Below are 72089 nucleotides of genomic sequence, written 5' to 3'. Positions count from 1 at the left end.
TTCTGCAAAGATTTATCCTCCTCCCATTTGCGAAGAGTTCAAAATTATCCAATGATCCTGAACTATCTGAGTCACAAAATAAAGTTCGTGCAGCAAAACTTTTCCTTTCAGAGGAAACTTTTCTCCCCTCGCTCCCTCTAGTTGTGCCTCTTTCAAGCCTGCCCCTACGTCTCATTACCAGCTTTGGTGGCAGCTTGGAAAATGATGAAGAGATGAAGGTGGAATCTAAAGTGACAGGAGACGGATGAGTCTAGGCTTCGCTGGAAGTTAGGTTAAGCGAGGTGCTCGTTCTTTCCGCCACGGAGCCTGTCTCTACAGAATTGCCTTGGAATCCCTGCAGGGAATCTAATGGCGCTCTTTACTCCGCTCACTGAGCAGGAACCGGCAGCACCCAACAAAACCCTTCTTTACTGCCACCAATAGCAAAGCATCCAGGCTACGGCTAGCCCACTGGGATAATCCCGATTGTGAAAAATCTTCCCCGGGATAATACAGTAGCGTCTCCCAGGGAGCCCACTTTGCAGCCGCAATCACAATTTGCATAGTGCCATCCATTATGTCCTGCAGCGCGTCTCAGCTTTACAAAGCCTGCGTTTTGCTGATGGGTTACTCTAAGATGGCAATATCATTCATAGTCAAGGCTCCTGCGTCTTCTAACCATAGGCTGGCAAATTCGAGCCTGCAAGTGTGGTGGCTTCCCCCGCCTTTTTGTCTTAACAAAGGCTGGGCTTCTCTCCTGCTTATAGGTTTCTTCAAACACAGTGCGTACATATTTTCATGAGGAAAGATAGATGATAGATAGATAGATAGATAGATGATAGATAGATAGATGATAGATAGATAGATAGACAGATAGATAGATGATGATGATGATAATAATAATAATAATAATAATAATAATAATAATAATAATTATTATTATTATTATTATTATTATTATTATTATTATTATTTATTATTTGTACCCCGCCCATCTGGCTGGGTTTCCCCAGCCACTCTGGGCGGCTTCCACAGAAACCAAAAATACACTAAAATATCACACATTAAAAACTTCCCTGAACAGGGCTGCCTTACGATGTCTTCTGAATGTCAGGTATCTCTTTGACATCTGATGGGAGGGCGTTCCACAGGGCGGGCGCCACTACCGAGAAGGCCCTCTGCCTGGTTCCCTGTAGCTTTGCTTCTCACAATAAGGGAACCACCAGAAGGCCCTCGGCGCTGGACCTCAGCGTCCGGGCAGAACGATGGGGGTGGAGATGCTCCTTCAGGTATACTGGGCCGAGGCCGTTTAGGGCTTTAAAGGTCAACACCAGCACTTTGAAGATATGCACAAAGTGTTATGGAAATGAGGAGAATTGAACTGTCACATTGGAAAACTGAAAAAAACTGAGAGCAATAGCAGTGGGCAGATTTGCCCATCTGTAGGTCTCTAGTGATGTCACAGCCTATGGCAGCCTTTGCCAACCTGTTTGGGACTTCAACTCCCAGCAGACCCCAGCCAGGATACAGTGGCTGGGGCTGATGGGAGTTGTAGTCCAAAACATCTGGAGGGGCCCGGGTTGGCAAAGGCTAGCCTAGAGTTCCCCACTCTTAACAAGAACCTAGGATCCTAGGCATCCCAGTATTTTTATTTATTTAGGGCATTTATTGTACAATTAAGAACTTATAATTTAATTAGTTAATGCAATTAATCAAAGTGTTCCGCCGCAGAGGAAGGCCATGAATAATTTCCCATATTACACAGGGTGGTATACATATATTCAGATTATACAGTGGTACCTCGGGTTAAGTACTTAATTTGTTCTGGAGGTCCGTTCTTAACCTGAAGCACCACTTTAGCTAATGGGGCCTCCTGCTGCCGCTGTGCTGCCGCTGCACAATTTCTGTTCTCATCCTGAAGCAAAGTTCTTAACCTGAAGCACTATTTCTGGGTTAGCGGAGTCTATAACCTGAAGCGTATGTAACCCGAGGTACCACTGTATATGTATTCCATGGTCGGCAACAGCAACAAAACTTAAGCCATATATGTGTTTCTTCTTTCCTGTTAGCAAAACCAGAGGCTCGTCTATGCCTCCCTTTTGCACCGCACTTTCCAAACACAAGTCTGAGCTTTAAAGCTCTGTGTCCAAGCAGTGTGGGTTTTTGTTTTTTTTTTTTCTCCCAGTGCCCGGGGGAAAAAAAATTACCACTGAATTGGGGCAAATGGTACTCCACTGAAAACCCAATTGATGTTTGCTCTGATTCAGCAGTAGACCACTTTTTCTTTTCTTTTCTGGGGAAAAGTGCCAGGACAAAGAAAATTAAAATACTCAGACATAGAACTTTAAAGCCCAGACTCATGCCTAGAAAGGTGGCACAAAAGGAAGTCAGGATGAGCCCCAAGTTTCAGACTAAAGTCATAGGAATGCAGGAAGCTGCCTACACTGAGTGAGACCACTGAGCCATCTAGTGTTTTTTCCAGTCTTATCTGGAGGCACCAGAGACTGAAGGTGGGTCCTTCTGCATGAAAAACAGATGTTCTGCCATTGAGTTAACTGACAACAAACTCTTTTAAACAGGCACATCAGTAACCGATGCACATGCCTTTTAATAAATCTAGCCATGTTTTTTTTATTTGTGTACAAGTGTGGCAGTGTGGTGTACTGGTTAGATCAGGCTTCCACAACCTCGGCCCACCAGACGTTTTGGAACTACAATTCCCACCATCCCTGACCACCAGTCCTGCTAGCTGGGGATCATGGGAGTTGTAGGCCAAAAACATGTGGAGGACTGAGGTTGAGGAAGCCTGGGTTAGAGTGTTGGACTTGAGCCTGGAAGAACAGGGTTCAAAGCCCCACTCAGCCATGAAGCTCACTCACTGAGTCACCTCTCAACTTAACCTACCTCACAGGGTTGTTGTGAACATGAAAAGAGGAGAGGGAGAAGTGTGGATGCCACCTTGAGCTGCTTAAAGGGAAAGTGGCATATAAATGCATGAAATGTGTGAGAAATAAGAACTGCAAAGAACATAGATGGATTAATATCTCTTCCCGATATTCTCAGCTAAGGCAAATATTGGTAATGTAGACAATAGGATCTTGTGTGCTTAATTGAAGCTCCAGCTTCTGCATCCCGCGAGCCTTTTCCAAACAAGCTTGTGCTAGCTTTCAGGTCAGGGTCAGGCCACTCCTTTCAAGAGAGCACACACCTTTAACATATATGAAAGGGGGATATAAATCCAGATCCACGCTCCACAAGGTTACAGGGTAATTATAACTTTTAGACCCATTAAATGTAATTAGCGAGTACTGGGAGTCTGCAGCAGGAACATGTAATTGCAGAGTATGAAATAAAGATGGGCAACCTCAAGTGTTCTGAGTTAAAGTGATACAGGAGCTAATTCCATTTTTAAAATAAAAGAAATAAATTTTGATTTGGGGTAAACCCAGTGCCGGATTTAGGTATAAGCTAAACAAGCTATAGCTTAAGGCCCCATTTTCTTGGGGGCCCCCCAAAAAAATTAAAGGGGAAAAAACTGGGTGTACATTTCCAAAATATAACAATTACTTTGATAAAATACATATTTTGTTATGTAAAAATGGCTTTAGATACCTATTAGGTCGATAAATTACCATATAGCATATATTCAACACAAAAAACAGCGACAATTTGTTGTTGACAAAGGGCAGCTGGACATATAAAGGGCCCCATTACCTTCAGTAGCTTAGGACCTCATCAAACCTAAATCCGGCCCTGGGTGAAGCTCTCACTTTAAAAAATGAAACAAAACCCACAGTAGTTGGAAGTGTCTGCCTGACAAAACTTTGGTTAAAACTGCTTGCCTCCCTTTGAAGACTGAAGACTGTGGTTGATCGATAAGGGGAATTGCTCACGATGTGGTCACAGGAAGCACTGCATTTTTCGCCCTGGCTGCTTCCTCGTTCAAAAAGCAATCTACGGGCTCAGGCAAGATTGTGTGGGGAGCCCAAAACATAACTAGGAAAAATCATCCCGTTCTCTGGCCCCTGTTGAAATTGGTCAGATCCAGACATTTCTAACAATATTGCCTGTGCATCAGCTTAGAACGATTCCGCACATGTTGCAGACAGGGAACCTTAGTGGCTGTCCTGTTACAACCAGGTGCTAGGATTGATGGATCCGTATCTGAAGGGAACCCAGGGTAAGCGAAACCTGCCCTGTGCTGGCGGGTGCGTGTGGAATGCTAATATCTGAGCAGCAACTTAAAGGGAGATTGTCACCCTTAAGAATATCAAAGAAGGAAATGCTCCACCAATGGTATGATGTGGAAAACCATCCTGGGGGAAAGGGAATGTTCCTTTCTGTTCAACTCAAAATCTCAACTGGAAGCCTGACCTGGTGCCCAAGCATGAACATTTTTTGGAAGAAGAAAAAAGTGCTGGTACTGTGTACCCTTGAGTACCCCCAGAAAAATCACTGGTATTATCATTATCATTTTATTTGGACCCTTCCCATCTGACTGGGTTGCCCCAGCCTCTTTGGGCAGCTTCCAACATATATAAAAACACAATAAAACATTACACATTAAAACTAGTAAAAGGCCTTCTATATTAGAGAAGATATTTTGGTGACCAGGATTAACGTGGTGGTGAATGCTTTAATATTAATAGAAAATGTCAAGTAGATAAAACCTGTGGAGGGAATTCAATGTCAAACTATTATGATGGTTCTCTCAGCAGAAACATTTCTGCTTGGCAGGCAGAATGATCTCCCCTCTCTTCCCCCACCCAGGCTGCTCTGAGGGGTTGATCCATCTAGCTCAGTAATGTCCGCACTGTCTGGTAGCGACTCTCTGCTGTTTCAGGAAAGGATTTGCCCGCCCTGAGGCCACACAGTTCCACTTACTGAACTTCTGCTTCCATGGAGCTCTTGAAGGGACAGAAACCTTGTCCTTTTCGGAATATAGTTATAATTATGTGAAGCCCAGCTGATCTTTAAACCCTTTAAAGAAATAAAGAGTAAGACTTCTTCACAAAAGCATTTCATTGCATCTTTAAGTCAGCGGGATCTTTCCTTTCCCAGCTTTCTACTTATAAATGTGGTAAACATGGTGCCAATATTTTTTCTTTTCTTTTAAAAAGACAAATCTAGAAGGAAGGATACGCCAAAGAACTTTTCACAGTCCTCTTCTTCCTGCAGGGATGTTACAGCATCAATGCCAAAAGATGATAAAATGGGTCAGAAACAAAAGAGCTCATTAAAGCGAGGTGTGACTGGAGTCAAGTGTGAGGTGAGTTTACAGTATGTGCGCACTTCTTACGTTGACAGAGCGTCTCGCTTCTGACATGCCGGCCTCCTTATTAGACGCAAGGCCCTTGTATGCATACCCACCTCAAGAGTTCTGAGGCCAACATTTCAGAGAGAAGAAAAATCTCTTCTAACCTTACCGTATACACACACCCCAAACTACTCTCTCTTATTTCTGCTCTGGTCCTGATACCTCATTCAGGCTTCTCAGCATGTATGAGTTTCCACCAGTCTTGAAGAGCTTCCTCCAAGAGACATTTGAGTAGGGATATCATTAAAAACCTGTTTGCTTTGCACCTACTACTACTTTCAAGGTAGAGAAAATGTATTTACCATTATTTGTTTACCGGCGTAGTAGCTAGCCCTCTGTTTGCTACCTCAGGAATTAACAGCAGCAACAAGCAGAGGAAGAGGCCCAAGAGAAGCCTCCATTTCCCATCCCTGCTGTAGCCACTGCTCAACAGTAACTACCGGTATCCGAAAGGGTGGTGTGTCTGGCCTCCCAAGGTCCTAATACAGTCACTCCAAGAACCTTGATAGGGAGCCTTAACTCCTGAGTCTCTGTGAATCCCAAATAAATCAGGAGTGGACTGGAGCAGCATGGTCATGTTGACTAAGGTTGATGAGGAGGATACCATGTTGGAGAAAAAAGATAAGGCAGCAATCATACTGGCTATAACATCCCAGAGCTGCCCTGATGTCAGATAGGTGCACTCTCCTTTCCCAAATGATTAACTGACAATTACGTCCAGCTCTTAGCTTCTTCTCAGCCTATTTACCAAAAAGTCAGTCTGTCTCTGCAATCCCACCCCCACAACACCCATATATATATATATGCTTGCTAGTTGCCTGAGGGAACATTTCTTGCCGTGTGCTAACTCTCTTGAAAGCCAGCACGAATTTGCCACTAATGACATCTCTCAGAAATGCAATTAGCCCTCATTCATGGCAAAAGTGCATTAGAGGTTCACAAACTCCAAGCGGGCTGTGATTGGGTGAGCGCATGAGGCTTAACACACTGAAAACTGCATTATAAAAAAAAAGATGGCCAAAGACAAGGTTCTAATATTACTTAATTACCCCAAGACATCCTCAGATGTAATTGAGCTTGGAAGGCTAAATGAAGGCTGCATGTGTGATATTGCCTGATGCATTCATAATGACACCACTTTGCGAGACAAACTGAGCCTCTGGCAAGTGGGTGGGGGAGGGAAGCAAGAAATGCCTGAGGAAAAAATCTTTCCGCCGGTCTGCTTTCTTTGAAAAATATATCCTGCTTATACTTCCACTTTGGTAAACTGGGAAATTTGAGGACCCAGCCTTCCCCAACACTGGGCCGAGCAGCCCCAACCAACCCCATGACTGATCAGAGTTCTAGTCCATAATATCTGGAAGGCATTAGGTTTCCCTGCTTGGTGGCTTGCTGGGTTTTTAGTCTAACAATGATGGAGGGAAACATGCAATAATGTACAGGAATTAAAAGCAGCCATTTTTACTCAGGAAAATAACCCTGGGGTTCTTGACAAAAGAATCAAACCAAAGGGCAGCACAAATGCCACAGGAGTAAAATTATGCAGATTGCGGCAAAATTACGCCTAAGGAGTCTGGACCAGGAAAGAGAGCTGACAGAGTGTGGAAAACATTGGTGAATTCCATGTTAGAGATCATTAGGGAAGGGACTGAAACAAAAATTGTCAATACCGTACTGTTATTATACAAATCTCTAGTGTGACCATACTTGTGATACTGAGCAAAGTTCTGGTCAGTTCACCTCAACAAAGGGTATCTTAGAAAAGGGGCATAAAAGGGAAACCAAACTGAAGGAGCAACACACATGTGAGGAAAGGTTGCAGCGTGTGGGACCTTTTAGTTTAGAAAAAAAATATGAGTAAGTATGATAGACGTGTAAGTATGATAGACGTGTAAATATGATAGACGTGTATAAGATTGTGCATGGTGTAAAGAAAGTGGAGAAAGAACAGTTTCTCTCCCACTCTCACAATATAACTCAGGGACCTCCAATGAAGCTGACTGCATGAGGAGAGAGTGCTCTTGTACTTCTTGCAGACTTCCTGAGAGAGCCAGTGTGGTGTGTGGTGTAGTGGTTAAAAGCGGTAGATTCGTAATCGGGTGAACTGGGTTCGCGTCTCTGCTCCTCCTCATGCAGCTGCTGGGTGACCTTGGGCCAGTCACACTTCTCTGAAGTCTCTCAGCCCCACTCACCTCACAGAGTGTTTGTTGTGGGGGAGGAAGGGAAACGAAAATGTTAGCCGCTTTGAGACTCCTTCGGGTAGTGATAAAGTGGGATATCAAATCCAAACTCCTCCTCCTCCTCCTCCTCTTCTTCTTCTTCTTCTTCTTCTTCTTCTTCCCATAGGCATCTGGTTGGCCACTGTGTGAATGGACTGCTGGGTTAGTTGGGCCTTTGGTTCAATCCAGCAGGGCTCTCTTATGTCCTTACAGATCCAGGATATCAGCAGTGGGGAACCTCCAGGCCACAGGCCTAACTAGACCCACCAGGCCCCTTGACACATGAGGCCATTTCTGCCAAACCCACCTACACCTGATAAGGTATCTGGTATAGGGCAGGTAAATCTGAGAGGGGTTGAGAGGAAAGGAAGTTTGCAGGTACGCCAATGTTTTGATCGACAGCACCTGCAAAGTGCTGTCCACTGGGCTTCCCAAGGCCCAATGATCAGATGACCACCTGCATTTTGCAGGCTGTGCTTTAGCCTGTTTGATTTCAAACTGTGCAGGCAAAAACAAGGCCCCAGATGCCAGTGTATTGTCAGGTAGGTACCCCTGCCCACCTGTTAAACTTGGGACACGGGTCTGGGGAGGAACAACAAATCTGGCACTAGTCGTCCCCCCCCCCCGCCTGCAGTGTATAGACAACAGCATTTTGTTTTGGCATCAGCTGTCAGGTTGTCAGTAGCTTAATGAATGAGCTTAATGATGCCCAAGAAGGAAGGCATAAGGCAGCTGTCTGAGTAACGTCTTCCATGGACAATATGGACAATATAATCTTAAAACTATTGCCATGACAATCAGTAGCCTCAATGAGAGGTCTTGGTACTGACGCCAATGTTTACATCAACAGCTGTTTTCCTGAGATACGTCCCAAGAACAGCTGGTGTGTGATGCAACACTTTTTGGCTTAGAACCTCCAGGTTCTGTTACAGGGAAGCCATTAAAGGAGTGCTGACTTCCTTCCAACATCTGTGCAGGCATCACAAAGAACATTGCCGGGCAAACATATGCCCCTTGAAATGTCTGGATGGGGTACGTCTCTTCGCAAGTAGCGTTTTGACCAGGGAGTTGGTTTCAGAACTCCAATATTGAATGGCTCCATTCCTGATTCAGTTCCCTTGCCTGCTGCATGAACAGCAGATCATAGTGCCTGTCCATGAACAGACATGCTCAAAGTACAAAGGGAACTGTGACAAGCCTAAGGTCGGGGCCCTTGCAAGTAGATCAGCTACAGGTGCTGCAGCCTGCCATGTCATGACGCTGGAGTGGCCAGGACACTGAGTCAGAGGCACCACCTGAGGAGCTGGATGGAGTTTCTAGCTTTGAGACGGATGCTGCTGATCAGGGGCACGGTAGAACTGAGGCTGGTGAGCAGGAGAAAGCCAAACCAGATCCCACGACACCAGATCCCATAGAACAGGAACTGGGATCCTTATTGCCACCTTCCTCAGGGCCCAAAGAACTGAGTGCTTCTCACTCTGTCTTGCTAGCCCAACAGTGCAGGGAATGCATCAGGTGGGAAGCCATGGAGTGTAGGAGAGCTGCTCTTCTGCCTGGAGAGTTGACCCTTTATAAGGCTCTAGTTCCATAACAAAGTGGCAGAGCGAAGGAGGTGTAGGCTGGAGGCAAGAGACTCAAAAGATCTCTGTCTGCTTCCAACCCCACTGGAGAAAGTTGCTGACTAGGAGCTCTCCTTGGTGCTGCAGGTTCTGCCACAGAACCAGAGCAAGATGTCTCATGTCAAGGGGCAATTTTGGCTTCTCTATCAGTTTTGGCTTCTCAGTTTCCCAGTCTTAAATTCCATTTTCCCAAATTTACATATCAGTTTGCTAACAACAGCAACAACAACAACTCCAGAAGATTCCTCAGACTTTCAGTTCACTTTTCTCTTAATATACACAGTTGCATATTCAGTTTTGTCTCATATAAACATTTTTGCAAGCAACGTTCCCTAACATAATACTGTTTTGCATGTTATTTTCAGTAGTAGATGGGGTTTTATGCACACACACCTTTTTGCACACATTCGGGGGATTGGTGAACTGCATTGCAATATTCAGAGAAGTGTAAATTTCAAAGGATAGCAATGTTTCTGTGTATGCAATGTTTCAAGAAATGAGAATTAGGTAGTCAAACCAGAATCCTCCCTACTCCCAAATAAACACTCCCGAGTTATACTTCACACAGCAGGCTGGAATAGTTCCTTGCAAGTAGTTCCAGGCCAGGTCTGCTGGCAGTGGACTGATGTGCTCAAAATAGCATCCATGCATTTCATCAGCCTCCCTAATCTTTTAATGCAGGCATATCTAACATGGCACCTTCTATATATTGTCAGACCAACATGATCATTGGCCAGAACAGCAGAAGCAGCTGGAAAGAGAGGAGATGAGTTCAGGGATGGTTTTTAAAAATAATTTAATAAGTTGCTTTTCTCCATTTGATCCTTTTACTTGGTTTGTATGCATTGTGGTCATTTATGCAATGTGACTTGCTGTTATTTTTATTGATTATAGTTTAGTAATTATTCATTGTAATTACTGAGACTGAATTTCTGTTTAATTATTATCTGCTGATATTTAATTGTATTGTGTACTATTATATTCTAATAGATAGTTGAATATTACTTTATTTGACATACGCTGTTTATTTTATTGTTATGTTTTTATTATGGCTTTCTGTGTTGGATCAGATTGTTATTATGTTTGCCGTTTCTTCAGCTTGTAAACCGCCTTGTGCATAGCAATATAGAAAGCTGGTATACAAATTAGAAGTGAAAGGAAAAATGAAAGAAATATGATGGAGTTCAATAACTTCTAGAGGGCCTCCAGTTTTGACCAACTTTTCCAGGTTCTTTCTCTGCTCCCCCAGGAACACTTATTCTTATGCAACAAAAATAGGAACCCCAGAAGAAATGGGAAGCAGAAGTGTAAAAATAATGGAATGGACAAAATTGTTTTCTGGCATAAGAAGTAAGAGAGACAGCGCATCTGAATTCTGAGTTAGCATTCTCTACATTTCACAAAAGAAGGACCAGTAGGGTCCAAAATATGCAAGACTTTATTATCTATCCTCTTGGTTGGTTTGTTTTTTTACTTCCACTTCCAGAAGCTACTGTTGGGGAGAAGGGCTCACAACCTGGTGGTGTCACAACAAGGGTACGTGTGCTTAAAGCTTATGGGGAGAGAGGGAGGCCATTTTCACACGTCAAGCCCCGCTCTAACACAAAGAAGAATGTGGAGACATACTGAGACCAGAAAGGCCAGCTTGCTGCTTTTTTCTCTTTTTTTAATTGTCTTGGAAAGTGCAGCATTATGGAGCATGCTGGTGCAGACACTATTCAGTACGCCAGAAGACAAAAGCCAACTCACATGGTTGCCCAAGCTTACATTTACATACTGTGCAGAAGGAGACGTTAAAATCCAAATGGCCTGTAATAATTAACTCTCATTTAAACATTATGCTGTTTAACCATCACTTGCAATTCTACTCCGCCTGGAAGGGGGCTGGATTGTTGTTTTTTTAAAAAAAAAATTTTAAGGATAGTAATAATGGAGCCTACTGCTTCTATATTGTATAATCTTGGTTGTCTCGGGACCAGCCCTTCCATGAATGCTGCATGTTTTGGGGCCTGCTGGAATGAGAACATTTAATGTCTGCTAATTGTTTCACTTCAAATAATTGCTGTGAACAGTCACCACAGGAGAGAAACGGGGTTTTTTTGAAGACATAATAGTAGAGAGGGGGGGAGAGAGAGAGCCTGCCTCTGGCACAGACATATTAACTGAATACTGTTCTCTTCATGCTGTTTAAGCACCACAATGGGTGACAAATAGCTATTAACATATAGTTCCTTGTCACTGGAGAAACGAGCACTTTTGGGGCCAAGGCTGCCTTAGGTGTGAGCAAAATGCATTATTTATCACCAATTAATCTTCCTTTTTTTCTTTGTTCACTAGCCTCGTAGACGCAAGAGGGAGGTGGGTGGCACGATATTGCCCTAGACACCCCCAGGAACGTGAGATGGAGATGAGGAGACTCTCAGGTCCACAGTCATCATCCTCACAGTACTAAATATGATGGCCAGGGAGAGGGTTCCTTGCCACAGTTGTTACATATACACCTGTCCTGTAAACAAGAGACATTGCACACTGTGGTGGTAGATTTAGAGGGGAACCAGAATTCCTCAGGAAACATGGAAATTTGATATTTTTCTTTTCTCGCCTCCCTCCCTCTCTTGCTGGAATGAAGGTGGCGCAGTTACCCAGAAGCCCTTGGGCTTTGGGCCAGCGACTGAAGCCAAGCTGCCCTTCCTTTCACCTCTATTTCTTCAGAGCTGAAGTGGAATTGCTTCTGGGAGGGGAGTCAATATAATAGCCCTGCACCCCCAGACATGTTTTGGACCGCCTCATTCCTCATATCTGCAGTGTGACAATAAAAAAAATCCAATATAGTCAAGAACACACGCTCTGTTTGAAAACGCCTCCGATTTGCTTGGTATCCCTCAGTTGACAACATACATGCCCCGCATGCAAAAACAGCCTCAGAGACGTTCAGAATTGGGAGGGGGGAGGTTTTTATTGTGAAAATGCCTTAAGGGAGAATGTCCTCCAACAATGATTCCAACTCTTGCCGTTGGTAAGCCAACCGCATTGATCTTCCTACCGTCTGCCAAGACTCCATGACTAATGAAGAAGAGAAACATACCACCAGTGCTGAAAGGTGACTGTGGATGGGAGCCCTGAGGCATAACAAAAGCAGATGGCTTCCTTGGCAAGGGCTTGCTCTTGTCCTCAGCACAGGGATGAGTGGATCAAAAGGAAGGCTGTGTGTGCATGTGTGAAATAACAGCTACAGAAGTTCACAGCAAGTTTTATAATCCCAAGGAGGGAGGGAGGGAGGGAGGGAGGGAGGGGGAGGGAGAGAGAGAGAGAGATGGCAGAGAGATTTCCCTGCTCTGTATGAAAATTTGTGCTTGGTCATACAATTGTAGAGTTGGAATGGACCACAAGGGTCATTTATTCCAACCCCCTGCTCACAACCCTGAGCAGTGGCGTAGCGTGGGTTGTCAGCACCCGGGGCAAGGCAAGTAATTTGCGCCCCCTAACCCGTGGATTTGCGCCCCCTAACCCGTGGATTTGCGCCCCCTAACCCATGGATTTGCCCTAACCCCAGATGTTGCGCCCGGTGCGGCCCGCCCCCCCTGCACCCCCCACGCTACGCCACTGACCCTGAGTGAGGCAGTGAATGCCAATTCACCACTGAGCTCAGTTGAAGGATGTTGAGCTCATTGATCTATAAAGCCCTAAGAGACTTGGGCACCAAATATTTGAAGGAGTGCTTCCTCCCACATTAACCTGCCTGGGTATTAAATTAGCAGAGGAGGCCTTGCTGGCAGTGTCTCCACTCTCTATGGTTTGAGGGGCAGAGGAGTGCAAAAAGGCCTTCTTTGTGGTGGCCTCCAGGTTGTGGATGTGGAATGAGGTGCATCTTGCACCATCCCTGTATGTTTTTGTTATTATTGATCAAGGCAAACCTCTTTATTTGCTGTTTTGTGCTAAAGGTAAAGGTAAAGTACCCCGAGGGTTAAGTCCAGTCACAGACAACTCTGGGGTTGTGGCACTCATCTCGCTTTACAGGCCGAGGGAGCCGGCGTTTGTCCTCAGACAGTTTTTCTGGGTCATGAAGGAGCGTCTCCCCTCCCAATATTCTACCCGGACACTGAGGTCCAGCACCGAGGGCCTTCTGGCGGTTCCCTCACTGCAAGAAGCCAAGTTACAGGGAACCAGGCAGAGGGCCTTCTCGGTAGTGGCGCCTTCCCTGTGGAACGCCCTCCCACCAGATGTCAAAGAGAACAACAACTACCAGACTTTTAGAAGACATCTAAAGGCAGCCCTGTTTAGGGAAGCTTTTAATGTTTGATGTATTACAGTATTTTAATATTTTTTGGGAAGCCGCCCAGAGTGGCTGGGGAAGCCCAGCCAGATGGGCGGGGTATTAATAATAATAATAATAATAATAATAATAATAATAATAATAATAATAATGTGGCCAGCATGACTAAGCCACTTTTGGTACAACGGAACACCAAAACCAGAGCAGAGCATGGAAATGCCATTTACCTTCCCGCAGGAAGGGTACCTATTTATCTACTTGCACTTTGGGCAGGCTTTCAAACTGCTAGGTTATCAGGAGCTGAGACCGAGCAACGGGAGCTCACCCCATCACAGGGATTCAAACCTCCAACCTTCTGATTGGCAAGCCCAAGAAGCTCAGTGGTTTAGACCACAGCACCACCCTCTTTGGTTGTTCTGTGGTGGTATTTTATTATTCTGATGAAACTTGCACTTGTTCTTAATTGTGGCATTTTTGTAGCACACCCTCTGGGCCCATTTGGTGAAGGGTGGGTCAGAGGTTCAAACAGGAAATAAATATGGCTGGATGGCTGGATGGATAGATGGATGACAGGACTCTTGCATATAAGAGTCTTGCCAAGAACCCCACAAATGGACAAACAAAACATTGCACCCATTTCAGTCGCTCAGCAGAAGCCTGTGCTTGTACTTTTCTTCCCAAAGACTTGCCATGCCAACAGCTTTCCTGAAATGTGCATACTAAATAGGATGTTCCCAGCAAGGCTGGCTTCGCTTCTCGTCTGAAAGCAACGGTGAGTGGAGACATCACAAGGCAATGATGCTGGAGAGACCATTGCTTTCCTTCTGCCGGGTGGACCATGCCGAAACACCTGTCTCTGCTCTTGAAGTCATTTGTATCTGTCTCTGAAGAAGGACAGGCAACAGCAACACAAAAGCAGCACAAAATTAAGTTAATTCCGATATCCATCTGTTGAGAAGGAGAATAAGTATGGAAGTATAAATAACTAACCAGCTTTGCTTGTTTTCCATTAAAGAATGAAATATTTGCCATAGGCCTTTGATTATTATGCATTTTATAGGCTTCGCCTTTTTCCCTGATGGGACTCAAGGTTGCTTACAGATAATGGAAAACGAGCAAGGTCCCAACTAAAGAAGAGTGGCAACTTAAGTTGAAAGAATATGCACAACTTGCAGACTTAACATATACAATAAGAGAACAAGAAGAACATGCGTTTAGAGAAGATTGGAAAACGTTTATTGAATATATGGGAAATAACTGTGTACAGCTGAAAAGGCTGGCAGCATTAAAATAAATTCAACAGTGTAAATAAGTTACTATGGATGTAATAATGGAATACTGAATGGTATAGTTTATGTAAAATATGCAGGGATTTATGATATGAAAAATGAACCATGGAAAGAGAAGAAGGGAAGTCATTGATATCTTAAGGATGTATAAATGAGTACTTTCAAATGTAAAACAGAAAATTTAATTTTATATACATATACAGACAGAGAGAGAGAAATAAGAACCTTAACAATCATTTAAAAACTGTTAAACATGGATTTAATTAAAAATATTTACATATATAAAATCTACTAAAACCATAGCAATAATCACAACAAAAACAGCATGGCAAAAGCCCTTTTGTTGAAAGCGGTCGGTTCCAAAAGTCTGCTGGAACAAAGAGGGAGCCAGTCTAGTTTCTCTAGGAAGGGAGTTCCAAAGTCTGGGAGCAGCCACCAAGAAGGCCCTCTTCCACGCCCCTACCAAATGTGCCAAGTGAAGGGCATTCCCTGAAGATCTCAAAACCTGGGCAGGCTTGCATGAGGGAATCTGATCTTCCAGAGAGCTTGGACCTAAGCCATGTAGGGCTTAACCAGCACTTTGATTTGTGCCCAGAAACAGACCAATAGCCAGTGGAGCTGTTATAACAAGAGAGTCGTATGCTCCCTATAACCATAATAGACCAACAACAAAAAAAACAAAAAAAACAGAACAGATACATGTTTATTCTTGCAGATGGGACAGAAATGCTCCAGCTGATGATAAAGACACAGCTGGATAACTCTAGGCAATTCTTAACTGATGAAGTGTAAACATCGATGTTTTCTGTTGATTCTTACAGGCGTTTCCCCCCTCCTGCAGCCATACTCCAGCAGAGCTTGATGAAAAGCAGCTCCCCACACCTTCCTGACATCTTCCACACTTGCCACCCACCCTCACAGATAAGGAAGGGTATGCTCCAAATGGGTTTTGAAGGTGGATTGCTACAAGTTCATGAGATGGACCAGAAGAGGAAGGCACGTATTCATCAAAGAGCACAGAGAAACTCAGCTAGTGCAGAACAGAGAGGCTATATTGCTGATGGGGGCAGATAGCCAAGAGCACGCCACACATCTGCTAAAACTTATGCCCTGGCTGTCCCTATGCCACAGGGCCAGGTTCAAAGCTCTTGTGATTATATGCAGTATGTTGTTGTTGTTTAGTCGTTTAGTCGTGTCCGACTCTTCGTGACCCCATGGACCAGAGCACGGCAGGCACTTCTGTCTTCCACTGCCTCCTGCAGTTTGGTCAAAGTCATGCTGGTAGCTTCGAGAACACTATCCAACCATCTCGTCCTCTGCCGTCCCCTTCTCCTTGTGCCCTCAATCTTTCCCAACATCAGGGTCTTTTCCAGGGAGTCTTCTCTTCTCATGAGGTGGCCATAGTATTGGAGTCTCAGCTTCACAATCTGTCCTTCCAGTGAGCACACAGGGCTGATTTCCTTAAGAATGGATAGGTTTGATCTTCTTGCAGTCCATGGGACTCTCAAGAGTCTCCTCCAGCACCATAATTCAAAAGCATCAATTCTTTGGCAATCAGCCTTCTTTATGGTCCAGCTCTCACTTCCATACATCACTACTGGAAAAACCATAGCTTTTACTATACAGACCTTTGTTAGTAGGGTGATGTCTCTACTTTTTAAGATGCTGCCTAGGCATATGCGTAGACAGCATATGCAGTACACCAGTACGTAATGGTATTCTTGTACTCAGTAGAGAAGCATACAAATATTCACTGTGTAAAACAGTTAATTTTTGCGTTTCTCAAGCCATAGACCTCCTTGGGAGAACAGAGGGTGTAGCATTTTACAAAATAAATCTTTCTTGTGCACCTCTTGAAACGTGTTGTTCTTCACTGTTCTAGGGTGCTACTTGTTCTTGGCTGCAAATATTTTCTCCATGAGAATTGGTTTGTTTTCTCAATGTATCGTGTTGACATTGTCCAGATAAGGGATTTTGGAGCAGGGTGTTTCAAACAAAAAGAGAAAAAGAAAATATTCAGAGATATTGAAAGTGAATGCAACTTCATATTCCTGCACGGCAGGGGGTTGAATCAGATTGCCCTCATGATCTCTTCCAGCTCTATGATTCTACAGGGATTGCTTGACAGCACCCAGAAAAAAATAAAGCAAGAGAATGATTGGGAACCTTGGGGCATCAAAAACACATTTTTTTGGATCACAAAACTGGGTATGGCCCAAAATAGGTCACATTCTGTGCTGCACCAGAGGGACGGTGTTTGATGTGACAAAGAGGAGACAAGCAGACAAGCAGTGGACATGCAGTGGGCTGCAGGACCATGACTTGTGTCTGTTGCATGTTTGGATAAGTGTTATCTTTTCTTCACGCTTCATTTTTCTACTTATGCAAAAATCAGACAGTAGGTGAAATGGCTCTGGGATTGTTGCACTTCTAGTTAACACGCTGCATTGCTAATTGAGTAGTCAACTCCAGGCAATGGGCTTTGTGGAAGATGTTTTGGCTTAACACCAGCGGTTCCAGTGGTACATTCAAGCAAAATCTCATTGCAGCCACGGAATAGTTCACATGGCACAGCCCACAAGGCCATGAAATCCGAGTCCTGGGAAATTATACCAGAGTTTGCAAGACAAGTGAGCTGCAATAATATATAGCAGGTGCCTTCATAAAAAAAGTTAGGTCCACAGGGACAATTCATACTTGCTACTTCTTCCCTGTCCATGTCAGACTTTGGGTAAATGCCATGATGTGCTTTAAAGTGAGCCTGAATTTAACACACTCCGAACTGCGAAGAGGCTGAGTTGGTATTGAGCAAATATCATTGCATATCCCAGCATGCTTGGGCAGTTTTCTTTTGGCCCTCAAAGCAGCAGCACGGCAGACAGCATTTAACCTTCTAAGATAGTTGGTTTTAAAGGGGGGGGGGACTTCACACAGATCTTAGCAAAAGCTCATATTCAGGAAGGAGGAGCTATAATGCTGCAGAGGATTAAAGAGAGCCAAAGGCCTGTAAAGATGGATATAAAGGAAAAGACAAACCTGATTAAAGTGGAAGTTGGAGTTTCTGGGACACTTGGACTTAAAAGAAGTAAAAAACAAGATTTGGATTACAATTCTAAATATGGAGGCCTGGCAGGAAGAAATATGGACCTTATTGGGACAGAGCTTCTCCGAGATTTGGTGTTTATTATAAAGGACTATCAAAAAAACCGGCAGAGAGGAAAGGAGAGAGATTTAAGGGCCTCGGATGTGAGGTCACCAGGTTGACACCAGATAGATTGATGGACATCGGTTGGAGATTGAAACCGGGAAAGGCGGGGAGTGGGGTTTTGGGTATCCAAAGGCGGTACAAATATACTTTGTTTTTTCTTGTAAATATTTTGTTTTGCTACTTAGACTAAAATGGGGAATTCGTGAAATGGAATTGGGGTCGACTTTAGAAAAAGGTATTAAGAATAAGTTTTAATGCATAAAGATTGAGGTTTATGTTAAAATTGGTTAATTAAAAGGATTTAAATATAATAAGGTAAAATTTGGGGATAGGAACTTGTTGAATTAAAAACTGAATTGGAATACAAGAAGGGGAGATGTGGGGAAGTCAAGGAAATATGATATTGAAAGAAAGGATTGCAACTATATGTGTGTTTTTTGTTTGTTTTTTTCTTCTTGTTTTTTGTTTTTTTTTAATTTTCTGAAAATTTCAATAAACATTCTATAAAAAACAACAACAAAAGCTCATATTCATAACCTTTTTTAAAAAGCACCATATATCTTCATTTCAATCCCCACTCCTTACATTTCAAGTAAGCAGCAATCCCTACCCTACAAGAGTAAACCTGAATTTTGACTTGCCTCATGTTAAATACCACACATGGCTTGTTAGATTTGCTGAAGCCATTGCTTTTCAGCAGGCACCGTTTCCTCGCTGTTTAGAGCTTCACTTCCAGATTGTTTCTTTGAAAGACTGGATGTTGCAAAAGAACTGCAAATCATCCTTCGGTTGGTCTGACATGAAGTCTACTGCTGTCCCTATTTGTGGACACATTTCCTCCTCTTCCCTATCAAGGCTTTATTTTTATTTTATTTTTAAAAATGCCATGGTGAATATGTGTCATGGGATCCACCCACCCATGATTTCATCTGCTCATTTCTTTCAGGCTGCTCCAGCAACTTCATGACTGTATTTCAAGCTTTGTCGCTCTGTGGAGGCAGCTGCACAAATTGAGTGCTTAAGGAAATACAAACCATGTCCAAAATAGACATTAATAGAAAAGGTGAGGAGATTCGTACAATCGTATCTTGGATCTTGAATGCCTTGGGACTTGGACGTTTTGGCTCCCCAGCGCCGCAAACCCAGAAGTGAGTGTTTCAGTTTGTGGACATTCTTTGGAACCCAAATGTCCAATGGGGCTTCCGCTGCTTCTGATTGGCTGCAGGAGCTTCCTGCAGCCAATCAGAAGCTGTGCTTTGCTTTCTGAACATTTTGGAAGTCGAACGGACTTCCGGAAAGGATTCCGTTCGACTTCCAAGGTACGACTGTACAGGATAAATACAACATATCCATGTTTAGATTGTGGAAAGGGCTTGTGTCAGAGCAGACACCTCACTTCCCACCAAAGAATTCATACAGGGGGGAAACCGTTTCAGTATTTGGAGTGTGGGAAGAGCTTCTGTTGTGATAGTACTTACACTTCCCATCAAGGAATTTATGATAGAATGAAACTATTAAATCCCAATACTGCCTTCTGCGGCATTAACCCCTCCCGGTTTGGTGTCATCTGCAAATTTGACAAGCTTCCCCTCAGTTCCATCATCCAAGTCATATATAAAGATGTTTAACAACAATAGGCCCAGGACAAAACCCCATCGCATTGGACAGATCAGCCAGTAGAGCATGAGACTCTTAATCTCAGAGTCGTGGGTTTGATCCCCACATTGGGCAAAAGATTCCTGCATTGCAGAGGGTTGGACTAGATAACCCTTGTGGTCCCTTCCAATTCTACATGTTAGATTACTGTTATGCCCATATTGCAGAGTGATAGTGGGTGGGCACTGAGAAGCAGCTTACCTACATAACCGAGCAGAGATTTGAAGCAGAAACATTCTCCATGTATTAACTTCAATGCTAACTAATTTTTGCAGATTGTTTCTCAACAAGACTTGAGCAGCAAAACAAAACAGGAGCAAACGAAGCGCAAGTAAATGAGCCTTGACATCATTCTCTTATTGCCCGTTCCTTGCTGCTTCGGAGGGCCAGCTGTCCCCTTCTTCCTCCTCTTTTCTGGCACACTCTTCCCCTTGACTTCATCAAAGGTCCCCATGACATTTGTGTCACTGGCCTCGATCAAAGTTGTACCTATAGATGCAGCCCCAGCATGGAACCGAAAGCGAAGATGGACCAGATGGTCAGGATATGCCTGGGCTGGAGGAATTACTCATCCAGAAATGAACTTTAATTGAAAAAGTGCTTAATGCTGGTATGAAGAAGCCTAGCATAATCCGGGGGAACTCAAAGGGGCACTGAGTGCTCTGTTTCAGCACACCAAAGAGAGAGAGAGACTCTCTTTTTATTTACATTATCTAGATTGTCACAACAGCCATGAAGATGGTTTCTGGAACTCCTCCAACACCTGGAGAAGTGATGAAATAAAAAAAGCAACAAGGGTTTTGCTTCATTATTCCTTCCAGTAAGGGTTAAGAAGAAAAGACCGGTCTTATCTGATAGATCCTTTTCCATCTAATTGAATTGTCCCCACATCTCGTTAAGGTATGAAATGCATCTTCTTCCTGAGCCTAACCTCCATTAGACATTCTGTCAACAGTGTGGAAGAAAGAATACACAGCGTGCCAGAGGTAGACAGTCCTGGAACCCCTAGAGGAGACCGAGACTTACCTTTGGCTCCGTAGGTCACATTTAAGGTTTTTTGGCAGACGCGCAGAGCAATCCGAAATTGCTGGGGGTGGGAGAGTCTGTGGCAGAGGACCTGCCAATTCCTCAACGCTGCTGGCTTGCACTGTCCAAGGTGGAAGGAGAGCTGGATTCTCTCTTCGATATTTTCCCCATTCAGCAGTCCACTTCTCCCATTTACACTAAAGGAAGAGGAAATAACTACACCAGCATTGCTTCGATTTTCCTAAAGAAAATTTAGAAAGCCGGTGTGGTGTAGTGGTTAGAGCAGGCTTCCTCAACCTCAGCCCTCCAGATGTTTTTGGCCTACAACTCCCACAATCCCTAGCTAGCAGGACCAGTGGTCAAGGATGATGGGAATTGTAGTCTCAAAACAACTGGAGGGCCAAGTTTGAGGAAGCCTGGGTTAGAGTTTCAGGCTAGGACCTGGGAGACCAGGGTTCAAATTCCTACTCAGCAATGAAGCTCACTGGGTGACCTTGGGCCTGTCCCTGCCTCTCAGCCTAACCTACCTCACAGGGTTGTTGTGGGGGTTCAAAGAGGAAACACGCACACCACTTTGAGTCCTTGGAGGAAAAGGTGGGGTACAAATGCAATTAAAAAAAACAATTTAGGATGAAACAATTGAGATTTGAAGCAGTTGTGTGAGATATTCACACATGGGTTCTTTGCAAGATTTTATTTTTTATCACAATACATTGCACTGACACAGCTTTAGAGTGATTTATTTTATTTTGCCTTCTGCCCTTAGTTCTCAGCTGGCAAACCTGGCATTACTTAAAGCCAAGCCACTTAATGGAAGGCAAAAATGGGCAGACAGCTATAGCATCAAATACTCTCTGCTTATGGGCATTTTATCAGCACCTTGCCATTCCTTTTTTTTTTTAATAATTTTTATTAACTGGCCAATCAAATCAAATCACATCACATAAATTCTGAATTACAAAGCCGAATTTTAAATTTTGTTGAGGGGACCCATATTTCAATATCCGAAGGGGGATTCTGATCATCTTCTTGCTACTGCGTTAATGTCCAAATCAGTCCAAACAAAGTTCATAATTCTATCCAGTTTTATCTTGCTGTTTCCACATCACCTCTTGTTCATATATTTTCTCTTTTTTCTTTATGATCTCTTCTGATTGTCTCCTTCAGCTGATAAATACCAATAATAATCCTGTGTGAATTTTTCCGTTCTTCCAATCCTCAAATCGAGATGGTTTCCATATATCATCGCCTTCATAGATAACATCACTTTTTCCATCTTTAATTACAGAACTGTGGTTCTTAAGTCCCTCTGAGGAGTTTCACCAACAATATAAAAACAGCTCTATTTCTCTATTTCTCCTCTCAGACTTAAGTCCTCCGACAGAACTTCCCAATATGGCGACGGCACTTTTAACTGCGTCATTCCAAAGCCCTTATACATTCCACGCTCTTCTCAAAACATGCTTTGGTTCGAAAGTTTATCTCCACACAGCCTTAAATCCACAGCTTAAGTCCTTAAAACGACATTTCTGACTTGTGGGGGGGGGGTTCTTGTTTAATCACATAAAAGAAAGGAAGGAAGTTTTTTCCCCTCCCCATCATCCCCTTTGCCATACCGAGTCTTGGCGTATCTTCTTATGATTTATACTTGCTCCTTCGACTCTTCTTGTTTTATCAGAGATCTCTTCTGTTAGCAGTCTTTACTCCCCCTCCTTCCTTGAAATATGTGCATTCGCTTCATCCAAATTGTTTCTTTTGAAGTTCTTGCAGCTAGTGGCGCGGATCAGAGACGGCGTCCAGGAGTGCCGAAATCCCACAGGAGGGCATTGTGCCTAGTGCCCCCATCCCCACAAGTTTGGGGGTGGTATAGGGCACAGCAGGCAAGGGCAGTCCCACCCCACAATCCTGGGGGGATAGGGAGGCTATTTACTCCCATCACAGCCTCCAAATTACCTCATGTGGGTCGGAGAGATATTATTGTCAGCCATCTTCTGATGCGCCCCTAGTGGCCCCCCCACCTTGCCACTCCTTGCAAAAAAGGGGGGGAAGGGGGAGGCAGATTTCTTTTTTCAGTGGAACCGGTGATAAGAATTTGCGTGAATTAGGACAGCAATTTGCTGCTTTTGCAAATTAGTTGGTTGGCCCGATTTCAGTCTGAACTGGCAAAAAGAAATGACTTGAGAGATGCCTACAAACCAAGCCTACACCCTGGCCCATCTCAGCTCTCTTCTAAACAAATGTGCGCTTTTTAAAACACTTTTTTTATTTTAAGTCTCCCCCCACAGTAGTGGAACATCTCATTATGCACATATCTTGTCCTTTATGTGGCAGCAAGTGATGGAGGCGAGAGGAGGGCCAATGGGCTGTAATTGCTCTAAAGGTAGTGATTTTGATATCTTTTATTATCAGGGTGCCCAGATGTAAAATGAATCTCTGTAATATTTATAATGTGTCATTTCTTATAATAAGTAGTCTGATGTGACAAATGGAGACAGAGTCAAAGGTGTCAATTAAGGGGGAAATGTCACATCGTATTCCCCCCCCCCCCCCGCATTGCAGATGCTGCCTTCTAGCTACCAGGCGCATGGAAAAGAAAGGTTCTTTGCCATATTTTAACCTATTCTTCCTGAGCAAACTCCGCTAGATAATTTAAGGGGATGGTGATGTCAATCCACCCAACGCGCTATTTTAAGTTACAGTGCCACGTTTACCTTCAGGGGGACTTACCTGTGCTTCAGTGACTGAGGTGCTGCAAAGGAAAGTTTGGTAAAAAGTATGGAACGGGTTTTGCAATTCCCCTCCCAGTGGCACAACGGGTCGGTGCGCTTGCTGTTAACCAAAAGGCTGGTGGTTCAAGCCCACCCAAGGATGGCTGTGGGCAGGATTCGTGCATTGCTTTAGCTTCCAACTCACCATTTCCATGATCCTAAGCAAAGAGCTGTTAAGAATAGCCCTACACTGATGACCACTCAGTGACTTCTCCAGGAATAAGAAGAGCCCTGATGGATGAGCCCATAGGTGTGTCTAGTTCAGCATCCCGTTTCCCACAATGGCCAATCAGATGCCTTGGAGGAAGGCATCCTGCCTCCAATCCAAAGTGGGGAGTGTGCTGTTATGCTCACATCCTGCTTGTAGGTTCTTCATAGGCATCTGGCTGGCCAATGAAAGAACAGGACTCTGAGCTAGATGGGCCATGTGCTTGATGATGATGATGATACAAATTATTTATACCCTGCCCATCTGGCTGGGTGGCTCCCAACAGAATATTAAAAACACGATAAAACATCAGACATTAAAAACTTCCCTAAACAAGGTTGCCTTCAGATGTCTTCTAAAAGTCAGATAGTTGTTTATTTCCCTGATGGGAAGGTGTTCCACAGGGCGGGTGCCACTACCTAGAAGGCCCTCTGCCTGGTTCCCTGCAACTTCACTTCTCACAGTGAGGGAACCGCCAGAAGGTCCTTGGAGCGGAACCTCAGTGTCCAGGCTGAACGCTGGGGGTGGAGACGCTCCTTCAGGTATACAGGACCGAGGCCGTTTAGGGCTTTAAAGGTGAGCACCAACATTTTGAGTTGTGCTTGGAATTGCACTGGGAGCCAATGTAGGTCTTTCAGGACCAGTGTTAAGGTCTTATGGTCTTGATCCTGGAGATTGTGAGTGCGTGTATTGGCAGGAGAGGTAAACAACCAGTTCCTGATTCCATTCTACCAAGCAGTAACCTGCCAGGTTTCTAATTCACACAATCATTTGTTATGAGAGGTGAGTTGCCCATTACCAGACCATGATGCAATTTTGGAGGGAGCAAAAAGTGATAAGGCTACTAGCAACCATCTAGGTTTTAACCGAAATTACACAGCAGACATTTTGTCTAAGAAATTCGTTGACGCTCTGCGAAATGTCCCCCAGGTATTCTCCCTCATTCTCACCCCTACCATGCATGTGTACACACACATGAACATGCAGTATCCAAGAATTAGACCCAGGGCATTGGAGGAGACAAAATGGTGGCCAGGATGCCAACTCAGATGTTGCTACTGTGATGGAGGTGGGGTGGAGAAGTGAAGCCTTTGCCACAGCTAATGGTGAGAAACTTGAATTTCTCCTTGCCCTGGAGAAATTTAGTGGCATGGTCCTCCCAGTTTCTCTACCCACCTACATTCTGTGCAACAGTCTCTCTCTCTCTCTCTCTCTTTCTCTCTCTCTCTCTCTCTCTCTCTCTCACACACACACACACACACACACACACACACTTGATTTCAAGAGCAGGAAAGCCAGTTGCAGATCCCTAGTGCATGCTGAATTCCTCTGCTTGCTCAGAGCTTCTTCAGATCCATACATTTGTATTAAATGGTCTGTTAGAGATTTGCTGGCACTTTTCAAGCTCTGACAGTCCTGTTTTTATTTCAATTGCCTTTAAGCCAATTCATGAGATTTTCATATATAAATATGGAAATATGCAAAGTCCTCAGATTTATAGGATCTGACATTGTGGTTTAAACGAATCCCAAATGATCTGGTCTCTTCCTTACATATTCATTCCATTCCCCTCCGTGACACGGTCCCATTCTTCACTCAATAGCAACCCCTGCTGGTGCTCTGGAAGCAGAGCTTGTCCCTCGAACGTTGCCTCTCCTCTATTTGCCATCTATCATTTAATTCACTTGAGAATTTGCTTATCTTCCAAATGAGTCTGCTGATGGCATGCTGGGTTTGACCTAATATTATTGCTGAAGAAATGTCAACTCTGGAACAAACAAACCTGTGGAGAATTTTACATATGTTAATGAAATTTGTCATTTAATTCTCCCTCTCTCCTTCATCCTCTTGTTCTTCATGTCAGTCCCATGCTGCTAGCTATATACGTAGATATCTACCTAGCTACCTAGCTACGTACCCACCTATATATCTCATTTTTTTATCACTCTGTTTCTCCAAGGACCTGGTTGCTTCATGCATGTGATCATCCCATTCCATCCTACTACAACTCTGAGATAGATTGTTCTCCTCCAAGGAGGTTCATGGCAGAACATTAGAGGGGTTCCTGTCCAGGACCAAAGGCAGATGGTGTCATTAGGAAGGAACATCTTCATTTGAGAAGAGCTGAAATGAAGTACCTGTTCCTTAGAGTACACAAACTGATCTCAGTCAGCCCATGTGCTCCAGCCAATCCAAGTTATGCACACTATCCACTACACATGATGGGGTGGAATCACAGGAAAACCCAACCATGTCAATGCCATTTCCTCGTCACACAAGCAGCTCTGCTATGTTATAAGTGTGGGACATGTGTTTTGGCAGGTATATATTTAGATCAGCCTTCCTCAACATGGTGCCTTCCATATGTTGGGCTCCCAACTCACATCTGCACAATCCAGCATGGTCAGTGATGGGTTGATCCCCAGATGTTCAGCAACATCTGAAGGACCAAAGGTTTCCCACCTCTGCCCTGAAGCTGCAAACCCCAGAGCACCAAGAACAGGCTTCCTCAATCTGGTGTCCTCCAGATGTTTCGAACTACAGCCCTGCAGTATGGGAATTGCATTCCAAGACATCTGGGTGGCACCAAGTTGGAGAAGGCAGGAGAAGCAAATGCATCTGTCAAACCAATTCATGCTCAGCAGCAGAGATGGGGAATCAGCAGCTCCTCCAGATGTTGCTGGACTCCAACTCCCATCAGCCTCCAGCCAGCATGGTCAACAGAGAAGAAGGGCGGCCAGCAATATCTGGAGGGTACTGCATTGCAGAAGGTTGGTTTAGACAATCTTTGGAGCATTGATTCTTGTTGGGGGGGCTGTGTCTGCTGTCATTGTGCTTCCTTGTCCTTCCCATCCTCCCTTGAGTCACACAATGTCCTCTTTAATGAAACCTCTCCTGGAAAAGAATCGGCAGCGATGAAAGAGAAGCTGCAGGTGCCATCAAAGGCAAGGGCAGGCTGACACTAGTCAAGGACCAGCTTTGCAAAGGAAAGGAGATTCTTTTCATCCCACTCTTGGGGGCAAGCATCCAGTACAGGGAATTAAGCTGCACAGAGGTGAATTCTCAGTGACATGACGAACACATGGCACTCCTGAAAGCTCTGCTTTGAGAAAGAGGGTGTGTGTCTCTACTGCTTGAAAACCTCATGCCCAATAACAGCAACAGCAGATGATGCAACACCTCTCCTCTTGGGTCCCCAAGGCTCTTTTTCTCTTGCTGAACTTGCTGCAACCTCAGCGCACACACACACAGAATGCCCTTTCTAGTTAGCAAATGGAGCGGCACAGCTAGGTGGCTGTCACATTTCCAGAAATTCATCCACCATCTAAAGGATGCCAAGAAATGAGCAGGCACCAGTGTGAAGTATGTGACCATGCCAGGTCTCCAGAAGAGCGATGTATTCATCTAAATGTCTGTCGGAGACCCTTTCCCCCCAAAGCCTCCGTCCTCATTCTGCCCCTTTCCCCCTCCTACTCTGTACAGTTCAAGCTCATCAAGTGTGAAGGTGGAGCCTGACTGTCATCTAGAGGAACAGCAATGAGGCAGCTTATCAGCCTAGAGAGCTGTCCCTGGCAGGGCCACGGCAGCTAAACCTAACAGTGCAGCAATAAAACTGCTAGCATGTTTGCAAAGCTAAGCAGGGCCCAGTATGGTTTCAAATTGACTGTTGAGATTCCTGCATTGCAGCGGGTTGGACTCGATGACCCTTGGGGTCCCTTCCAACTCTACAAAAAAAGTTTTTAAGGAAATTCATCAAAATCTGGACTTCTAGCATGGGTTGCCGTACATCCAGATTTTCCCAGCTATTTCAGCAATTTCTGGCCGGACAGTGTTTCCGACTGCCGAATCTCGTCTACGTCTGGGAAATTCCAGATGTACGGCAGCCCTACAATTCTGTGATTCCATCCTTTGGCAAATACCTTCCCTTTTTCTCTTACCACTCAAATACAGAAAGCTAATGTTTGAGCTGCACAGAGGCCGCTGGCAACAAGTCACACTCCACACATGAATGAGAAGGCTCTCAGTGGGCACTGGCCATAATGGCTAAGCTCTGCCTCTGCAGTCTGAAGCCCTGGGGAGCTTCTGCCAATCAGTGTGGACAGTTTTGAGCTTGATGGAGTGATGGGTCTGACTGGGTATCAGGCAGCTTCCTATGTACGGGGGGGGGGGGAGGCAGTTAACATGATAAAGGAGTTTTAGCCCCTTCCTTATGGGGACAGGCTAATGCTTTGAGGCCTTCATAGTTCAGGCGGCGAAAGACAACTCAAGAGCTTGTAAAATTATGGGTGGTGTGGAAAGCCGCATTTTTCTTTGGGAAGACACAAGGCTCCCATTAATTATATTTATAAGAGCAAAACTCATACAGATAAGGAGAAGTGGACCGAAAGTCTTTTGCATCCTCTGCATCTCTTAGAATGCTCCACATTATCCAATAAAGTTGATTTGTGGTAAGTCGGAGAAAGAAAGACAAAATGAACGGACTTTTTAACACAGAGACACACACACGGCACAAACACCAGCCTATGAACTCCACCGGCATAAGACATGGCCGTGGCTGCTGTTGGCTTGGATAGCTTTTGTAAAGGGTTCGATAAATTCATTCGGGATCAGTCCTGGTGACATCGACAGCTATATTGCATTCCACATCAGTGCAAAAACACTATACTTCTGGACACAAGATGCATTCAGTGGAGAGATGCACCTCCTTTTGTCTGTCATGAACCTACTGCAAATTGACTTCACCGAGTTGATGTGGATGATGGAGGAGGCAAGATACGATTGGACCACTTGTCCTTATCTATTCCTACGGGTTTGGCTCTTATAAATATAATTGATGAGCACCTCTCGCCTTACAAAGGAGCAGTTCCCGAGCTGCCCGATTCCAGACCCCTGGCTCTCCTTTTCCTTTTAACGGAGCTGCAAAGCCCGTTTCTTGTAATGCACGGCACATTCCGCGAGATCAGCCCGTGTGTAGCTGCGTGGTGACCCCCCCTCCACACGCCCTCACCTCCTTCCCCCTTTCCTTCCCACCTTTTATGCAGTGCCTTCTTCCACTTTATTCCTCAACATGAATCATCCTATTATTAACTTGTGACACCATTAGCTTCTGCTGTCACCAGAGCTGACAGTTCAAAGGCCCCCGAGAGCTCTCTGCAAAGGCACAATAAATGAGATCTCTTAATTAACACCTCCTTTAACTAAATAAATTAATTTTATGCAACTGATATGTCATCTTCTCCATTTGAGGGTGACTGAATATCCTGTCTGGCTTCAGCTTCCTCCACCTTGGCTAGCGTTGTCTTCTCTTGCTAAGTCTGCAGGTGGGGGGAGCGTTGCTTGGCAAGCTTCTGATAACACAGGACTGATGTGCTGAGTTGATCTGCCCTATGGCAGCAGCTCCCCTAGCCCCAGCTCCCGTCTGGTAAAAATGAGCTTGTGCAAATCATCTGCAATGCGTGGAGGCTGTTATTTTCCTCTCCCCCCCCCCCGGCTGCATGTCAATTACAGGGGCTGAGCCATGTGTGGCTGAATTACTCATGGCAAACCGCTCTGAAAGCCTGCTTGGCACAAACTGGGAGCCACTCTGAAAAGCAGGGGGAAGGCAGTCTGTATCAATGGCCCCATAAGCAAGAGACGCACTGCACTGGCTACCGATTAGTTTCCGGGCCCAAAGTGCTGGTTTTGACCGATAAAGCCTTAAACAGCTCAGGACTGCCTCTTCCCATATGAACCTACTCAGACCCTGAGATCATCTTCTGAGGCCCTCCTTCGTGTGCCTCCTCCTCGAGAGGCCCGGAGGGTGGCAACATGAGAACGGGCCTTCTCTGCAGTGGCTCCATGTCTGTAGAAAGCTCACCCCAGGGAAACTCGCCAAGCGCCTTCATTATACACCTTTAGGCACCAGGCAAAAATGTTCCTTTTTTAACCAGGCCTTTGGTTCTCCTGATCAACATCCCATTCCCTTTTAAAATGTGGCTCTTTTGGGGGGAGTATTATTGAGTAATTGCTTTTATTTTTATTTTATATATTGTGATCTTTTTATGTGAACAGCCCTGAGACCTTCAGGTATAGGGCGGTATATAAATTCAATGCATAATAATAATAATAATAATAATAATAATAATAATAATAATATCTGATGATTTGTCCATGTGAGTCTCCAACTGGGACAAGCCAGATGTCCCCAGGAAACACATGAAAGGAGTAGCTTTCTTCTGTTTGTCCACAGCACCTGTGTATGCCTGGGCATCGCTCTGAACAGGGATGTTCCACTTTTCACTGTGACAGCTTAATAAGAGGCCCCTGCAATCAATGTCACAGTGTTGAATTTCAATCAGAGTTTACATGCCAAAGCTGGAAGCGCGAATGAATCCTCTGGATTGTTTATTTGCATGTTTCTCCTCTCAGCATTTGAGGAACCCTGGAGAGAGATTCGCCTGATATGTTGATTTTTATTTCATTTTATTGCATCACCTCTCGAGAGTTTGAGGTGTCAACAGCACTCTTTGTCCAGCGACAGCAAAACTCACTATATTAAAAGAGCATCTTGTCTAGACTGTGGGGCAGCACTAGATATCTTGCAGATATTCTCTTGACAGAAGCAAGATTTAGAAGATGCATTTTGTCCTGAAAGATGGTTCCAAAAAGTGGGGGGTGGAATGGTAACTTCATGGACATTAGATACCGTATTTTTCGCACCATAGGACGCACTTTTTCCCTCCTAAAAAGCAAGGGAAAATGTGTGTGCGTCCTATGGAGCGAATGCAGGCTTTCACTGAAGCCTGGAGAGCGAGAGGGGTCGGTGCGCACCGACCCCTCTCGCTCTCCAGGCTTCAGGAAGCTATCCGCTAGCCATGGGAGACCCAGCTCTCCCACGGCTAGCGGAGTGCTGCATTAATCCCGAAGCTTGGGGCGTGCGGAGCTCAGCGCGCCCCAAGCTTCTGGGTGTCGGCAAGGTCTCCGCTAGCCGTCTAGCGGAGAATCAGAGCGCCCCTAACGCTGGGCAGACACCTGCAGCGTGGGGAGCCCTGCAGGAGTTCCCCGCAAGGCTCCCCAAGCTGCGGATAGCAGCCTGCCGCCTGGCGGGTGGGGCGCCCTGAAGCAGAGCGCCCCTCGCGCCAGGCAGACATCTGCAGCGTGGGGAACCCTGCAGGAGTTCCCCGCAAGGCTCCCCAAGCTGCAGATAGCAGCCTGCCGCCCGGCGGGCGGGGCGCCCTGAATCAGAGCGCCCCTCACGCTGGGCAGACATCTGCAGCGTGGGGAGCCCTGCAGGAGTTCCCCGCAAGGCTCCCCAAGCTGCGGATAGCAGCCTGCCGCCCGGCGGGTGGTGCGCCCTGAAGCAGAGCGCCCCTCGCGCCAGGCAGACATCTGCAGCGTGGGGAGCCCTGCAGGAGTTCCCCGCAAGGCTCCCCAAGCTGCGGATAGCAGCCTGCCGCCCGGCGGGCGGGGCGCCCTGAATCAGAGCGCCCCTCACGCTGGGCAGACATCTGCAGCGTGGGGAGCCCTGCAGGAGTTCCCCGCAAGGCTCCCCAAGCTGCGGATAGCAGCCTGCCGCCCGGCGGGTGGTGCGCCCTGAAGCAGAGCGCCCCTCGCGCCAGGCAGACATCTGCAGCGTGGGGAGCCCTGCAGGAGTTCCCCGCAAGGCTCCCCAAGCTGCGGATAGCAGCCTGCCGCCGGGCGGATGGGGTGCCCTGAAGCAGAGCGCCCCTCGCGCCAGGCAGACATCTGCAGCGTGGGGAGCCCTGCAGGAGTTCCCCGCAAGGCTCCCCAAGCTGCGGATAGCAGCCTGCCGCCCGGCGGGCGGGGCGCCCTGAATCAGAGCGCCCCTCACGCTGGGCAGACATCTGCAGCGTGGGGAGCCCTGCAGGAGTTCCCCGCAAGGCTCCCCAAGCTGCGGATAGCAGCCTGCCGCCCGGCGGGTGGGGCGCCCTGAAGCAGAGCGCCCCTCGCGCCAGGCAGACATCTGCAGCGTGGGGAGCCCCGCAGGAGTTCCCCGCAAGGCTCCCCAAGCTGCGGATAGCAGCCTGCTGCCGGGCGGGTGGGGCGCCCTGAAGCAGAGCGCCCCGCGCGCCAGGCAGACATCAGCCAGCCCCACAAGCTCGGGGGACAGCAGGGAGGCGCAGCGCCACCATCCCGCTGTTCCTCGACCTGGTTCGGTTTCCCTGACCTGCTTTTGGGGGGGAAATAAAGGGAAATTTTTTTCCCTTTATTTCCCCCCCAAAAAACTAGGTGCGTCCTATGGGACGGAGCGTCCTATGGTGCGAAAAATACGGTATATATTAAGGAGAAAAATAATAGTTTGTAATTGGGTGTATGGACTAATTTAAATGAAACTGCAAAAAAATGTGAATAAGAATGTAAGATTTGCCAATGCTATACAGTGGTACCTCAGGTTAAGAACTTAATTCATTCTGGAGGTCCGTTCTTAACCTGAAACTGTTCTTAACCTGAGGTACCACTTTAGCTAATGGGGCCTCCCGCTGCCGCTGCACCGCTGCCGCATGATTTCTGTTCTCATCCTGAAGCAAAGTTCTTAACCCGAGGTACTATTTCTGGGTTAGCGGAGTCTGTAACCTGAAGTGTCTGTAACCTGAAGTGTCTGTAACCTGAGGTACCACTGTATTAGACAATGTGCTATTAAGTTCAGCACTCTGCCTTTAACAGTCGTCATCCAAACATTCCTGAGCAGTTCACAAGTCAAGAAAAGTGAATAGACTATATATAGAGACACTATCTTGAGCAAGATGGTCCAGTGGTCTGATTCAGCATAAGACAGTTTCCTACTTTCTCATTTGAACAAGGGTCCAAATGGATGCAATGCATTATTGCACGTAATTTGAAATATTATTGCACAGCTATCTCTCAAGTGTATGAAAGAAGACATCGGTTCAGCCTCCAGGCCATGTGACATGTCTCTCAACAGCTGCCCTAAATCTGTGAACTTAAACCTTTCACAGCCGTGAGGAAGTGATGGCTTTAGTTGCCTCTGGCTTTTGACCACATGGAAAACTGTGACCCATATTTGCAAACATGTAACTTTAACAGCCAGGATTTCAAGCAAGCAATCCTAGGTGCAGTTTTAGTCAATCCTTCTCAAAGGGTATATAACAGAGCTGGAAAATGTGTGGAACGGGGAAACCAAAATGAGCCAGGTGTTGGAACACCTTCCTTGTAGGGAAAAAATGGCTTAAATGGGGTTTTGAGGTGTGTGGCACTTCTATACTGTCATTATTTTGGGGGTGGGATTTGACCAGATACCAGAGAATTCAGGTTGCACAGTTGGAGTTTGTGTGGCGCACTTGCACAACAAGCCCACCCACTGGACTTTTTGTGAAAAGGGAAAGTAAAGGGGAACTACGCTGGAGTGGCGTTTCCCTGGCACAATGTCATCTAACCTCCTTGCAAACAAGTCACAATGAATGCACAATAAATAGCCAGGGTTGTCGAACCTCCTCACAAACTTTGTGCAGACAAGTCAGGGTGAATGCTTGATAAACAGGTCGTCTGGAAGACTGGAAAACAACTGCTGGAGGAGAAACATGGTAGAGGTGAATAAAATTGTGCATTGTATGGGAAAGGTGGATAAAGAGAAACGTCTCTTCCTCTCTCTAGCGGTAGGATTCGGGATCACCCAATGAAAATTGACCAGCAGGAGATTCGACACAGCAGCACAAAGTCCTACAAACAACAAAAAAATCACTTCTGGAATTTGCTGTTAAATGATTCAGTGATGGTCACTAGTTCAGGTGGCTTTAAATGGGCATTAAACAAAGGATTTGTCTAGTAAAGACTTATGGGAGATAAACTGAACCTTTATGTTCAGAGAGAGAAAGTTTTTGATGGAGGTTTGCTGCTTTCATGCTCTGCTTGTGGGTTTCCCAGAAGCACCTGTTCACCATTTTCTGTGAAAAGATGATGAGTTAAATGGTCCTTGCTCTGTCCAGCAGGGCTCTTCTTAGGCTATTATGACAGGGGTGGGGAACCTGTGGCTCTCCAAATGTCACTGGACTACAACTCCCATCATGCCTGACCACTGGCCATGCTGGCTATGCCTTGTGGGAGTTGTAGTTCAGCAGCATCTGTAGGCTTGCATTTGTGTCTAAAGCTCTTTCTGTCTGGAGATAAAAGAGCTCACCTGCGAAAGACTCTTACATGGTACCTTGGAGAGATGCTTTTAGTTGACAAAGACCAATGAAAGTGGAAGTTATATATAGTATAGTTATAATTTAATTCCACACACACACACCCCTAAATAATTAGCTGAGCTGGCAAAATGATAAGAGCCTTTTGATCTAGAAAAAAACCCCCACTTGAGATCATTTATTTATTTATTTGAAATGGTTCTTTTACACTACCTTCTTTCTACAACAGCAATTAAGGCAACTAACATAATAATTAAACACACACAATCAAAAGTATTGAGATTTTAAAAGCCAGTGCAGAACAATGAGACAAAAATTTTAATGATGGGATAAGACTCATAGTACATCAACTTGAGAGAAAGATGAGTATACGGGAGTTTCTTCAGTCTGCATTTATTATCAGAACTGTAGACAGTCTTATTAATACTAATGATCTAGGTTCCTTTCACAGACAGACAGACACACAGAGAGAGAGAGAGTTGTACAGAAGCAGTTTCCCCATAGAGCGCTCCAATATCACTGTGCAGGGATGAAGCACCCACATATCTGAAGATAACAAGATCCTGAACATTTGCTAGATGTAGTAAACCTCTTTTCTGGGTTCAGGAGGTGATTGCAAGCCACACCTGGGTGATTCCAAGTCCCTTTCTTTGAGAATATTTCCTTTTATTGTCTTGTCTCTGTTGATCCTTGACTAGAGCAGGAACATGTGAGGGGGAAATGGACAGTTCTTTGTTTATACATAAAAGCCACTGGCTTCAAGAGATTCATATATCAAGATTAACCTTGAAATATGGAGCAAAGCAATTGGGAGAGGTCACTCTACAGATAGCTCACTGAAGCTTCAGGTAGCTTCTTAAATTCCACTGGAATAATCTTTAGAGTGCTGTAGAGAGGGATTCAAGGCCTTGGTCTAGCTTATGAGAGAGAGAGAGAGAGAGAGAGAGAGAGAGAGAGAGAGAGAGAGAGAGAGAGAGAGAATGCAAAGAAGCCTCATCAGAAAGCAATGGATCTAAAATGGATCTAAAATAATGGCAATGAAAGCACTTTTGAACACACATACATTGGGCAGGGGGGCACAAACAAAGAAATGGACCCAGTTTCAATTCTCTGCCAACCATAAACCTTAAGTTGTTGTTGTTGTTTAATTGGGGAATTGATTTGAAATCAAAGCCTCTCTAAAAACAAATCAATTCTTCCTTTCCTTTCCTTTTCATTTTTAAAAAGCAAGAGCCGCTCTCTTGAGTCATGCCTTACTAAGCAGAAGAGCGGGAGGACGGGTGGAATAAATGGAGAACTGGCAGCGTCTGTAGCTGCAAGGTCTGCTGTTTGCGAACGGCCTTAAGGAAGTGTAAGATTATTGCTCGTCTCCCTCCAGACTTCCATCCTAGAAAATGAGAGCACAAATCCAGCCCAAATTCAGTGCATGATAAGAAGCCCTGGCAGTTTCATTGGGTTAGCTGAGCACAGCGCTGCTTCAACTGCGGCTGAATCATGCCCTCTTTAGTTAATTTCAATTGACAATATTATGATTTCCCCAAGAGCCGAGAAGGCATGTTTGGCATTTAAGCTCGGGGTTTGTGGGAAATGGTTCCAATTCTCTCTTCCTTTTTTCCCCTCCACTGCCAGTTCCTCAGACATCCTGTTTGTGTGGCAGCCATACAACGAAAGCCTGTCACCTAGATCTTTATGGCGCTGGTGACCCATAATTCCATGGCCACCTGGTTTAATATAGGACCAGACCTCTTGATTATCTGGATTTATCTTCTCTGAGGGTATCTTTATGTGGCACAAGGGTGGGGGATCTTTTGGAGCCTGAGGGCCATGATCCCTTCTTTGCAAGCTTTCAAGGTCCATGTGCCATGGGACCAGAGGGAAAAGTGGGTGGACCTGTGGATTAAAATTTTACTTTTGTACAGTAGGCTGGTTTCTACACAACAGGGGTGCCAGCTTCTCCAGATGATTGGGGGGGTTAGGGGGCAGAGTCAAATGCCCTCTGAACATTGAGGTGGCCCTGCCCCCTAAAAAAAAAAAGTTGGGGGCTGAAAAAGCCTCAGCCCTTAGGAGTCAACGCCTATGCAAGAGAGAGAGAAAGCTCTTTCCTCCATCCAGGCAAGAGACATTATCAGAGTAATAGCAGCCAACTCCTAGGGGTTGAGGTCCCTTCAAGGCCCCCCAATAAAATATTTCAGCCCCTTCCCAAAGTTCATGGACATTGCTATTCAAATGGTTTGTGTGTGCCATGTCTTGTGATCAATTATGCAGGGTGGGCCTTACCTCCATACACGCACCCCACAAATATTTTATTCAAGTCAGCACCCCTGATCAGAGTTCATGGTCACATTCCAGCCAGGCCAGAAAGAAACTTGCAAGGTGTGATACAAGTGAGGGGTGGGGCCTTTGGTGGAGGGGTGGCACTGCACAGTCCAAATCTGGTTTCGAGCTGAAGAATCCTAAGAAGGGAGAGCAGCCTGGACCACCAAGTTGCACCTGAACAGCGAAATGAGCAGATACACCAGACACACCTGGTCACAGTCTTCCCCACTAAAGTGAGATGTATTTAAATCACAATTATTTGTATATTTGCAGCTATGCAGATAAATTAGCTTATGGAAATGGTATGCGAATCACTCTCATCTTTTGTGGGTGTGTAATGTGTTTCCTCTCCTTTTTTTGTGACTCATAAGTGGCCCCTGATTGCCATCTGGTTTATTCCAAGTTGGCCTTGGTGCATTCAAAGGGGAGGATCTTCATTGTTGCTGCTTTTTGGTTTCAGTTTGGAGAATGGGTTTCTCAATGTAGAAATGGTGCAGTGTCAGTTGGATTCCACATTCCCTTTATTCCAGCACTTTCTTAATTCAAGGCACGATTAATATTTTCAGCTACCAACCCATTTTAATGGAGGGAGATGTGGAGACGGTCTCGGCAATATATACATTAGTGCTAAATTAATGTACCTTTCTTTAACCTGAGACCAAAAAAAAAGAGCCAAAATAAAGCCTCCAACTTGGCTTGTTAAATTTTAATACCAAACTGTTCAATTAAAAAAGTAAGCAGCTGCCATCTGCTCCACTCTGCAAGAACAAACCAAGAGCAGCGCAGCTAAGAGAGACCATTTCTACCAAGCCACTTTTACGGCTACTTCTTTGTTTTCCTGCCAGCAGAGGAGGGAGGAGGCGGGTCACTCAAAAGACTGGCCTCCTCTCCTGACTCAGAGTCAGCGAAACATCTCACATGATGCACTGACCTGAAGCTCCAGAGAACAAGGAGTCTGTTAGCCTGCAGTCATGTGAAAAAGCCTTGGACGTGCCGCTGTTCTTGCCCAAATATTAATCAGCAGAGAGAATGCCTCAAAAACAGAGGCAGGGCAGAGGGACAGCAAGTAGGGATAAGTGGAAGGATTTGATTCAGTCTGCATTTAAATGCATTCTGAAACATATTGCAAAACAGAAAAACAGTCACCCGTCGAAATCCGCACTGCTCCGTGTTTTGCAATGCAGTTCTCCAGAGCCAGTGTGGTGTAGTGGTTAAGAGCGGTGGACTCGTAATCTGGTGAACCAGGTTCGATTCCCCGCTCCTCCACATGGAACTGCTGGGTAACCTTGGGCTAGTCACACTTCTCTCTGAAGTCTCTCAGTCTCACTCACCTCACAGAGTGTTTGTTGTGGGGGAGGAAGGGAAAAGGAGATTGTTAGCTGCTTTGAGACTCCTTAGGGTAGTGATAAAGCGGGATATCAAATCCAAACTCTTCTTCTTCCAGCCAATTCATGTTGGGAATTACTGTAATGGGAGTTTCAACGGTGTTGTGGTTAGAGTGCTGGACACACAGGCTCACATCTTCTACGTAGAATTAGAGAATTGTTGAGTTGGAAGGAACAGCCACTGCAATACAGGAATCTCAACTAAAGCATCCATGACAGATGGCCAGCCAACCTCTGCTTAAAAACCCCAAGGAACGAGAGTCCACCACATCTTGTGAGAGAGTGCCCCACCCTCAGAAGGTTCTTTCTGATGTTTAGTTAGAATCTCATTTCTCATAACTGGAACCCATTGGTTCAGATCCTAGCCTCTGGAGAAGGAGAAAATGAGGTTCCTCCATCTTCCATGTGACAGCCCTTGAGATATTTGAAGATGGCTATTATACCTCCTCTCAGTCTCTTCTTTACCACGCTAAACATACCCAACTCCCTCAACCGTTCCTCATAAGACTTAGCTTCCAGACCCTTAGGTGGGCAGGCAGGGGGAGAGATGAGTTTTTAAATTCCTAAAAAAAATCAAAACTGATGGAGCCAGGCGTCTTTCTCCCAAAAGGGAATTCTATCGGGCAGGACTCACCACTGAATTAGTTAGTTCCTCAGGGAGGCTAGACCCAGGGCTGGCCCTACCATTAGGCAGAGTGAAGCGGACAGATGTTGTATGGACAGCAGTGATAGCCCATCTGGAGCTGTGGGTGCCTCCCATGTGACCACTAAAACACTCTGCTGCTCTCAGATATACCACTCCCCGCCCACTGTCAGAGTGCCATTTTCCATTCTACCTTGGGCAGCAAAATGTCTTGGCCTGGCCTTGCATACACAAGACCCAAAGATGAGTGAATACAGCTGGCAGTGGCAGGGTGTGGCATAGGCAACCATGACCAAACCAACCAGTATAGTTATTCTCTTCCAGTCATTGGCATTTTCTCATTTATAAGGAACCATAGCAGGAAACACTATTCTTTTCAGCAGCGTATGTGGATATTGATCAGTGTGCTAACTCATCTTCAAATTCTCCCTTTCTTAAGGGAGGGAAAAACCTTTGTTTTCAGAAGCTTTCGTTGTTTCTTTTGCCACCATTTCTCCAGAGCGACAGTTTGGGTTCACTCAGAGGCTGAGGTGACCATCCGGCTGTGGGAGATTGCGGTGCTAATCTCTGGCTAAATGGCTTTCTTTTTTTCCCCATAGGGGGAAAAAAAATCTTTTAGCAGTATCTGCAAGAGGGTGCCAAAAGCTTCCAGTCTTGAAAGAAGTCTTATTTCTCCTTCCTTCAAGTGTTATGCAAAAAGAACACTGCCTTCAGAGTCTCTGGTGCCTGCCTGCCTCTTTTCAATGAGGGCAGCTAGGTGGGATTTATTTAACAGGCTTCCAAAAAGCCAGAAATAATTCTATTCAGCAATATGTTCTGCTGCTTTCCCCACCCTCAGCTCAGAACTGAGCTAACTTTTATCTCTGGCATTCTTGAGGAGAGATAGCAAAGAGAATGTTGGATTGTGACTACTGAGGAGGAATTTTCCCCTCCATTCTGGAGTTGGTCACGGATGTACAGCTCAAATCTCTCAGAGGGTTACTTTTATATTTTCCTTGACTCAAGAGAGCGATGTTAACTGCAGAAAATATATATATTTTTCCTTGCCATTTTAATTCAGTGTTTTCTTTTCTCTCAGTACCAAAGACCAGCATCAATTCCTCATCAATTGGCAATTTACAAAACAAAGCGTAAAATGTTGCCCTACTTTTTGAACGCATTTGGCCGCACAAAACATACATTTTTACTCCGGAATCTGCACTTTGAACACATTTTGTAAGTACTTTAAGCTAAAATCCAAATTTTGGGACTTTTTGAGTCAAGAACTGTGTAATAAAAAGTGAGAAGGGCAAAAGTGGAAGGATAGCTGATACCTTTCATCAGGGTCCACAGTCACTCATAGGTTTCTACTTGTGTTCACAAGTAATTGGTTCCTGCAGACCTGACCCACCGGGTCTCTTCTTATGTTTTTTGTGTAGAGTGCCTCAAGTTTAAGGCCCACCCCACCGCCTCACACTTGCCCACACTTGAATTTGGGCTTGTTCCCCATCTCTGCCATCTGCAGCTGGAGAATGTGCGGCTTGTAGGCCCTGTGACGTTACCATATATGAGAGAGTGCTGGAGAGGAAATAGTTAAATAGGCTGCACAGACAGGACCCAGGGGGGTGGAGTCAGTGGGTCTATAAAACTAGTTCCGGGGGAGTTAGTTGGGAGTTGTTGGTGGGCCGTTGGTTGGGTTTCATGGGTTGGCTGGTTGGGAAAGGCAGTTGGTAATAAAAATCAAATCAACTTGCTCATGCCGGAGTGCCAAACCAAACGACATTTGTTTTTTGGTTTCATGCTCTCGTGGGAGTTAACTGGCTCCCGCAAGTGCTCAGGACCCAAAAAACAAGTGTCCCATTTTGTTCAGCAGGGTGTGTGTAAACAAAAAAAAAATTCATTCAAAAAGCACACCTTGCAGGTGGGCAGGAAAAGTATGACAGTAGTAAGCCCATCAGCAAGCTGCCAAGATCCCTTTTTTGAATATTCTGTTTTTGTTCTCTTTCAAACTATGAGAAATACATCATCAGTAGCAGTGGCGGTGACAGCAGCAACAACCACTCACATTCCTGTGAATCAGGAAACGTGTGGAGAAATTACTTAATTTTACACAGTGGAGCTCACCACGCTTCCTTTTGGGGTTTGATGCTCCCTTTTGTGACTCTTATCACCTAGAAGGAGCAGGAGCCAACAAAATTTGAAGCTCGTCATTTAAAAATACAAGAATCCCCTTTAGATGTCAGCCCTAGTCACAATTGCTGAGGAAGTCTTTCAGCTGAGTGTTTTCTAGACAGAGATTTCTTCAACAAGGTGTTCTGTATTAATGAATAACCCCAGCCGCGTGCTGCGATACATTCCCTACAGAGGGCTGTCACCAAAGAAAGATGCGTTCATTATTTTCCGAGGGGGGAGAGAAAACCCCCTCACAATCTCACCTCATGCACTAAATTAGTTTAATTAAATAGCTTAGGAAAGAGGGGAGGGGAGGGAAGGAAGTGTCCTGTACAATAATATTCATTTGTCTGTATGTTTAAATAGGAGGTGAATGAACGGTTTCTACAGTCGCTCAATGAATAAGATGTCACTGAAAGATACTTTTTTATTGTTATTATTATTTGGGTTTCTTTTTTTTCCCCCTGAGGTGTCACTGTTAGAAAAGCACAGATCCAGTGCCTGGTTTTTAATTACAAATTTAAGATTTATGGCTTCGGATCATTTTAAAACTACTAGAATAGCCACATGCAAATGAATCAGGAAAGGATGAAGGCGGGGGAATCGCTGGCTAATGGATTGTAATGTATATATGCTGAGAATCCGTGGTGGGATCTCCAAATGTCCTTGTCTAAAAGCAGCTGGAGGAGAGGAGGTTCAGTCCTCAGCCTCTCCAGGTAGGGGGTGGGAATATCCCGTATCCGAAACCCTGCAGAGCCACAGCCAATCAGTGTAGACAATACTGAGCTAGCAGGACCAATGGCTTGACTCTGTAGAAGGCAGCTTGCTATGTTCCTCTGAGGTGATATAGATGAAGGCCACTGTGCTGGAACAATTGGTGAAAATGACGTACAAAAATGCATTATATTCAGGAAAATTGCTTCCCACTATTGCGTCTATTTTGCATACAAAAAATTCTGTTTTATTTAGGAGAAATTTGTGCTAAAATGCCAATGAATTCTTAAAAAGGCCCAATGTAGAAATGCTTGTATTGGAATCAGCTTTTTTATCTGTATCTGGTGAATCTGGTGAATCTGAAATTTTGCATTATTTCAGCTGAAAGGACCTTTGGTGCTTCCAAAGAACTGGCACGTACAAGACCCTGCTCTGCAACAGGGAATGGTTTGGAGTGCAATGGGCAGGTGGGTTGGAGGCAGCTCTGTTGTTAGTATGTTATCACATCACGTATTTATTTCTTTGTTAAAAACATGGTGGCCACACAATGCCCAGGCCACACCGGAGGTCTCCAATTTGATTGACATTATCATTTCTGAAATGTGACCAGCAACATACTAGCCTCATCATCACCCAAGTGCTGATGACTGGAAACCTGTGGGCCTCCAGGATATTGTTGGACTACAACTCCCATCTCCCCTGATTGTTGATCATGCTGGTTGGGGCTGATGGGGTTATGGAGTCCAGCAATATCTGGAAGGCCTCAGGTCTCCCAAGCTTGCTTTAAGCCAGGGTTTCCCAAACTCAGCCCTCCAGCTTTTTTTGGACTACAATTCCCAACATCCCTGACCACCGGTCTTGCTAGCTAGGGATAATGGGAGTTGTAGTCCAAAACAGCTGGAGACCCGAGTTTGGGAAACACTGGTTTAACCAATGAGGACAAACTAAGCAGGGAAACCCAGCCAGATGGGCGGGGTACAAATAAATTATTATTATTATTATTATTATTATTATTATTATTATTATTATTATCATCTGTTCAGCCCAGTTTACAATGGAAATCAACACATCATTTCCCTGCCCTACACACATTTACACACACAATAGAAAATGGAGGTGATGGTGAGCAAAAAGAGAAAGCCTGAGAACAGGACAGGAATTCATCATTCTTTTGAGCTAATTTGGATTGAAACCATTGGAGTTCAGAAGAACAAAGTTTGCTTTTGGATGAGCCAGGAGGCATTTTCTTCCTCCCTACTACCCCAAAGATTGGAGATGTTTTTTTACGATGCAGCCCTTACTGATGAAATGGCCTCTCGTGTCTTTCCCATAGGAGGGGACAGGATGACTTGTGATTCCTGGCTCAGAGTCCCAAGGCTGAGTTTACAGAATATTTTCTGACAGGAAAAGGGCTCTAAATGGTGACTTTTCCCCTGCCTGTCTCCCCTCCACATGGTAACAGTTATATTTAGCCATGTTTTGAAGTACTTTGTAAGATGGATCGGGCAGTGGTGACAGAAAGAGGAGAGAGTGCAATTCAGAAGGCACAGGAATAAGGCAAGATTTGAGGTCTCAGGCTGCCAGTCTGAGAAGGCATCCTGGTTCCTGGAAGTCTCTCTTTCCCGCCCGCCCTCAACCTGGCACGGATCCTGCACCCTTCTGCATGCATATTTACATGGCCAATTGTGCCATTTAAATGGGCTTCCAAAGCACCTCACAACTTACGTAGAGGTTTTACATAAGCAGTATACATTGCAAGACATTTTTTAATGTGAAATAACGAGTTGCATGGCTTTATATTTCTCTAACCAGTGACTGGTTGATTTGGAACTTGGACAATCTTTTTTTTCCCCTCCCAATTTCCCAAAGCAAATGGGCTGATCTACCGAGAGCAACTGGCATGACATGCTCCAGAGCCAGCTTCTCGGTGTTCACACTATTTAGGAACAAAATAACCCAATGTCCCAATGTGAAAGCTTCATTTTGGGGCAACCAAGCGCAGCAAAGTTGTTTGCCAGGTGGCACAGTGCCCTGTAGCAATTAAGATAATGCCCTTTTTTTTTAACTGAACATGGGGCTGTGTACAATGACAGAAAGCTGGCCTAAGTAAGAATGTGGCACATATTGTAGATTCTGCAATATTTTGGACTGTCTATTTTTTATTTTATTTTTTGCATTTCTTTTTATGTGATTTCCCCCATGTTTTCTTTTCTGCTGCTGCTTTCAAGAGGATCACATGTTCTTCCTCCCTCTGATCACCAGAAACTTGGGTTTCTGTGCCTCTTCTAGCTGCCTTCCAAAAATCTCACCTGGCCATGAATACTCAAGAGCAATATCAAATTCAATGAGGCCCTTGAATTTGCAGTCTTGTAACTTCAAGCTCAAAATTATTTTCAGGTGTGCACATTTTGTAATCACGGATCGCAATGCTGTATATTCTCCCTTTCCTTATTTTTCTCCCCAAAGTATTTGTGGCCATTTCGGCTCAGTTACCTTTAATTTCAATAAACTGAGTGCAATCACAGGGGGGGGGGGAAGATTGCCCTAAGGATTTCTGAATTTGCATACTCTGTCATTCCCTCAGTGTGCTGGCAGCCATTTGCATTATTGTGGCATGCCCAGGGAGTAGAATGGATAATTTTCCCTATTGATGGTGAGCTGGAAAAGGAGGAAATTGCAGAGAAAGCCATAAGAGATTACAATGGTGGTGCCTTTTCCCCCCTGAAGAACTCCATTCCCTTCAGAGCAACCGGCTGAGACAAAAGTCTCTGAGGTAATTTCTACCCTTGTGTGGTAGGTGACTTTCTACACAAATGCACCCTGACCCTCTCCATACTCTAGCCAGGCGAACAAGAGACTTTATCGGAGTTCAAGTACACCTTCCAAACCAGGCAAAAGCATTCAGGAAGAGTTACAAGCAGGACCAGTAAGAGGTGTGGCTTGGGAATAGGAGGTGTGGCTTCAGAGAGAGACCTGTGGGCCACATAGAGAGGGCTTGAGGGCCACATTCAGCACCCAGGCCTAAGGTTTCCCACTTCTGGCCTGTGTCATCAATGCATTCATCTGGCCTTGGCATATTTTCTTGGCTTGTTTTCTGGCAGTTCCCTGGTTTAGCTAGTACTAGCGAATTCTGGCTTAATACAAGTGAAACTCAGCTCCAAAGTGGCAAGGGGGGAAGATGAGGGGAGGTGCGAGGGAAGAGCACTTTGACCTGGTGTTCATGTTTAATTGACAATGAAATGCTGTTTAAAATGAAAGTTTAAAATGGGGAAATGGCTAAATGTGTATTGCTAAAAAAAAACCAACACAAGTATACTGCATAAAAATCTCTGCCAAAATTCCAGGTCAGGACAGTGCTTGAAATGAACTTTTTTGGTTTAGCTTTAAAATATCTGTACTACAGCTGAAAGCAGTTCCCATAATTGCTGAGTAAACTGAATATGAATTAAGTTTGTTTGCGGTGGAACTTGGAATGGTTTCTGGTCAAGTTCTTTGCATGTGAATTGCTCTTGAGATTTAAGCTTAAAGGTTGTAATTGTTGAAGAAAATGAACATTTCACATCTCACTGTCTCGGCGTTTTGATGTTTTTGTCATCTTCTTAAGTATATTTTATACTTCTGCACAGCTGCTTGTAAAGAGTCTGGATGCTGAGGCGGACATGCCAAGGATCATTTAGATGAAGTTGAACTGTGAACTGAATCTGAATTGAACTAGTTTGTTTTGTAAAGGCCTGAACGTTAACTGGTATTAGTTCCCATCTGGACATGTTGAACTAGAACTAGTTCCTTTTTAAAAAATGAACTTTCCAAGCTCTGGGTCACAATCAGGAATGTTCACACTTATCCTTACAGAACTAATTTGCCCATCTTTACCTCTAGCTCAGTAACAATCCTAGATTTCAAGAGAATGAAAAACCTTTGCATAGTTTTTCCCTAACTCAGCTCCCGCTCTCTTCTTCAATCAGATATATCTCTCTCTTTTTCCCCACTTCGTTTCACTACGATAAGAATTAATCTACAGCTGCAGCGATAGAAAAATAAGTTAACTAAGTTCTATAAAAGATTGCTTTTAGGAAGATCTGAACTTTGTGTCTTTCAGATATAAAGCAGTAGACTGGAAAGTATTGATGCCGAAGCAGCTTCCAGAGTTTGAAGGTCCTAACTTGGCTACTGGGAAATCTATATTCTGTTTCTGAACCTACCAGGTTGTATGTAGATGCAATACTGAGGCAGGACCACACCAATCTGGAAGAGCATTTAAAAGGCGATCAGTAAACACACAGTAGTGGACTCAAGCTGAGGATAGGCAGATCCAACCGGTTCCAATCACAAAAAGATTTGACGACCCTGTATTCTACATTCTGCCTGTAGTACGGGTACCCAACATGGTGCCCTTCAGATGCTACTGAACTACAACTCCTATCATCTTTGACCATTGGCCATGATGGCTAGGGCTGAGGGGAGCTGGAGTCTGACAACATTTTGAGGGTACCATATTGAATACCGCTGGCCATTGTGTACAACAGATCCCCCACTTCTTTTGATCAATGTATCAAAATCTGGCATGTTTCAGAAATAAGCGGGTCCAGCATTTCCAGAGGCTTACTAAATCTTTGAGGCCAGTGTTGAGAAGATGCAGAAGTCCCCACATCAGCAGTGGTACATCATGCCACCATTAGATGCACAGCTTACGTCACCAGGAACCCTCACCAAAACCCACCATGATCTAATAAACTGGGACTATACTCTGGTTTGTTATTGCAGTGGGTGAACCTCACATTCCATCCCGAGTTGAATTTGGCCATATCCTTAGCTAGAAATACTCTTCAGTCCAAAATTTCACAAGGCTCATTCAGGAATGTAGGGACATGTTTACGCCATATGTTCACCTAGTTTCATTGACTACAGCTTTCCAGAGCAGCAGGACAAGGGTTTCAGATAAGGGTAGCTCTGCAACCTACCTGAAAATGCCAAGAATTGAACCTGAGACCTTTTTCATGCAATGCATGTGGCCCTTCTCCTGAACTATCCGCTACCAAATTGGATGGATGTATCTTCTGATGTGCATGCAGATGATCATCCCCATTGGGAGCCACCAGTCACTATATGCATTAGGGACTAAAACTGCGTTGGGAGCTCAGGTGAGCTGGAACTTCTCCCCTAGAGAGAAATAATAATACAAAGATAACAGCTACATTGTAGGAAGTGCCATTCAATGAGGGTTCCCCACAAGTGGATAAGTCCCAGTGGCAAGAGGTTAAATCATCCCTCTAACCCAGGCATCACCAACCTTGGGCCCTCCAGATGTTTTGGACTACAATTCCCATCATCCCTGACCAGTGGTCCTGTTAGCTAGGGATCATGGGAGTTGTAGGCCAAAATATCTAGAGGGCTGCAGGTTGGGGATGCCTGCTCTAACATATAATCCACAAAACTGGATCACACACACACACAAAAATACTTGCACGGATGAAGAATCCATAGTTGGCTTGAATCTCTCCTTCTCCAGGGGCAGTTCCTATGGCATTTTCCGTAGCAAACATGCAACATGTAGATAAGATATATGAGTACATGTGTCTGTTTAAACACATTTAAATGTGTACATGTGAAACCTGGCTGAGCTCAGGTTTCCAGAAACACAAAGGCTGATGCTAAAAGATGTGTGTGCACTTGTGTATAACAGCCACACATTTGCTGTTGGAAATGCTATTGTACCACTTGTGTTCCCTGCAGCAAACATATGTGTGGAGCAGCCCTTGATCGTGGTTGGCATGATGGTTAGCCCAGTCCTCCTGCGATACGTATCTGGCCATGCATTTCAAGTAGTGACCAGACCAGACAGGTAGCATATTTGCCATTCTGGTTCAAAAATAATAATCTAGTTTTTGTGCAAATGCAGTTTATAGGCAGAGTAGGCAGGCAATATACTTAAGGTTGTTGTTGTCTTTCACTTTTACAGTCTGGGAGAATTCATGCCTGCCCATCAATACTGACAAGAAATCCTCCTCCCTCCCCACCACACACAAAAAAGAGGCGAAAGAAAGAAATCTAAGCTGAGCCACAGAAGGAGCTGACCATCTCCTAACCCTTTTTATAGAATGTTGCCAGCAACCGGCAAAATTGCCAGCAAGTTAGAACACAAAACAAAGCCATGTTCAATCACACGATCTGTTAGAAGTGCCTTGACACAATGTTTGGCAAAAGGAGAGAAGTTGACAGACTTGGTACCAGCAAATGTGATTTCAAAGCAATCTGTGTTGTGATTTGCAAAGGAGTGGACATTAATGAAAAAGTGGTTGACAAGTTTTCGTTAACGCAACTCAGATGTCTTGTAATTTTCTTTCTCGGCACTCTTTTTAAAGTGAGCAATTTGTGTCAAAGAGAAAGTAAGAGGGAGGGAGGGTGGGAGGGAGGGAGGCATCAGCTATTGAAAACTAAAGGGATGGTTCTAATGGGCTTTCATGTGGATGAAATGAAAGACGATGGAGGGAGGCAAATCTTGTTGATCTAGTTTTGACACCTATCGACCACCCATTAACAACATCCTCTGGGCAGTTCACTCAAAATTCAAAAATAATAGTTATAAATGACAGCGGCATGTTGTGGTTGTTTTTGTTGTTTTTTAAAGTAAAATCCTCTTAAAAATCAATCAAATTATCCACATTAAATATATATAAAAGCACAAGCAGCACAAAATCATTCTAAAACAGCAACCAGGTAAGAGAAAAAAATGTCTTCCAAGAACTAAAATAGACAGAGCAATCAATTCTAAGTGGGTTTGGGGAGAGGAAGTGACCAAGTAGAAATATCTCCACAGCTTCACCCTGCCAACTCACACCAACCAGGGCTGGGATTGGGGCCTTACTCTTTTCCATTATTTTCCCGTTTCACTACTCCAGCTCCTTGCTGCCACAGCTGCAGGGCTGGAGGATTGAGCTCGAGGTGTGTGATTTGGATCCAGTTAATCCATGGGTAGGCAAACTAAGGCCCAGGGGCCAGATCCAGCCCAGTCACCTTCTAAATCCAGCCCGCGGACGGCCCGGGAATCAGCGTGTTTTTACATAAGTAGAATGCGTTCTATTATTTAAAATGCATCTCTGGGTTATTTATGGGGCATAGGAATTCGTTCATTCCCCAGCCCCCCCCCCCAAAAAAAATATAGTCCGGCCCCCCACAAGGTCTGAGGGACAGTGGACCGGCCCCCTGCTGAAAAAGTTTGCTGACCCCTGAGTTAATCCAAAGCCACTGCTGCCCTCCTCCAAAAGCTCATGTTTGCTTGCTCTTGCAAGAGGGAGAACTGTCATTGGTCACTGTCAGGGAACTGCCATCGGAGCCAAGAGTGGAGGTAAGGCTCCCCAACGATGCAGTAGAAGGGACCAGCAGGGAGAGAGAGAACACTTCCTTTGGGGAAGGAAATCGGCATGACACCAGGAAGAAAGGGGAGCAGGGAAGGACTTCGGAGACATGGCTCCAAGACTCTTCCACAGAGGTCAGCGGGGAGAGCCCAGGACCTCCACTGGCCACGCCCACTCTGCGCAGAAGACTTCCATGCAGGGAGGCTAGGCGGAGACTTGGCGTCAAGCAGCTTTTATGTTGGAAGAAGTTCAGGAAACACCCACTGACGGATTCTGCCAGTGACTGACACAGCCACGGAGAAAGGGCTGTCCAGCCAGGGAAAGGTTTAGCCAGACAACGTTGCCTAGAGCAGCAGCCCCCTTACGCACGAGCAACCCCAATTCCCTTTACAGTCACTTTCTGGGCAAAGCCGTAGCCCTCCACTAGGGCAACCCTCCTCCATTTGTGGTGCTCCTCTCTGGTGTCAGAGTGAGGCCCCTAGGTGCTATTCTAGCTGCCGCTGCCACCCCAGACACTAGGGTTAGGGTTGTGCTCTAGACAGTGGTGACTTGTCCTCACTTCTGCTACTCCTGTGACTTGAAAGCAGAGGTCTGAGCAGTTTTTTGTTTGTCCTGTGCTTTCTGGGCATGGGTCTCAGTGGTTTTTCTTTGGTTCAGCTGCTTTCCCTACTGATGATGATGATGATAATTTATTTATACCCCGCCCATCTGGCTGGGTTTCCCCAGCCACTCTGGGCAGCTTCCAACAGAATATTAAAATACAATAATCTATTAAACATTAAAAGCTTCCCTACCACTGAATTTGAACAAACGTCAATCTGCAGAAAAACTGGATTGTTCGGATTCAGTGGTAAGCAGTGGGTTTCCTTGGGGGAAATGGCAGAAGCGTGGGCAAGCCCTGGGACTGGTAGGACAGAAGGCAGAGAGGCCAACCATAAATGGAGCCAGATCCAGGAACAGGCAGAGTTTACTCCTTTTGCCCCCATTGTATTCTACAAAGGCAAGACTGAGACTGAGCAGAACGGAGGTGATAGCTGGTGCCACCCACCAGCGTGGTTGTAAGCAGGAAGGCAGGCAGGTGGGGGCTGGCTAAGGGCGGAGTGGAACTGGTGGGGCATTGCCCCATTTGCCCTAATAGATCAGCCTCCACTGGTTCTAGAGCAAGGTTCCCAAACTTGGATCTCCAACTGCTGTTGGACTACAACTCCCATCATCCCATGCTAGAAGAACCAGTGGTCACGGTTGATGGGAACTGTAGTCCAAAAACAGCTGGAGACCCAAGTTTGGAAAACATTGCTCTAGAGCATTATCTGGCAGGATAGGAAAGTCCATACCTGGTGTCAAAAGGATCTGAATGTAGGCACCACCGAGTGAGCCTTGCTGGCACCAGCATTCCATAATCAGGACACCGTCACTGAAAAGGCCCTCTCCGTGATGGCAATCCCTGTCACCCTTTTATGCAGGTGTGCCTGGAACAGAGGGACACCGGTGGCGCTGTGGGTTAAACCACAGAGCCCAGGACTTGCCGATCAGAAGGTTGGCGATTCAAATCCCTGCGACGGGGTGAGCTCCCATTGCTCGGTTCCTGCTCCTGCCAACCTAGCAGTTCGAAAGCACGTCAAAGTGCAAGTAGATAAATAGGTACCACTCTGGCAGGAAGGTAAACGGCGTTTCCGTGCGCTGCTCTGGTTCGCCAGAAGCAGCTTAGTCATGCTGGCCACATGACCCGGAAGCTGTACGCCGGCTCCCTCAGCCAATAAAGCGAGATGAGCGCTACAACCCCAGAGTCGGCCACGACTGGACCTAACGGTCAAAGGTCTCTTTACCTTTACCTTTACCTGGAACAGAACCTCTACTGATGTTCTTGCAGTCATTCTATTTGATTCCTAGTTGCCTTCAGCCTTGTACATAAGGAGCTGCTCGGCTTTGTCCCATTACAGGAGGTGGGCGCATTGCCATTGCAAGCAATTATCCCTTACCGCTGGCCAAGGGAAGGGGCCCAGCCCATAAGCACCCTCATTAAACCGGCTGTGCTTACATGGGAATGGAGCACAGCAATGACATTCAACAGGGCTCCCTTGGCCCCCTTCATCTTTCCGATCCCTCGGGGCATTCTTTGGGCGATAAAGGCTGAATTCAATCATGAGGCTCCTCCTGGCTCTAGGAAGCGTTGGCAAAGAGAGAAGCTAAGATGGATGGCCTGCCTGGGGCTTGGGGGTGGGTGGCTGGGGGAGAAGTTAAGAGAGGGAATGATGATTTCCTGGGTGATTGATTTAACTAATTAGCACAAGTGTTTAAGGGGAGTACAGAGTGGAGGTATGGCGAAGGTGGGGGCTGGGAGAAAGAAGAGCACTTCTTGGCTTTTAGCTAAAGAGTGCCGTGTTTTGTGAGATTGCAGTTGCCTCCGCTAAACTCTCCTTTCCGATAACCAGGAAGCTCCTTTGCTGTTCAACAGTAATGGTCAGGAGGTCAGGCATGGCGGGTGTTAAGCGACCAGTTATTGCATTATTTATCTGTTCCTGCCATTTATGGGCTGACCCATAATTTGCTGAGCAGCTTACAATAAAAGCTTGTTAAAATACGATCCAAAGCCTTCGTGGTTATCACAGGAACGATGACTGCGCAACTGTACCCCGACAAAGGCTAATTTAGAGGGGAGTCTGGTAGGCCTGGTTCTTTGCCCAGCAGTTCTGTTTTCAAGGGTTTTTAAGCTGTAACTCTGTGGTAGAGCACATGCTTGCATGCACAAGGTCCCAGGTTCCATACCCTCCAACATTCCTCCAATAAAAATAGGCACGTTCCATTCCATAATGATAATTTTACTATTTTATACATCTTATTGGGTTGCCCCAGCACTCTGGGCAGCTTCCAGCATATATAAATAACATAATAAAACATTAAACATTTTTTAAAAACTTCCCTATACAAGATTGCCTTCAGACAGCTCAGGGGTTGGATAACTCCATAACCTCCAACATTTCTCCAACGAAAATAGGGACATCCTAAGGAAAAGCAGGACATTCTAGTATCAAGTCAGAAACCGGGATAGCTTCTTTAAAGCAGGGATGTCCCTGGAAAATAGGGACACTTGGAGGATCTGAAGTTTAATCCCTGGGATCTCCAAGGAGAAGAAGAGTTTGGATTTGATATCCCACTAATTTATCACTACCCTGAGGAGTCTCAAAGCGGCTAACATTCTCCTTTCCCTTCCTCCCCCACAACAAACACTATGTGAGGTGAGTGGGGCTGAGAGATTTCAGAGAAGTGTGACTAGCCCAAGGTCACCCAGCAGCTGCATATGGAGGAGCGGAGACACAAACCCGGTTCCCCAGATTACAAATCTACCGCTCCTAACCACTACACCACACTGGCTGGGAATGCCCCCTGTCTGAAAGCCTACAGCAGGAATAGGGCACCTAAGGCTCAGGGCTGAATGAGGCCCTTCAGACTTCTTTATGCAGTCCTCAGGACTCTCCTCAGGCCACACACCTCATTGGTTCTGCTCGTCATCCTTCTTCACTGTTTATGCCGGGCTGCAATGCGTCCTTGAATTCTGACAATGCTTATTTTTTGTCTGGATAGAGGACATAGGGGACATGTGAGCATGTACGGAAACAAGCCTACTGAACCAGGTGGGAAATTCACATTTGTTGCTCCGCCCATTTTGCTTCTGGCCATGCCCACCACTGGCACATGACCCCCTGAAGGTTGCATAGAAGGGAATGTGGAACTTGAGTGGAAAAAGGTTCCTCAGCCCTGCTGCCAGTCAGTATAATGGATACTAAGATAGATGGATTGGTGGTCTGACTGGGACCAAGGCAGCTTCCTTTGTCCCTCTAATTTAGCGTTCACACAAAACTGGGGCTTTGGGAGTGCTCATGCCACATTCAATCCAAATGAGCCTTTTTCCACACCATGGCAAAAGCCAGCTCAGCACATTTGCAGCAAAAAAACCAACAACCCTGGTATCACAAAAGCCATTTTCCTCCTTTTACCTGCCACTCGAAAACCTGGAGCAGTTTGACAACTGTTTTGAAAATGCATCCCATTAAAAACACTGAAAGTGTAAGATATAAGTCAAACACTTAAATGCTTTGTTTAAAGATGGACAGTTCACCTGAAGTGTGATGTAACTGACCCAGATTTCAGCTTGATGGGATCCACAATCACCATGTGAATTGGGAAGCTAGAGGGCACCTGCTCTAATTTCCCTTTGGTGTTACATCTTTCTTCACTCACTGTCTATAATAGAAGGTTTATGGTTTAGGAAGACAAATGGCATGTGAGCAGCAGCTATGGCAGGAAACATATTTGATTCTGTTTTAGACTAACCCTACACTGGTGGCAGCAACAGCTGCTGCCCAACACTCCTCTGTTTGTAAAACTCCAAAGCGGATCAATTGACTTTTTTAAAATAAATAAAAAATTGTGCTATTTGCCAGAGTCTCAGAATTCCAGCAGCTCTGTTGACATGAGTTCTACCAATAAATCCCATTGGCCTTGGTTCAGTGGTAGAGCTAGGCCCATGGATGCTCCTGCTTCTGTCCAGATGTGCAAAGAGCTAGGAGGGAGGCACAGAAGGATACAGGGCAGACAAAAGAAAGCACTCATTCAGTCAGTGCATAGTTATACTATGGAATTTTGAAGACTTCTGAATTTGATCTTGGATAGCCTAGTGGCTGGTACAACAGGAGAAGACCTATGAAAAGAGGTGAGGCCAACAACATATTATAAATCAAACTAAGTACTGGTTGCATCCAGTGAAACTGTCCTGTTTGCTCAAGGACCTCCACTTATGCAACAAAACTTCCTCTCCCTCTCCGATCCCCATGTACCCCACACACAGCCAAAATCCAGTTCCAGAGGGTTGGGGAAACCCCCAGAATAGATTTGGGGTTCACACAGGGAAAGTACGGGGGAGAAGAAGTTCTGTTGCACAAGCAAAAATCCTTGTGCGAATGGGATGGTTTTGTTGAATACAACCCACATGGCCCAAAAATATCTCGTCGCTTTTTCTCCTTCCAGAATTTTTTTAGAACTCTGTGTGGTAGATTGATAGATATAGTTATCCTCGGCTAATTGACCAAATATTTCAACATAAACACTCTCTGGAGCATTGTCTATCATTGAGAAATGGAAGTGTCAGAGGGCAGATGTTAAAGGTGAAACATCTGCATCCAATGGATCTTTTACAATAATTTCAATTCCCTGCTAGACAAGGAGAGTAAAATAGCTTTGAAACCCCTTAGAGCCACTCTCACACTTTCCTATTTCTTCATATTGGGCCCTTTCAATATATAGGGCAGGTTGCTTTTGCTTTACCACCAAACCAGCCACATCCTTCACTTTGATGGCGAATAAATAGGCACTTGGCTTAATATGACAGCATTTCTCCTGTGAACTCCCTAGTAGTACTCCCACATCAGTTGAACTCTCCAGGGACTGACATTCTCTCGAAAAAATGCTCTGTTGGCCATTTTTCATCTTGGCATATTACCACTCCAAGCCCAATCCACCGGTTTCTAGCTTGTGAAGTGATATGTGCTTTATAACTGGGTGTGTATGTAGGTCACCACTAACTCTTAGGACCCAGAAAAATGTTGCTCAGTCAAGAAAGGAGCCAGTTTCCCCCACCCCAGGTGGACCACCTGGCTGGGTTCAACGGGTGTTGCTTCTGAGACTGGCATCTGCAAGACTTTAAAAACCTCGGAAGTGTGCATAGGTTAGTTGCCTGGAGGAGCTATGAACAACAGCCTGTCTAACTGATGGTTTCAATAGTGCCACATAAAGCGTTATGAATAGGGGAGGGGAAATGGTTGCTCAGCTGCTGTAAAAAAAAAAATCTGTTTTAAAAAATAGCTTTCCTCCAGTTTGCGTAGATCCGATGTGAGGAACCTTTGTTCCTCCAGATGTTGCTAGCCTGAAACATCCACCATTCCTGGTGATTGACCCATGCCTGCTAGGGCTGATGGGAACTGTAGTTTAGTGACATCTGGATCGCCTAAGGTTTTCCACATCTGGTGCTGATGCTGTGTGAAGATGTGGGTATTTTTTTCTTAGTGGCACTTCTTTTTGTAAGCAGATTATTTTTTCCCAAGGGAGAGGAATATCAAGATCTCACTAGCAAGAAACAAAAATTGCCTGCTGCAGTAGACATGAAGATACCCAATAGTTCTGGAAATCTGAACAGGAGCCCTCTTGTTCTGTTACAGGGTCCACTTCTTCTTACTCTTTCTTACAAACAGGAACCTAGCCAAATGGGAGCCCATCTTTTAAGACAACAGGCAATGACTGGCAACTTTTCTGCCCAGACTCTGAAGCTGTAAAAGTCCTCTTAACTAGCAGGAATGTGTTTCCACTACCTCCCAGCAACAGACAATGCTTTAGAGTTCATACAGGGATTTCTTGTCAATAAATTGGATCTCGGGGGTTTAGTGTCCTCATTCCAGATGAGTGGGGAGGGATGGGGAAACAGTGTCAGTTATACAAATGGTGAAGACTGGAGATAATAGCAGAGATTCCGGCTGGTTGGCTGGGAGACACAATGCAAGGGAGCAATCTGAACAAGCCCAGGGAGATAGCAAGTCAGGAGAAAGGATATTCATTTCTCATCCAGAGACCTTTTACAAATGATGTCCTCTTGACTTTCTCCCTTCCCACCCCTGATTATCAGAAAGCTTTCCAGGCTGCATTTGTGAGAGTGTCAAACTTCAAGGATATTCCAGAGAAACCTACAGCACCTCCTGGGCTTAAGTCATGACCAAAATGAGGGCAAAATTCAGGGCCAACCCAAGATGTTTTGCTTCTTGAGGTGGAGCAGCAAATGACATCCCATCCCACCTCAAGTCAAGGTGTATAGCCATAGTACCCAAGGCCACTCACATTATTATCCTGGGTGAGACAGCATCTTCCAAACTTTAGTGGGCAGGGGCCACTAGGAGCTGTCAAGGATCCTAATCTGCTTAAAGAGCCTTAGCTGATTCTGTGTGTTGCCTTCTCCTGGGAGCCCCGCAGAACAGAATAAGAGCTGGAGCATCTCCGTTATATTCTGTCCAGCCTTTGCCTGAAGACCTCCAGTGAGGGAGACCACACCAGCCCTCTAGGACATCACTTCTACTGTTGAATTTCTCTTACCATTATGAAGTCACCCCTAATATTCAACCAGACTCTACCTCCCAATAACTTAAGCCCATTGCATTGACTCCTGCCCACCAGGCAGCAGAGAACATTATTTTCACCCTCGTCTACGGACAGCCTATCAGGTGTTCACAGCGTACTGTCACTCTAGGACACTCTGTAGTAAGCATGGGAAGCCAGCTGTAGAGACTTACCCAGCCCATGACAGACCCTTTGAGACACAGGGATCAGTGGAAGCTGGAGCAGCCCACATATCTCAGTGGTGGAAATTGGAAGCATTAAAATAGATCCCAATTCCCAGAATTAAAGCAGTCTGTGTATGCCCACAAAGAGGCCATGAAATGCAGAGCAATCAAGGCTGGATCGTGAGTTGGGAGTTTTGCCACGGGAAGGTAAATCTGTGAAGGTGGCCCATCGACCATCATATGTGACTAACCTATACATGTGTAATTTGCTGCAAGTATGCATGGTTCCTGTGCTGCCTCCTAGCAATCCACAGATGATTATCACCCATGCAGGTTTCAGGTGTAATTTACTTTCTGCATCAGGAAAATTGAAACAGGAAGTGTCCCCCAGTGACAAAATACATTGAAATGAAGGGTTTGGAGAAGAAAACGGAGCAATGTTTTGTGGAGAAAGAAACAAATGTTTCTCCTGGGGTCAGTGTTAGTCCTTTGGCACTTTGCAGAGCCAAGGGATGCTACTATATGGAAGGCAAATGTTATGATATGCAGTTAATAATCCTGTTGAAAGTATGGAACCTGAGGCCTGCACTTGCTGTCCAACTCACACTTACTTTTTGAACTTCACTATAAAAATGCCCAAGTTTAAATAGCAACACTCATGGGCACGCAGAGTGCATATGACCTCTGCAGTGATCAGATTCTCCTTTCCTGATAGCTGCTTGTTTTCTTTACTAAAGAGAAGGCCAGATATTTTAAAGCACCATCCATAATCAAAGGCAGTTTTTACTGAGACAGGCTGATAACACTGAGACATTCACGCTGGCAAAGCTGGCAAGGAAATCACGACATAAGGCACAACTAGTTCAGCTTCCAACACCAGGATTTGACACGCTGAGGATGGAAACAATACTTATTAGATGGATATACATGGAGAATTTGGCAAGAAGCCTCTGTTCATTGGCGCTTCCTTGGTGCACAATGGTTAACTTTTTTTTTTTAGACAGTGGGAAATTATGCAAGGAGAGTGTCCTCTGCTGCTTAAATGAATGCTGATTTTGAGGGAGGAAGATGCTACAGTACCATCTCAAAGACTTCCTGGCTTTTGTTTTATCTCATATAGAAAACCCTTTCTGTTAATTAACATACAACTGCCAGGCCTGCTGTATCTTCGAGAATTTTCTGCTGAACTTCTCTCATTATCCCAGATCACGTTGCATGATGCTAGCACAGAACAGCTGGGCCACTTGTTCCCTGCCACTCCTGAATTTAAAAGATGGGTTTGTTTCCTGAAGCTTTTCGAAAAGGACCTTCATCTTGTTTTTCTGCCTCTTGTTGTTTGGGTGTGATCCGAAGCAGAACATGGACCAGAGCGAAGCAGACAGCGCTTCCAGCTCTCCCATCCTTCTTGACATTGTAAACCTGTCTTGTAAAAGTAAAATTAAAGGCCTGAGTGCTGGCCCTGGAACTCTTGCTCTCTGGACATGTTTTAGCTATGAACAGCTCCAGCTCACAATGGCAGGGATTGCAGAAAGGAGAGGGAGGATAGCCAGCACTAAATTCCTTTATATAAATCTGTTGATGGCATTTTATCATTTCCTGACAGTCTTCTATAAAAACCACTCAGCTACATTTACAAATTAAAAAATTAGTTTTATGAGAAAGGTCCAGCTAATGGTGTAACTAAATCTAGTGAGCAGAAAGATTAGATACTTCTTCCTTACCACTGCAAGAAATTTATTAGGTAGCATCTTACCAGGGGGTTGGGGGAGGCAGAGAAACAAAGAAGTCGAGTTGAGTGGCACTTCTCAAGGGTCAGCAATGCACCAACCAGAGACTTCTTTGCAGTGATGAAGCATGATTGGATGGGTTAGGGATGTACTTACACTTTATAGATCACAAATATACTGCCTATAAATAAATGAGTGCCGAACTGGAGAAGGAGTTTAAGTACATGGAGCAATGGGCTGAATGCTGCGAGAAGAGACAGAAGGAATGAGCAAAGGGCTGGGGAGATTTAGGGGGAGTACATACAGGCACACTCTCAGATCCTGATTTTTATTTTTTTGGCAGCAGGGGGCATGGACAAGATGCCCTGAGGTCAGATCCCCCTTCTTCAAGGAAATGAGGTCAGGGACTCAGAGTTAGAAGGGGAACTAATGTAATTCTAGGCTGCATCAACAGAAATCATAGTGTCTATATCCAGGGAATTAATAGTACCACTTTATTCTGCCTTGGCCAGACCACAACTGGACCACTGTGTCTGGTTCAGGGCACCACATTTTAAGAAGGACATGGACAAGCTGGGACGTGTGCACAGGAAGGCGACCAGCAACAGACCCCCATATTATTGTTTAACATTGCCTTCAGTGCTTCAAGCCACCAAAACACTTTATTTTGTCGACTGCCATTTTGCTATGTATTTAAACAAACTGCTTTATTTTAACCCAAGCTGGGACTCGGTGGTTTTTGGCCAATTTCCCCTGAAGTAATTAAAGGGAGCAGAGCCACAGTGCAATATCCCACAAGGCATGCAATGAGCTACAAACTGAAGATCTCTGGTATTATCCCTCTGTGGTCACATGTGGAACTCAGGAGTTGATGTAATACATAAACAGATTCATGCAGACTCCAGAGCCAACTTGGATTTCAGAGCAAACTCCCCCCCCCCCTATCTATCTATCTATCTATCTATCTATCTATCTATCTATCTATCTATCTATCACCTATCTATCATCTATCTATTTCACAAGATTTATATACCACTTGATTGTAAATCTTGAAGCAGGTTTGCAAAAAGAAGAAAACAATAAAATTATGGGTCATAATAGCTAAAAGTAACTATTTAAAACTTTTTTTAAAAAAATAATATCAACAATAATCTAAAAACCAGATGACAACACATCTCAAGATTTTATGCGTCTAGATAGGCTTGCCTAAATAAAGATGTTTTTTAGCAAGTGCCAGGAGGGAAATACAGTGGTACCTCGGGTTAAGAACTTAATTCGTTCTGGAGATCCGTTCTTAACCTGAAACTGTTCTTAACCTGTCGAGGACTGGAAAAAATTAGCAGACTATTGGCAATGTATAAGTGATAACGAAATAGCGTTAGTGGCATTTAAAGAAGCTCTGTAATAGAATAAGAAATATTGCAAAAAAGCAAAATATAAGAGGGGGGTAAGCATAAAGGTAATATAAAAATTTGGAAATGTGTATTAAAAAATTAGAATTCGAACGATTGGCAGAGAAGCTGAAGGAAGTCTAAAAATCGAAAATTTATTGTAAATTGCTAATATGATATGAATATATGGAAAATTAATAAAATATATTTAAAAAAAAAAAAGAAAGAAACTGTTCTTAACCTGAGGTACCACTTTAGCTAATGGGGCCTCCCACTGCCGCCACACCACCGCCACACGATTTCTGTTCTCATCCTGAAGCAAAGTTCTTAACCCGAGGTACTATTTCTGGATTAGCAGAGTCTGTAACCTGAAGCATCTGTAACCTGAAGCGTCTGTAACCTGAAGTACCACTGTACAGTGAAGGCACCTGCATCATGTCAATAGGCAGGGAAATCCAAAGTTTGTATTTATTATGAAGAGAAAACAAGTATTACATGGCATGTTCTCTGCCATTTTGCAGAGAAAAATATCTTCTCCTGCCTCTCAAGCAAATGCAGTGTCTGAGGACGACCTAAAGCAGCCCTTCCCCCTCCCATTGTCAGATTTTATTACAAAGCAGAATGTGGTCCAGATTGTGGCAGAGAACCAAAACTGTCAGAGGGACTCTTAGAAAGGGTGCTTTGGAAAAGGAGCTGAAGCAGCAATGGCTCACACTGAGCGACATCTTGTTTGGGGGGATCATCCAACACGAGCCTGAAAACATCTGCACGAAAACAACAGTGCCTATGTTTATTTCTTAGCTTATTCCCTGAAAGTTTAGTCTTTCCATTTGGGGTCTTTAAAGATTACTCTGGGATGCAGAGAGAGAAAAATAATACGGCGTAATGAATCAAGGCCTTAAGAGGCAGATAAGCAGCGGGCGGCTGGTTGGAGGAGAGCGCGTCTCCTGATTTAATTAAAGTCTTAAAAGATACTCCAAGAAACAAAATCCATTCAAGCCATCAATGTGATAAAAAGACTGCGAGTTTCCATCTACTCACCTGCCTGCCTCATGAATCTCCTTGCTAGGAAAAGTAAAGCAAAGATGTGGTCTTCTTTCATTTAATTCTTCAAACCAGCAATTTTCTTGCAAGCACTACAGTTTTACTGCTCCCTGGAAACACTAATGGGAGCTACGCCTGAGCAGTGAGAGGAGGAAAATGCTTCAAAGCAATGCCAAGGCCAAGGTGCATCAAAGCCCTGAGAGGTAATTGAAGACATGCTATTCGTCGGAGGACAAGGCATGTGTTCTGATCTAAAGCTTCAGAGACGGGGGAGATTACTGAAGGCAGTGGCACTCTGCCAGCCAAGTTCACTCCGGCGTAACTGAGAACAGATATACACACTATGCAGCTCACACAACTTTGAACGTGAGCTTGAGACTGATGCCTCTGGACTAAATCCCTCCTAAACATCTATTTGGCTGGATGTCTGGAGTATGTCAGAAGTCTGTTCTGCAGGCCCCAAATAGGCAGGTTCTTCCAGCTTTCATGCAAGGGTGATTTTGTTCAAATGATTATATAACACGAGCAAAAAAAAAAAAAAGGATGGGTGGGAATAGGGAACCGGGGGTTTCCCCCCCCCCATCTCTTTCAATGCCAGAAGGCAACAGATATCATGGCACAGGTTAAGTGTCATCCTAGAGACCCTTGTTTACATTCAAGTCTACGAGACGGACCACTCTTTCTTGCCCAGCCTGCACCACATTGTTCAATAGTAACGGTGCACTCCCAACCATGCCTACTCAGATGTTAAGCCCTGCTGAATTCATTAGGGCTTATCTCTATGTCTGCATGGTTAGGATTGTGCTGAAAATCCATCTTATCTGGTGATCCAAGATTTCTGCATGCCTTGCTGATCACAGGATCAACATGATAATATCTCAATAAAAGCCAGCTCCTGGGCTCTTTGTCACATGCTGTCATGACCAAGAAACTGAATCCAGAGTGGATCCATCCATGTGAGATGACTGGACACAGAGGTTTGCGTGGTTCCTGGTGGCTCCCGCTCAAGGGCCAAGAGCCATAGCTCAGTGGTAGCTTGCCTGCAGAAGGTCCCAGGTTCTACGGTGGTACCTCGGGTTACAGACGCTTCAGGTTACAGACTCTGCTAACCCAAAAATAGTACCTCGGGTTAAGAACTTTGCTTCAGGATGAGAACAGAAATTGTGCTCCGGCGGTGCGGCAGCAGCAGAAGGCCCCATTAGCTAAAGTGGTGCTTCAGGTTAAGAACAGTTTCAGGTTAAGAATGGACCTCCAGAACGAATTAAGTTCTTTACCTGAGGTACCACTGTATCCCTAGTATCTGCAAATAGGCCTGGGAGAAAACACCACCTGAAATCCTGTGAGGGCCACTGCCAGTCGATATAGGAAATACTAAATTGGCCAATGGTCTGACTCTGTATAGGGCAGCTTCCTATGAATTCTAAATGAGAAGGTGAAGAATGGAGCAAAATTTGCCTAGCACATTAGACACTCTGCCAAGAATCCCCGATATAGGCATCCATGTATCATTCAGCCTCAGATATTATACCAGTAGGCATGTATCTGAGTGTGCTAATCTGATGAATGAAGCCAATGGGATAAATGGGGTTCTAAAATTATCCTGCGGATCACAATAGGAACAGTCAAATAAGTCACTGCTTGGCACTGCTTGGCAGGATATGCAGAGGGATTCATATCACTGATCGTTGTGATGTAAAATTAAACTGCAAAAAATAAATAAATCACAAGGTATCTTGCGACCAATTAATTCATAAATAGATGGGTAAATTATTCAGTGTGAATTTTTCACTCAGATTTGTTCACTCTGTTTACTTTTTTCACGCTTGGTGAAGACTAAACTGTGGATGATAGTTAAATGTTGTTGCTTTTTTACCTTTACCTGTGTTTCTCTTTGTTGTGCTACGCAATACGATGCATGTTTAATCAGAAGGAAATTAAGTTCACAATTGCAGAGCAGTAAGACCATTCAGCTAAAGGCTTATTTCTGAAAAGGCATGTATAGGATTTCCCTGTTAAGTGTGCCGACGTGTGACCCAATCCCATGCATTTTTTCACAGGTGTGAATTTCATTTCACAATTAGAATCGCTTGATGGCTTCATGCCCACTGTCTCCCTTTTCTTCACCCAAATCCAGAAGTGCTCCTTTCAGTCGAGTGCATATTTCCCCCTCTCTCTTTTAAAGTTTTGCTGAGAAATAAAACCAGTAAGAATGGAGGCTCCTCAGGAACTGACGTAGTCAATTTCCACACACTGTATAGAGGTTGAGGAAGAAACTGGAATCAGGAGTTTGGAGATTCTCCAGTACACTTTTTTAACTTTCCTCATTTATTCCCTGAGTCAAACCACCCATTGGCAAAGTCAATGCTCAAGCATCCAAGCATGACAGATGTCTGAAGAGTTTCTTTTCTCTCTCCCACCACTTACTCAAGGATTATCTGCAAATAGGAAAATGTAATGTGTAAAACAGCTCTCGGAATCCATATAGTTTTGGAACCCATCTGCAAAACAATCAATATTGTGAAACCATTTGCAGCCATGCTTTTGAGTGGCAAGTCTGGATAACAAAATGAATCTAACACACCATCTTGTCATTGCAATATGGCGGGCTCTGTTAGTTAGAAGCAAAATGTCTAAAATTGTTTCATTCCTGCTGGATGCCCGAGTAAGCTGAGTGATGAGAAAGGTACCACTCATTCTGTTCAGAAACTATGTGCAATAAAAGCAACGGTTGGGAGCAATCTGATTCTATAGATGCAGTCCATACATCCACCACAGACCTTTTCTACAAGCAGCTCTGTCAATTGCTGCCAAATCTCCATCGGTAGTTTTACCAGTTGGGGAAAACAGTGTACCTTGGTTTGATCCCTGCTGCCACCTAGAGGTAATAAATATAGAAACCAATCTGCCTTAATTAACAGAACAAATGGGAGAATATTAACAAGATGAGAAGAACTCAGCAGGAAAAACTCAATTGGTGCTATTTAGTAGTTGGCTCAATATGTTGTTTTCTAGATTGTGAGCCCCTTGGGGCAGGGAGCAGCCCTCACTTTCTCTGTAAAGTACCTTGTATATGGGTGGTAGGGCTGATATTCTAATAGGTCGATTAATAATGTAGACAAAACATGATGTTGATATACCCACCTAGACTGTGATGTACTAAGGTCACAGATGCTCACGCAGAATGCAAAGAGGCACTGGGTGGCTCAGAGAGCGGTGAAGGGACAGAGAAAGAGTGAGAGAGCTCTTGCAATGATGCAAAGCCCTTTCACTTTTGGCTCTAGCTCCACCCTCCATCAGCTCAGAAGACTTCTCCCATGAGTCTTAAGGAAAAGGCTCCTCACTCTGGTTTAGTGCTTCTGCACACAGATAGAACGAAACTGCTGTCAGTCTTTGGTTCTCTCTCTCTCTCTCTCTCTCTCTCTCTCTCTCTCTCTCTCACACACACACACACACACACACACACACACCCTTCCTCTTCCCACCTTGCCAGGGGGGAGGCTTTAGCAGAGCTTAGTTTTACTTTGCATGCAACCTGGCTCATTCCTCTGGCATGTGAACCCAGTTTCTAAATAAAACAACTTCAAACCATGGTTTCCGAAGCCGGCTTGTTTCACTCACCAGCAGAAGCTCTCCAGGGTTTCCAACAATGGAGCTCCTGGGTATTGAACCTGCAAAGCAGATGCTCTACCACTTGAGCGATGGCCCTTTATATTACTATCTAAAGTACACACACACACACAAATGTCATAAGATGATTCAGTTCAATCTGCAACTATCTAACTGCACCGCTGGAATCCAGGGCAAAACATATTCTATTTACTTAAGGTGCACAGCTTTATATGGGGAGGGGATCAATCCAAGGGGTGGAAGGAAGAGCCTTGCCCTCATTTCTTTGGCCACTGCCCTCAATTTTGCCGTCAGTTCATTCATTACCCGACCCTTCACATATTTTTAATGTTCAAATCTTAATTTAAATGAATTTGCGGTGACACACACATACATACCTGTATGTGCCTATTTCTTTCTCTTGTCATTTTGGGTGGTAAGGATGCTTATGTGTTGGGGGTTTGGCATGGCACTGCTTTTCAAACGGCATTTTAAAGTGACTGTCTCATTTTGTTAATCCTGCTTTAAATAGAGCTTGCGTGTAATCCCCCAGGTGGAAAGGTGCATCGAACATTACAATGGATTATGATGTGGCAAAATGTGGACCGGTGAGATAACTGCCACAGTTAATTTCCTGCCTTCTCTATGTAAACCTCACCTTTGGCCCTTCTGTCTGAGTGTTGACTGTTTCCTGTGCGTGAGTGTGCTCAAGAGATTAGGATGCTCTTCCCACTGCTGCCCCCCCCCAAAAAAAACTCTTTGGAAAAAATGTATATTCCTACCCATCCCACGCCACCCCAAAAAAAGCATCTGGTGCATGGAGGTGTGATTTATATAATCAGTTCTGACTTTGAGAAAAACATGTCACATTGCATATTGTTCAGAATTGTCTTCTTTGTGGGCCAATTCTCCTGTTTGCAAATATTAATAATCAAACACTTCCCATGCTGCTAGCCCTCTCTAAACATCCATTGCTTTTGAGAGACTTCCCCTTTTGTGGAAGGAATTTGTAATGTGTTAGTTCTCACTGGATACCAGGGAGGAAAAAATAATCCCTAAATAAATTAACCAATGAAAAGTTGCCATTTCTTTCCCCTCAAGGAACACGCTGGATGAATAAGGTTTGATCAGTTTTACATGCAGCCTGAGACGTTGCAAACATTTTTTCTCTCTCCCCTTCAGATAAATTATTTGACAAATCTCAGCATCATTCATCCAGTGTATTCACTGAGTACTATTTGACCTGCTCTGTTTTACATCGGAATTAGACTGCAAGGCTTTCACAACTCCCTGAGAATAATTCAGTGAGCCAGCTTCTGTTTTTCTTTCTTGACCCAGTTCTCTCTCTTTTTTTAAGCCAATTATAAATCATGAAGCTGCTGCACAACACCTACAACTAGTGGACCAGTGATATGAGGAGGCTGGCGTGAATAAGGAGGAGCCTCTCTGCCCCCATTCCTCATCTGATGGGAAGGTTCAGCTGACAGAAAGAAAGATTGGTTCCATTCTACATGTTTGACACAGTCAGTACAGTAGTGGCAAGTTCAGAAGTAATAATAATAATAATTTATTATTTAGACCCCGCCCATCTGGCTGGGTTTCCCCAGCCACTCTAGGCAGCTTCCAACAGAATATTAAAATACAATAGTCCATTAAACATTAAAAGCTTCCCTAAACAGGGCTGCCTTCAGATGTCTTCTAAAAGTCTGGTAGTTGTTTTTCTCTTTAACATCTGGTGGGAGGGCGTTCCACAGGGCGGGTGCCACTACCGAGAAGGCCCTCTGCCTGGTTCCCTGTGACTTGGCTTCTCACAGGGAGGGAATCGCCAGAAGGCCCTGGGAGCTGGACCTCAGTGTCCAGGCAGAACCTGAGGACCTTTTCATGACAGTCGCAGCCATGCCCTCTCACAGCCACACACCCTTCTAAGATTATTCAACCGTCTAAGATTATGCAGTAATAATAATTAGGGATGCAACAATCGATGCAGATCTCCATGTGTTGCCTTTCAGCTAGATCTAATATTTTCTGTGCGGGTATGCACAGGCAAATGATTTGGAGCACTCCAATATCTTCTTTTCAGAGTGCTCAAGTTGTGTTTTCCACAAAGTTCCTTTGTAAGTAGCAGAACTCTCACACTATTCTTGTGAAACTGGATAGTCCCTTGTGTTTTCAGTGTTCCTCAGTGGTTAGCATTGGAGCATAGAGAACAACTCTTCTGTGTTCTTCCCACACGCCTTCTCCAGAATGACCCTAGGAGCCAATCCTCAGTGACTGACTCACCTCCTTCCACTCAGTCAACCCAAAGGGTGAGAAGACTCTGGACTAGATGGGTCTTTGGTCTTATCCAGCAGGGTTCCTGTTATTTTGGTTACATTCTTAATATACACACAAACTACATTGTCTTATGAGAAAAGCAGTAATTCAATGGTAAAGGTAAAGGGACCCCTGACCATTAGGTCCAGTTGTGACCGACTTTGGGGTTGCAGCGCTCATCTCGCTTTATTGGCTGAGGGAGCCGGCGTACAGCTTCCGGGTCATGTGGCCAGCATGACTAAGCCGCTTCTGGTGAACCAGAGCAACGCACGGAAACGCCGTTTACCTTCCCGCCGGAGTGGTACCTATTTATCTGCTTGCACTTTGTGCTTTCGAACTGCTAGGTTGGCAGGAGCAGGGACCGAGCAACAGGAGCTCACCCCATTGCAGGGATTCAAACCACCTACCTTCTGATTAGCAAGTCCTAGGCTCTGTGGTTTAACCCACAGCACCACCCACGGACCAATTCAGTGGTAGGAGCACACTTAATCCCTTGTGTCTCCAGGTGGGGTGGAGAAACACTCTTGCCTGGAGACCCACTGCTAGTTGGTGTTCACAATATTGAGCCAGATCGACCCATGGCCTGACTTGGCATAAGGCAGCTTCCTACAGCTCAGTTGGTAGAGCATGAGACTCTTAATCCTGTGGTGGGTATACAGGGCTGAGGCTGTTTAGGGCTTAAGAGGTCAACACCAACACTTCGAACTGTGTTCAGAAACATACTGGGAGCCAGTGTAGCTCTTTTAGGACCAGTGTTATATTGTCTCAGTAGCCACTCCCAGTCACCAGTCAGGCAGCCACATTCTGGATCAATTGTAGTTTCCAAGTCACCTTCAATGGTAGCCCCATGTAGAGAACATTGTGGTAGTCCAAGCTGGAGATAACCAGAGCATGTACCACTATAGTGAGGCAGAGTGCAAACAGGTAGGGTCTCAGCCAACAGACCAGATGGAGCTGGTAGACAGTCACCTATGTTCCAATGACCACTTTGCTTAGCTGGGATCACCTCCTGTGATGACAAACAGAGATCTCTAGATATCAAGGCACTATCTTCTAACAGGTAGGTAGTTGTGTTGGTCTGCCGTAGTCGAAACAAAATAAAAAATAAAAAAATTCCTTCCAGTAGCACCTTAGAGACCAACACATGCACACGAAAGCTCATACCAATAACAAACTTCGTTGGTCTCTAAGGTGCTACTGGAAGGAATTTTGTATTTTGCATTTTGTATCTTCTAACAATTAGCTTCCTTTGGAGAAACATCAACCAGCCACCCTCGGCCACTGAAAAGCAAAGGAATGGTCCCAGAAGCCAAAATAGTATTTATATAGCATTTTCCCAAAGCCCTCGAAGCTCTTGCCATATATTATCTTGTTATCTTTACATCAACCCTATAAATACATCCATAATTCAACCGCTCATATCTTCAGTATAGGACAAAAAGGGCTGGCACCCAAGGGAACAAGTCGTAATTGACAGATCAATGTCTTTAACGGCTATCAAGACCGGGTGAGAGAGACATTCTAAAAATCAGATTATTATTACTTTTCTAAAAGGCAATGAGCAGACTTGCACTTGGAACAATCAGGGCAGCTGAGAGTCCAGAGGCAACCTAGCGAAACGACAGTAGAGATTAATAAGGGTTGAGAGAAATGTCAACATGTGGGCAAAAGGAAGCCTCCTAAGGTCTCGCAGAACTCCACCCTCCAAGCCTGGCTATGGTTTATTAAGATTCAATGAGCCAAGGGTTTATTAAGCAACATGCTCAATCGCTGAATCTACAAGCATCATCAAATTTCATTGGAACAAACTATCACCAGCTGATGCCAAGGGCACATTACTGCTTCCAGCCATGTCTTTAGGTTCTAAATTAACCTTTTCACAGCTGCCAGGCACCACAGTGGCTGTGTTTTGCTTTTTTTTAAAAAAAAATAGCAAATTAGATACACATCTTTGCCTCCTGCGAGACTCGGGATGCAAGAACCCTTGAAAATTGCTGTGTCCACTGCTGCTGCAACGTCGCAGCCGTTCTTCACAAGTTTCTGGCTGGTTGTTTTCATGGCTGTAGGCTGCACCTGAAAGAAGAGTCAGGGTGGGATGGGATGGGGTATCTCGCTCCTTGTTCTTAGCGAGGTCAGCCTCTTGATTGACAAGTTGACATGTCCAGCTGACAGATCTGTCAGGGGCTTTCAGTGGCCTCTAGCTAAGCAGTTTCAGTGCATCATCCACTGTGCTCATTTGATTCCCTGCAAGGGATATACAAGCCACCTTCTGATATACTAGTAGATATTTGAGAATAGTCCTTCACTTTCCTTCTCAACTGTGTGGCATTCGTACAGAGCCCCCGGTTGTCTCACGGACTATTGACCCGTACACCACTAATCCGGGGAGAACCAACCAGGTTCTCGCTGGTAAATCACTTAGTCTCAGTCGGGTTCTCAAGTTAACAACGAAGATTGTAGTTTTTCCCCTACTGTCTAAACCTCTGGCTAAGCCTTTTAAAAACAGGTAGGGTCCGCCTCTGGGCTTTCTATTGGTCTACTTATTAACCCTTTCTCTCCCCCTGTACAGACATTTCCAAAATAACGGGCAAACGCCACAAACTGTTATTTATTTTTATTTGTGTCAATGTTGTTGACTGGCTAAAGAATTTGTTGCTGTTGATTAATTAACACACTGCCTCTGGTGAACTTCAGACTTTGGGACACTGTTTCTGTTGCACTTGACATCCAGTCTGGTGTAGAGTTCTAGCAAACTCCAAAGGTTGCACATGACTTTGCAACATTCTGGCTGGTCCTAATCAAGGTGTTATCATGCTGTGGCTTTGGGGGTTGTTGTAATGGGCCATCAATTTTTATGTGCCTTGTAGTATGTTGTCCTGGGCCATGCAGGAGAGGGAACTTTAATCCAGAAGGAAAATATCTTCTGAAATAAGAAAACAGCATAACTTGGGGGACAGTTAGCATGCACACTAACTTTTCTCTCACCCAGTTTTAATGTATTGATGTGGAGGGGGGTTGGTTGCAAGTCGCTTTGGGTTTCCTTAGGCAAGAGAAAGTGACTAAAAATCATTAAATAACAATAACTTCCCCTTCCCTCTTCTCTCCCTATGTGCCCCACGTGCCCCCTAGCCATGGAATCTGCTGTGGGGGGATTGAGGGGGACCAGAACTGATTTGGACAACACAGGGAGAAGAGGAAGTTTCCTTGTGCAAGCAGACGTCACTGCAGGAGTGGAAGAACTTAGCTGAATGCAAGCCCTCCCTCTCCGAGATGGCGTGTGCATATCTCATAGCAATCTCCATCATGTTTTTTGTTGTTTTAAATGTGTTTTTGGCTTTATTCTTAATTGTATTGCTTTTCCCCTTTGGGAGGAAGTGTGGGATAAAAGATATTAATAAATAAGTGGAAGAATCTCAATTAATCAACATGCAGATTTCTTCTTCCAATGTAACTATTTTCAGTATGCAGGTGGATGGCACTATCTTAGGGTGTTCCCAGGAAGCCTGTTTATTGTTTGTTTGCTCTGATTTGTTTGCAGGGAGGTTAGATGATGCTTGAAAGCAAGTGTCATCCCACACTTTCCAATTTCCTGTCACTTTCCTTATTGCAAAAGGGCTGACTCTTTGGAGGGGAGGGTTGTTCCACACGACCTCCCTATGAACTACAATTGTGTGACCTGAATTTGTCCGTATCTGATTGGGCCCCACCTGAAAATACCAACACTCTGGAAGCATCCCTTTGGAGATGAATTCTACTCTCTCCCTCACCATGGATCTTCTGAGAGGCTGTGATGCTTTTATTCATCTACTGTTCACAGGAATATTTTCATTTGTTATGATTTGCAATAGTTAATGAATTATATTGTTTGTTTTTGATGTTGTGAGCCACTTTGGGGTGTAGATCATCCCTGACAAGTGGCATGATAGATTCACTTATTTATTAAATCTTATTAGATCTTCTAACCCTTAGAATGGGAAATGAAAGATGAGCCTGTGAAATCATATATGATTAATCTGGCAAGGGATGTGGGACACAATATTGAGTTTGCGCTATGGGAGAAGCTATGGGAAACGAACCTGAAATATACTGCATGTTATATATTGAAGTAAAGCCACATGAAAATGATCCACAGACGGTATTTAACGCCAAGTAGACTAGCGAAAATGTTTAAAGCTGGAACAGGCAAATGCTTGAAGTGTAAAGAGGTAGAATAATCATTTTACCACACGTGGTGGTTGTGTAAAGTAATCAAGGAATTCTGGGAAATGATTCATAACGAATTAAAAATATTTCAGAGAACATTTCCCAAGAAACCAGAAGCTTTTCTTCTGGGAATAGTAACAACATAAGTCCCCCAATATGTTTAAAAAAAAAAAAAATATATGTATCCCACTACAGCAGCCTGAATTTTGCTTGCACAAAAATGGAGAACAGGTGTAGTACTGACCATGAAGGAATGACACTTTAAGTTGTTGGAATATGTGGAGCTGGTGGGTCTGACCAGTAAGATAAGAGAACAAGATGATGAAGAATACAAAAAGGATTGGAAAAATTTTGTAGAGTATTTTAAAAATCAGTATAAACAAGTGAACAGCTTAGCAAGACTTGAATAAATTCAGCAGTATAAGTGGAAGTAGGAGTAGTAAGAAGAGTAGAACTTGGTAACTTGGAAGAGAGGGAAAAGAAAATATATCAGAGAAGGAGAGGAAGGAAAATCCTTAGGTGTTTTGTGTTGTGTCCTTGGTTTTTCGTGGTTTTGTTTTCATTTTTCTTCATTTATTCTTTACTTTCTTTTTCTTTTTAATTGTATGTAAAAACACATAATAAAAATTACTTTCAATTAACCCAACTGATTAATTGACAAAGCACTGCAGCTGGAGGAGGAGCTGTCAAAAATGTCAGGGCAGCATTGCAGATGGTTTTATGGCATGGGGAAGCAGAGAAAGGTAAATCAAAGCTGGCTTGTGAAAGGTAAGTGGTGTCCATTGAAATATCAGTAGGCATGGGCCAAAGAAAGCAGGCACCATTGTATCAAAGCACTGCGAGCTGCCTTTTCCCCTTCCTTCCAAAGAAAACCAAGCTCCTGATCCCACAATATTAAAAACAAACAAACAGCTAGCTCTCTCAGGTACCTTCTTCAGCGCAATCACGTATTTCACCCTTCCATGTATAATAGCATTTGTTTCAGCTAGCCAATTCATAATGCACTTTACCTTCCCAGAACTCTGTTTTTGTGTGTTCCCATTTCTAACCACTCTTCCAGGTATTTGCAAACCCCTCTCTCCTATACCTCTTGAAAGAATTGCTTTTCAGATAATGCAAAACATGGGGTGGGGAGCCTCTTGTGTTTGGAAGCGGTGAGAATCAGTTCACTTGAGAAAACATGCTCAGCAGAGAAAAGGGAGCTTGAGAATCCCTGGATTCAGTTCTAGCCAAGCCAGGGCAAAAAGTTCGACACCATTCATGTACCAGGTCAACAGCAGGTTGCCTTCATCTCATTAAATAAAACAGGGTGAATGGGTATTCACTGCAGATCCTTATACAACACTTAACATTTTCCTCACTTTATGACAGAAGATTAAGATGCTCCTGTCCTCTCAAGCCTATTACATATTTGGCTACTGCTGCTTTGATCTGTTTAAGAAGAATACATTATATAGCTAGCAGAGGGCAGCAGGATGCTCCCCAGTCCACCAGAACCAGTGCCTTTGAAATGAGCACATGACCCTTCTAAGATGTTGCCATCAGAGTGGGCAGAACTAGGGGCAAGAAAGTTGGCATCAGACAGTTGCTAGAGCCAACCCCCAGCATGGTTGAAGAAGAAGAAGAAGAAGAGGAAGAAGAGGAGGAGGAGGAGGAGTTTGGATTTGATATCCCGCCTTTCACTCCCTTTAAGGAATCTCAAAGCGGCTAACATTCTCCTTTCCCTTCCTCCCCCACAACAAACACTCTGTGAGGTGAGTGGGGCTGAGAGACTTCAAAGAAGTGTGACTGGCCCAAGGTCACCCAGCAGCTGCATGTGGAGGAGCGGAGACGCGAACCCGGTTCCCCAGATTACGAGACTACCGCTCTTAACCACTACACCACACTGGTGTAGCTGACTTGGTGGTAGGGAGGAAGAAAATGCCTCCTGGCTCATCTAGAAGCAAACTTTGTTCTTCTGAACTGCAACAGTTTCAATCCAAATTAGCTCAAAAGAATGATGAATTCTTGTCCTGTTCTCAGGCTTCCTCTTTTTGCTCACCATCACCTCCATTTCCTATTGTCTGTGTAACTTGAAGAGCAGGGAAATGATGTGTTGCTTTCCATTGTAAACTTGGCTGAGCAGATGACCTGCTTAGATTGTCCTCATTGCTTCCCAAACTTGGGTCTCCAGCTGTTTTTGGACTACAGCTCCCATTATCCCTAGCTGGCAGAA

Source organism: Podarcis filfolensis (genome assembly GCF_964270895.1).
Source record: "Podarcis filfolensis genome assembly, chromosome: 5".
Classification (NCBI taxonomy): Eukaryota; Metazoa; Chordata; class Lepidosauria; order Squamata; family Lacertidae; genus Podarcis; species Podarcis filfolensis.
The sequence above is the reverse complement of the archived record's forward strand: the minus strand, read 5'-3'. Positions refer to the sequence as shown.